Source organism: the organism of the source record quoted next, unplaced genomic scaffold, assembly GCF_019419815.1.
Source record: "Pyrus x bretschneideri cultivar Hongxiangsu unplaced genomic scaffold, Pyrus_bretschneideri_v1 Contig217, whole genome shotgun sequence".
In the NCBI taxonomy this organism is placed as follows: Eukaryota; Viridiplantae; Streptophyta; class Magnoliopsida; order Rosales; family Rosaceae; genus Pyrus; species Pyrus x bretschneideri.
Genome location: NW_025999521.1, coordinates 741 through 72,829, shown reverse-complemented (window position 1 = coordinate 72,829; position 72,089 = coordinate 741). Strand labels below are relative to the sequence as shown.

General features: G+C 38.3%; 1 pseudogene; it reads right to left on the bottom strand.

The window, feature by feature from the left end:
* Positions 1-35,124: 35,124 nt before the first annotated feature.
* On the bottom strand, positions 35,125-42,842 carry LOC125477503 (annotated as a pseudogene).
* Positions 42,843-72,089: the final 29,247 nt, after the last annotated feature.

Below are 72,089 nucleotides of genomic sequence, written 5' to 3'. Positions count from 1 at the left end.
AGGATCGGACTCCGATGTCGTTGTAAACACGAAAAGTTCCTGAAACAAGAAACGAGAATACGTGTACAAAATATATTTTTGTGTTAATGATTTTGGGTTTACAATCTCTTTGTAATTTGATCCTCTGATTCTATCTTCGTAGGGTGTAGGTTTGTGGATAAGTTGTTGATCCAAAGGGCCGTCGGGGCTTGGTCTAAGGATGAACAGTTGATGAACGGATCTTCAAGGGGCGTTGGGCTTGATCTTGAAGAATGGGTGTATGGGTGTATGGGTTTGTGGATGAGCTGTTGATCCAAAGGGCCGTCGGGGCTTGATCTAGGGATGAACAGTTGATGAACGGATCTTCGAGGGCTTTTGGGCTTGATCTTGAAGACTGAGTGTATGGATTTCTTCAAGGGCTTTTGGGCTTGATCTTGAAGGTTGATGGATGAGCGGATCTTCAAGGGCTTTTGGGCTTAATCTTGAAGAACGATTGGATGTGTGGATTTGTTGAGGTTGTTGATCCAAAGGGCCGTTAAAGCTTGATCTTAGGATGAACGGATGATGAATGATGAACACTTCTCTTCAAGGGGCCGTCGGGGCTTGATCTTGAGTTGGTGGAAGTTCTTCAAGGGCCGTTGGGGCTTGACCTTGAAGGAGGATTTGACGAAGAACGAAGAGTGTTTTCTTGATCCTTCGGGATTTGCTTGAGAGCTTTAGAGTTTCAAGGCTTCAAGGTTTTGGTGTGATGTGAATTCCCTTCTTTCTTTCTCTTCTTCCTTCCTCCCAAAATGAATGCCTTGGCTTCGTATTTATAGAATTCCAAAACTTGATTTTTGGATTTAAATAATCAGATGAAATAAATCATTTCTGCCAGGTAATGACACGTGTCCTATTTGATGACTTATCCAATTTATTTCGATTTTTCGTTGAGTCACACGCTACATGTAAAATTTATGTGACACGTGAGCGTTGAAATTTTAATTATTGGTCAACATTCATTTCACCGAAATTTCGATGTCCACAGTCGTGGATGACGGCATGCAAAAGAAATGCTCGGGCCGCGCAGAGCCGTTGTAAATGGGAAGAGAGAGCACTGAAGGTGTGGATCTAAAATAAAAGGTAAAATGTCTAACTTCCCCCTTTCGATCTTTGTTTATGCATGACATGAATAATCACTAGCGGATCTTCGAGAAAACTAAATAGACTGCCATCTTGTGTTGAAAACTCCCAGATCCGTGTATGACAAGGAAAAAGACAAAGGAGAACCCTCGGAGGCCAGAGATCCGTGTAAAGAAAAGGTAAAATATCAAATGTTGATGTGTCTGGGTTCTGATCTGTAAAAACATAGTACAGGTACTCACATGTCTGTATCTCAATGTAGGGTATCGGAGCTGTGATAGATCCGAGAGAGAATGCTCAAGCTGCAGATTTAGTCAACAAAAATGGCAAAAGAAGTTTCCAAGTTGCCACGGCTTCGGATCTGAAAGTTATGGCGCCGTATCTCCGCTGGATCCATGCTGGATGTTTAAACTTCTGTAAATGAGTATGGCATGCATTTATTATCTGTGAAATCACCCCCAAACTTAATATGAGTAACAACTGTGGACTATAAATGCTGGACAAAAGTTTAGATCTGTACGAGGATGAGATTTTTGGACTTAGAACACGCCTTCTCCCAGTAATAAAAGTGAATGAAAACCTGGATCAGCCCTGAACATATATGTGGACCATTTGGACTTGAACTGTGCTGAGGACAGATAAAGAACCAACCGCCAAACTCAAATAACGGCATACATGGCGTCTTCGAATGTAGAAGTTGTAGATCTGCAAAAAATAATGGATCCTCAATAACTCATCAACCTGAATGATTTGTTGCAGGAATATGGTAGATCCACAAAGGCAGCTCAACGTTGAAGCCAAAAACCATATCTAATGGCCCACACAGAAGAATGGCTGCGCAACAAAACAGAAAGGTATAACGTCCTATCCCTGCAACTAGGGGCACAGATTGGGTTGCAAAAATGTAGATCTGGTAAACATGATCGAGATCAGTTCTGTGGTAAGTGGATCTGTGATTTTTTTATATTCTGCTTCCACATATCAAAGAACTGCATCCCAGAAACCAGTGGCCAGATGTACACTTTTGGGACAGGATCTGTGAGTCTGCAAGATCTTTGTAATTTCTGCAATATTCTTCAGCATAGTATAGGGATGTGGTTGATGTTAATGTAGACTTGCTGTTGGGTGCATTATCCAGTATAGGATAATCTCTGTGCATTGATTCTTGTTCGTCTTGTTTGTTGCCCTACAAAACCCAAGTCTTGAGAATTAGAGATAGAATGTAAAGGACACCGAAATGTAAACTAGAGTTACTTAGGAAATAAAACAATTAAAGCAAAGTATTGTTTTGTTATTTTTTCAGATTTCTATTTTTGTTTTGTTTTGTTTTCTTCTTATTTATTTATTTTTTTTATTTTTTTTATATGATTATTTGTGAAACTAAATGACAACCTAGGAAATTAAATGCATCTAGAAACTGAAAATAATGAAACAAACTTGAAAGAAAATAAGGAAAGTTAGAAAATTGGATTGTCTCCCAATAAGCGCTTTATTTTAAGTCGTAGCTAGACTTTGCATAAGCCTGGTGGTTCGATCACTAGTTCCTTCAGAGTCAATGACTCGGTTGCACTGTCGAAGGGTGACGCCAAGTATGGGTTCAGCCTATGACCATTCACCTTGAATGTGTTGCCATTCATCTCACTTGTAATGTCAACTACCCCATGCGGATAAATCTTAGTAACCAAGTAAGGCCCATTCCAACGAAATTTCAATTTCCTTGGAAATAACTTTAATCTGGAATTGAATAACAACACTTTTTGCCTTGGCTGGAAATCTTTTCTGAGAATTTGTTTGTCATGGAATTGCTTTTGTTTTGTCTTTGTATATGCGTGCATTTTCATAAGCTTCACGACGATTTTCATCAAGCTCATTAAGTTGTAGCATATGTTTTTCCCTTGCTGAATCGTAAGTAAAATTTAACGCCTTAAGCTCTAGCTCCATAGGTAAATGACAAGCCTTGCCATACACAAGCTGAAACAGGGACATCTCAATCAGTGTTTTAAATGTTGTTTTGTATGCCCAGAGTGCATCGTTTAATTTCAAACTCCAGTCTTTGCGAGTGGAGCCAACTGTTTTTTCCAAAATACGCTTAATTTCTCTATTTGAAACTTCAACTTGCCCTGACGTTTGTGGACGACAAGGAGTGGCAACACGATGATTTATCCCATATTTGGCGAGTAATGTAGCAAATAGTTTATTAATAAAATGCTTTCCCCCATCACTAAGTATAACTTGCATGATTCCAAACCGTGAAAAAAATAACCCCTGGAGGAATTTTAGAACCACTGATCCCTGATTAGTTGGTGCTGCAATTGCCTCGACCCACTTAGAAACATACTCAACTGCCACCAAAATATATTGATTGCCATGTGATGATGGGAATGGTCCCATAAAATTAATACCCCAAACGTCGAATAATTCAACAACCAAAATACCATGGTATGGCATCTCATTCCGCTTGGATTTGTTTTCCACTTGTTGACAACGATTACAAGATTTACACCAATTATTAGCATCCTTGAAAAGGGAAGGCCAAAACAACCCACTTTGTAGAATTTTAGTTGTTGTCTTTGTAGGCTCAAAATGTCCACCACAAGCATAATGATGTGCAAACTTTAAAACGATTTGTTGTTCCTCCTCTGGAATACATCTGCGAATAATCTGATATAGGCAGTATTTGTACAGATACGGCGCATCCCAAAAATAAAATTTTACATTTGTCAAAAATTTCTTTTATGCTGATAACTAAAATCTGGATTAATAACTCCCTTGGCCAAATAATTAACCACATCTACAAAGCATGGTGTATTGTGATGGACAGCCAATAAATGTTCATCAGGAAAACTTTCATTAAGAGGCAATGTGTCATCTTATGCACTAGCAGGATTAATTAATCTTGATAAATGATCAGCCACCACGTTTTCAGTGCCTTTTTTGTCCCTAATTTCCAAATCAAACTCTTGAAGTAAAAGAATCCATTAAATAAGTCGAGGTTTAGCATCCTTTTTAGATAACAAATACTTCAATGTAGTATGATCTGTGTAGACAATTACCTTAGCTCCAATTAAATAAGAACGAAAATTTTCTAATGCAAAAACAACTGCCAACAATTCTTTTTCAGTGGTTGCATAGTTGAGTTGTGCATCATTGAGAGTTCTACTGGCATAATAAATGACTTGAGTAATCTTGTCTTTTCGCTGTCCAAGAACTGCCCCAACTGCATAATTTGATGCATCACACATTAATTCAAACGGTAAGTTCTAGTCCAAAGCTGCAATAATCGGTGCTGAAGTGAGGAGTGTTTTTAACTTGTTGAAAGCCTCCAAGCATGCATCATCAATAACAAACTGTGCATCCTTAGCCAATAAATTACACAAGGGTTGTCTAATCTTGGAGAAATCCTTGATAAACTGTCTGTAAAATCCAGCATGCCTAAGAAACGAATGAATGCTCTTCACAGTGGTAGGGGGTGGCAACTTAGCAATAACATCAATCTTAGCTTTATCAACTTCAATACCTCAACTAGATACTAAGTGCCCTAAGACAAGGCCTTGTTTAACCATAAAATGACGCTTCTCCTAATTCAAAACCAAATTAGTTTCTTTGCAACGTTCAAGAACCAATGATAAATTCTACAAACAATGATCAAACGAATCCCCAAAAACAGAAAAATCGTCCATAAATACCTCAACACTTGTTCAACCAAACCTGAGAATATGCTCATCAAGTAACGTTGGAATGTTGCTGGTGCATTGCATAATCCAAAAGGCATTCTTCTGTAAGCAAACATACCAAAAAGGTAGGTGAAGGTGGTCTTTTCCTGATCTTCTGGTGCAACTGGAATTTGATTGTAGCCTGAATACCCATCTAAAATATAATAGAAAGCTCGACTTGCCAATCTCTTCAACATTTGATCAGTAAATGGTAATGGAAAGTGATCATTTCTAGTACCTGTATTGATCTTCTTGTAGTCAACGCACATTCACCTCCCAGTAGTTAAACATGTAGGCACAAGCTCATTGTTGTCATTTTTAACAACTGTAATTCTAGTGCGTTTAGGTACCACTTGAGTTGGACTAACCCATTTACTATCTGAAATTGGATAAATCATTCCAGCACCTAAAAGCTTCATAACCTCATTTCGAACAACTTCCTTCATAATCGGATTCAACCGGTGTTGGGCATCAATGGTGCGTTTGACACCTTTCTCCATCAAAATTATGTGCATACAAAGTGTTGGGCTGATCCCTTTAATATCTGCAATTGTCCACCCAATGGCATCTTGAAAATTTCTCAAGATGCGCAACAATTTGTCTTCCTTAATTAGAGATAAATCTATAGAAACAATGACTGGCATCGATGAATTAGCACCCAAATAAACATGTTTTAAGTGTTCGGGTAATGGCTTCAATTCCAGCTTAGGTGGCTGTATTTTTTAAGGCTGTAATGATGTTTTTGGTTCCTCCAAACTCTCAAAAACGTGCCTCCACTTTAGTTGGTGTAAAATGACACTTTCCAAAGCTGTAACATACTCAAAAAACCTCTTCATCTTCAGTTTTTGTGCCTTCAAAACCATGTAAAACATTTAACAATGGATCTGCTGTCAAACGAGGCATAATATATGCATGCATGATGCCTTCTAACACATCAACTTGCATACAATCTTGCATATCACTGGGCCTCTTAGTCGTTTCAAATAAATTAAAAACAACAGATTGTTCTTGTACTCTAAGTGTCAATGTTCCAGCTTCCACATCAATCAAAGTTCTAGCGGTTTCCATGAATGGGCGCCACAAAATAATAGGTGTTTGCATATCTTTATCCATATCCAAAACCATAAAATATGCTGGAAGGTAGAGATTATCCACTTTGATAATAAGATCTTCAATACTGCCCTTAGGATAAACAACTGAACGGTCCACTAACTGTAAAATAACTAATGTTGATTTGATTTTTCCTTGTCCTAGCCTCTGAAAAACAGAAAAATGCATTAAATTAATACTAGCACCCAAAATACTAGCACCCAAATCAATTAAAGCACGTTTAAAATCTGAATTTCCAATTGTGCATGAAATTGTAAAACTCCTTAGATCTTTTTTCTTTGGTGGCAATTTTTGTAATAAAACTGCACTGCATTATTATGTGAGAATTACTTTTTCAAAATCCACAAGCTTCTTTTTCTTTGTGCACACATCTTTCAAAAACTTGGCATATGAGGGAATGTTCTTGATTGCATCAATTAACGCTAGATTAATCTGAACTTTAGCTAATGTCTTCATGAAATCTATTAATTGTTGATCTTTGGCATGAGGCTTCAATCTTTCGGGATATGGCATTGGTGGCACATAAACACTACATCAATTTCTGCACTGTTTTTGGATCTGTCCAAGGGCTGTGCAGATTCTGCAGAAATTTCAGAATCTGCAAAAATATTAAAATCTGTCTTTGGCTAGCAAGTTGATGTCCGTGAACTTTCTGCATCATTTTTTTTTCATTTGCTGCATTTCTGTTGTCATAACTTTTACCACAACACAGTGTTCTAACAACATTACAATCAGCGTGTCCTCATGGATTTTGAACAGTTTGACTAGGATATTTTCCTGGTTCTCTATTTGACCTTTGTTGTGCAATTTGTCCAATTTGTTGTTGTATGTTTTTCATGGTTGCATGCATATTTTGTATGCTCTGGTTTGTCTTCTGAATGTCTTGTTTTGTTGCATCAAAGTTCACTCGAGTATGTTATGCTAATATTTCAATTGTGACTTCCCAAGAAGCTTTAGCTAGTGCAGCAAGTTATTGTACCAGTTGTTGAAACTGTGGTTTAGCCTGTTGATCTCTGGCCCACTTGAAATTTGGGTGATCTTTTCACCCCGGGTTGTAAAAATTTGAATACGAATCATTCCTAAGCCTCTAATAATTATTGAATGCATTAATCTGTTCTATAACATGCTCTGGATATGTATCCCTATGCAGGCAGCCCATAAAATCATGTGTTGTGATGTCACAAATCGTACAAGCTGCTGCACAGGTGCTGCTGTCATTCTCTGTAAAAGCATGTCAAATTTTGCATCAAAATTTTCTAACTTTTTCTCCATCTTTTCTATTTGTGTAAGTACATAAGGTGAGCCACTAGGCATCTTAAAAACACCCCTAGTCTGAGGTAGATCAACTACCCATTGTTGAGATTTTGTCGCCATTTTCTCAAACAATTGATACGCTTGCAGTGCATTTTTGTCTGAATACGTTCCTCCACAATAAGCATTAACATGAGTCTTGGTAGTCAAATTCAACCCTCTGTAAAATAAAATCATTTGAGTATCATCATTAATGCCTGAATGTGGACATTTCCTAAGCTGGTCCTTGTAACGTTCTCAGGCTTCATGAATTGCTTCATTAGGTTTCTAAGCAAATGTTAAAATTTGAGTGCTCATATCAAGTGTTTTTTAAGCTGGGTAGTATTTGCTTAAAAATGCATCACTAAGTTGGTTCCATGAAGTAATCCTTCTAGATGGAAGTGTGAGTAATCATCTCCTTACGTCATCCTTCAAGGTGTAAGGAAAAAGTCTTAGTTTGATAGATTCGGCTGAAAAGCCTTTCACCAAAATATTTTTGCACGCCATCATAAATTCAATTAGATGCATGTTAGGATCATATGTTGATAAACTGTGAAAATAGGACAAAATCTCCAACATATAATGCAGTATCTAAAATGTAGACCCATCTTCGACCTCAGGATATGCAGCTTAAAACCTCTGTAGCATGCGCTGCCAAAGATTCCTCAGCGGTTGTCCCACTGTTGGTAGAACAAATGCCATGGTCTCTTTGATGTCCAAAACCCCAGTAAACAGATTATGCAAAATTGTAGTGAGGGTTCCCATTGCAGATTTTGCTCTCTACGTCTATGTCTAGTTGTTCGTTCATGTTCTGGATCAAAACCTGCAATTTATTGTTTTTGTGATCTGGTACAGACCATGCAGTGCATACTATGCAGAGAATAAAAAAAAACGAAAATTAATTTTTTTTTTTAAATTTATTATATACAGGAATAATTAATTGAGAACATGATAAACAAAAATCTACTGAAAATCAATCCCCAGCAACGGTGCCATTTTCTGGATAAGATTTTTACCACCTGCACAAAAAGGGTTAAAAACACCTAAAATACTTGAAAGAGAAACAAGATTATTATGGTATAGTTAGCTCAAGTAAGGTCATTCTCCACAGGGATTAATTTAAATAGATTAACGTAAAATCAATTCCCAACTAATTATTTAGAACAAAGTTTTGGAAAAGGATGATTTAATGACCTAAACTAAGAAAAACGAATTTAATGAAAAAGGTCAACTAAAATATGCAATTTTAAAGAAGGAAAAAGGAAACAATTTTTAGAATTCAAAGTGATAAAGTACTAGGGTTCCATTGTCACCCTAACAATCCTATGTAGTTCTTTTGATTATTTATGAACCATACATACATATTTTGATGGTTAGGTTTTCCTAAAGTATATCCTACTTGGAACCTCCAACATAGAACGTATATCTAACATGCAACCCGTCCGTGGTGTCTAGATCGAATGTGAACATGCAAGACTCATTAAGTTATGTGAAAACCTTTTGAAAAACCATAGAACCCTAAAGACATGTCGTCCATCCTAAAAGTTACACATATTAACCACAAGAAGCCTTAGTCAATTTTAGGGACAACCCTCCACCAATATTGCATCAAATTACTTTTCTAAATATCTTAATGGTCGCGAAGCACTAAGACAAATATATAGTTTAAACCGGTGATTAACAATTCAAAACTTGCATGCATAAATTCATAAGCAAAATTAAAAAAAGACTACATATTCTTGCTAAGGATCATGGCTTCACCCTAGCAAAGAGGATTAGTTACGAATGTTCACAAAGTCTTTATTGAAAAAGAATGAAAACACCTTGAAAGTATAAGTCTTGAAATCTCTAAGCTTTGACCCAAATGTTCTCTCCAAAAATTGCACAGAAAAGTAGGGCTGGCCAAAAAGGCTTATTTAGAATTAAATCCTCCTAGTAAAAGGTCTTAGAATGAGACTAGGAAGCCAAATAAATTGAAATAAATTAGGAAACATAATCTCAAATTGACTTTGTAAATTCGTCCAAAATACTGTACAGCCACGTTTTGGACCCATATCAGCTTCAAAACTGGTCCAAAATAGCTAGATTTGAAGCTTGGACTATTTTGAACACTTCTCCAGAAGGCCATGAACCCATCTGAAATCATCTTGAGCTCCAAAAACAGCATTTAAGCCGAAAAATGTCACTTTCTAGCAACACATACTGCTTATTTATTTAATCGCCAGAAAATAACCGCCTGGTCGAAATTTCTGCAATTTTGATATGAACACGCCAAGAGACACACGAATCTGCTCCAATTTGAATCACTTCAAAATTCGTCCGTTTGATCACGTTTTGCTCCAGAGGAAATCATATGTCCTATATTGAAAATATAAAGCAAAGTATCAAAATTCTACCAGAATAATTATCAAAACATACTAAGAATAAGGTAAAATATATAATATGAAATTGATTAATCATTGTTCACTTTCTCTTACATGCTATTTGTCATCTACGGCGCCGCCACCAAGGTCCAAGGACGCGGGGAGTCATCACCGCCAAACTTTTGCCAAAAAACCCTACTTTCTCACTCTCTATCTCATTGCATATCACAATAAGCACACTCGAAAGTTCATTTTTGGGAATCCTTATTGCTGCCCAACCCTTCCCTACGAGCCTATTGCATACTCTAACAGAGATTATGATGCGTGCCTTGACTTTCGTTGGTCTACCTCTTGCATCTGTTAGGATACCGCACCATATAGCACAATAAGATAGTGACAAATGTACAAGAGGTTGTTATTAGTTAGTTGGAATTAGGAGTTTGGTTGTTAAATAGTGGTTTGTAAGATAAGGCAAAACAGTTATGAAATTCATAAGCAATTGTTAGTATTATATCCGTACAATCAAGAAAGAAGTGGAGCAAGGTTCCATTTGGGCCCAAAATAATATTATTGGGCTGAGCGTAGGTTTATGTTCGGCTCAAAGCTTTTTCAAATGTACTATGGGCTGTCTGGTGGTCCTAAGCCATTCAGTTAGGGCGGTCAAGTCCTATTGCAAGAAGAAGTGATTTGGATAAGAGCGGATGGGTCGAAGTCCTAGTACAATAAGGGATCCTAATGCAATGAGGATTCTTGGCTGGAAATTAATACGGCCTGAAAATGGGGTGAGTTCAAAGTCCTAATAGGAGTAGGATTGGTCGAGATAAGGTTGGATCAGAATAAGAAGTCCTTATCCGAATATGGTTTCAACTCGATCTTAAGGAGGATTTATTGCTATAAATAGAGAGCAAAGTGCATCATTCAAACTCCCTCTAATTCAACACATAAATTGCCCTGCGCAAACCTCTCAAACATCTTGAGATTTTTTTTTTCTTTTCTGCAAACACATCTTCAGTTTGGATAAACAGCACTGTGAAGGCAACCGGCGAACATCTTCAGTTTGGATAAACAACATTGCATCAAGGCCAACTGGTTACATATCCAAGTCTTGGTCGAGAAGGGTTTTCAAATCCTTATTGGCAGAGGCTATCTCATTAGCCTTCTCGGCGAAATGAGGTGTTACAAGTTACTACATTCGACACATTGAACTCCGAGTGGTTTTATGATTGGATACTCACAAGTGAGTTTCAGAATTTGGCATTCTGACGGCCGAACCACATTTACCATCAAGACATACATCACTTTTGAGTACCTGTGTCCGTATAGTTTGGAGCCGGTTCGACGTGTTTATACTCTTACAAATATAATCACCGTGACCGAACCTGGCGCCAACGATTCGTGAACTTCGCAGAACTAGCTGCCTTGTCTTCAAGCTTGAGAACCCGAAGGCCGAGACGTGTTCCTTCCTCGATCACAGTTGCAAGATCAAGAAGTCAGCAGTGCGCTCAACGTAACATCAACAAATTTTACTCATCGGCCGAGTTCGATCGACGAGTTGGCACGCCCCGCATCAATCGAATGACATAGTTAACTCATTAGTTACTCGGCCTGCATGCCACGTAGGCTTGGTAGTTTTTAGGGTCAATATTTTGGCACGTCCAGTGGGACCCAGTGCTAAACCTTCAGAGTTCATGACCATTGAGACACGGTTAGTAAAAAAGAAAACAGTCAAGGGAAAGTCAACGACCAACCTGTCGGTTCAAGGCTCTAGATAAAATTTGTCACAGGTACAAAATCCCTTCTTTACTGTGACACCTGAGGCTGCAAGTGCGAGACATCAAGAAAATGAAGTTTGTCTCGACAGCCAACCTCGCAATGCAGAAATTCCCAACTAAACTGCAGGCATTTTAATCGAAGGAATAGTGGAAAACTACGACGAAAATGGTGGGGAAGGTTCTGATCCCCCATCGTTTGGCAAGTCGAACAGTCGGTCAGCCAAAAAATGAACAATTTACTCGAAGTAATACGAAGTAATCGTGATACACACACTAGATTGCTTGAACTATTGGTCAGTAAAGTCTTCGAAGATGGATACGCTGGTCAACCTCAACAACTTTCATTTAAGATTATTCCACTGCAGGCCGAGACAGGATCCGCTCGGCTCTAACCGATTGACTTGGAAAAAGGAGGATGATCAAGTAGTAGATCAGTTTGATCCTACCAGAGAGTGGAAACAGCATCCGTCAATATGATCAAGGTCCAAATGATGATCGATTCGGCCTTAAAAAAAGGGCTGAAGTTCCCAAAATTCATCTATCCATACCCGGCTTATGTAAAGAAGTTTGAATATCCTAAAGGCTTCAAGATCCCAAATTTCAGCCTTTTTGCTGAAGAATCGTCCTTGTCTTCGTTAGAACATGTAGCTCGGTTCACTGTGTAATGTGAAGACGTCAATAGCAACTTCCATAAACTGCAACTATTCAACTTCTCACTAACAAGTTCAGCATTCGCTTGGTACATCAACCTCCAACCTAATTCTGTCCAGAGTTGGGAGGAATTGGTTAAAAAAATCCATGAACAATTCTACCGACCGGGGATGGAAATGTCAGTTTCATCATTAGCTAGGATGGCTCAAGCATCAGACGAGTCGCCAATAAAATACTTAACAAGGTTCAAGTCAACCAGAAATTGGTGCCGAGTACCTCTCCCTGAAGTTGAATTCGTCAGAATTGCTTTAAATGGCCTGGATGTGGAATACAAAAAGAAATTCCTAGGGGCAAATATTCGAGATATGTATAAACTAGCCCAGCATGTTGAGCAGTATGATTATTTGCTCCAAGAAGGAAAGATCTCCAAATCCCCGTCCCGGGGAACGATATACAAAAATCCCACGGTTAGTTACACATTGGCCGAAAGCGAAGATTTCCAATATGCTAGTGTAAACGCGGCTGAGATAGTAATAGATAAACTATACGTTTGCAAGGCATTAGCTCAAATTAATTCCAAGGATGCCAAAACCCGCTCGATCTCTGAAGAGACGATTAAAACATCAAAAGTTTACACTTTCGATATCACTAAGGCCGATGCAATTTTTGACCAGTTGTTGTTAGCAAAGATCATAAAACTTCGGCCAGGACATAACATTCCTAAGGCTGAAGAGTTGAAAGGCAAAACGTAGTGCAAGTACCATAACTCAAACAAGCATACCACCAACAATTGCGTCGTGTTCCATGATGCCATTCAAAGCTGGATTGATAAAGGCAAGCTAAAATTTCCTAAGAAACAGATGGTTGTCGACATTAATCCCTTTCCTTCGACGATAATTGGCATGGTGGATACTCATCTGCCTAAAAACAAAAGGAAAGGGAAGGCCGAGTTCATCCTAATACGTCCTTAAGCAGAACTCCCAGCCGCCACTCAAGATTGATTTATTTTCAAATGAACCACCCACGGAGTTTTCGGGACCGGCTATAGTCGAATCTATGTTAGGCTCCAGTACCAAAGAAGCTGATGGACCAATGGTTTTGTGCAGCCGTTGTAAAACATGCGTTGTCCTAACTGAACCTAAAGAGAAAACACCTTTGGCTCCAACTTTATGGCAACCGTCTACGGCCGCAGTGACACCTCCAAAGGAACTTGGTGCCGGCCAACGCCAGAAGGTGTTAGAGAGACTCGACCCTCAGGTACGAACAAATAGTCCAACCTCAACCAGACGGCGTCTTGACTTCGACGCACCATTTTATAATGAGGATTATTACTCGCATAACTCCAGCAGTTCGAGTTCATCGATGAGTAAAAAAACCTTCAAGCCGCCTAAGCCACGTGACCAACGTTGCTATAGTTACAATTCTCTTATTGGCATGTATACAACATTATCCAAATCTCAAAAACGTCGCTGCCATCGGATAAACTGCATGGTCCAACGACATGAAGCACAAACTAATTCGACTACCAGATGGCAGCCAAAAGAGGTAGCGGGAAGCTGCGATGACCGACCAACCTCAACCATTATGGCTGAATTACTTCAAGAGAAAAAGACAGTTGATCGCAACTTTGAAACCACCATTGAAAAGTCCAAAAAACGCATCAAACTTCTTCTTCAACCTAGGGAGATGAAAGCTCGTCTCGAGCATTTCAGACAAGAAACCGAAAGCAAGCTTCCCCCATTACCCCCACAAAAGCCATTAATAAAAGTCCGGATGAATCTACACCCTCTATTCCTCGATCAATCCTTGGAGTACATGCGAGAATTTCACAAAAAGTATTCTGCCAATGACTTATACGACCTGCCCAAGGCATGTTAAGAAGCCCTCGACCTGGCACTAACTTTTCCCGATGTTGAACAGATTATCCAAAAAACCACTGATCCAGCAATAAAATCTAGGTTCCAGCATATACGTGATGCTCGAGTCCTCGGCTTTGAGGTCAACCCATACACAAATATAGACATCGCCAAGCTTCTTTTCTCCCTTGAAGATCTTCAGCATTTGCGATATCATTTCGAAATTTTCTCGGTCGTATCCCTCTTTGGCCTTACAACCGATAAGAATGATCGTGTGGCGTGTTTAGATGCATATCCAGACACAAGGAAGGCCCGAATCACTTATGAAGAACGAGCCCGTAAAACAATGCAGAGACAAAATCAAACCTCAACATCGAACATGCTCGAAGACGACAACCATAATGAACCAAGTCTAGGTGCCATTCCACAAGAGCAAGCATCCGATGAGGCAAAATATGGCTATGACAAGAATGCTAAAAAACATGATATTGTCCTCGATCACCCGGAGGAAGACGACCAGGACCCGATGGGTCCCTCAGTCCTTGAAAACATGGAAATCAGCATGGTCTATGTTTTACCCGCTGAATTTTGACCAACCACACACTAGCCAAATTTCTTGGATAAGGACGTGGAAGCAACATAAGTCGATTTCATCGCCACCGAAGAAAATGGGCAAGTGAGTAAGGACGACAAACTTAAAGCAACCCTGGCCGAATTGTTTCCTCGCTCCCCTTCTGTTAATCTCCAACATGTAAAGCTGTTGTACGTTACAGCTCATATTGAAGGATACCCAATTTCTAAGGTGTTTGTCGATTATGAAGCCACAGTCAACATTATGCCTATATCCATCATGAAGGCATTACGCCACTCCAATGACGAACTTATACCGTCCGTAATAACAATGAGCAGCTTCGTCGGTGACAAGTCCTAAACCAAAGGGGTGCTCCCGTTAGAGATAAGCGTTGCAGGTCATAACCACATGACTGCATTCTTTATAATTGACTCAAAGACCGAATATAACGCATTGTTTGGCCGTAACTGGATCCATCAAACGAGTTGCATTCCTTCGTCGCTATACCAGGCTCTCATCTTTTGGGACGGCAAATCGGTTGTGGTCCAGCCAGCCGATAATCAGCCGTTCAAAACCAATATGAATCAAGCCCGCTATTATGACGATCACGTCGGCTACATTACCCTACAGTGTTTTAACGAGGACGGACGACTGACTCAAATCTCAGTCCAGAAAGCCATCAAGGTAAACGCCGAGACTATATACCAAGATTCGACGAGACTCAGCTTAACAAACTTAATTACCAACACCGATGACTGACGCCCAACAAGAAAGGCGTTGGGCCATGGTTTCATCCACCAAGGAATGTCTGCTGGCTCATTAGTATGCTATTTCCAAGCATCCGTACTCGGGTATAAACTTAATCAAATTTTTAGCCGAGGAAGATAACGGCCCAGTATTATCGTTAGTCACAGTTCAGGCCGTGTCAGCCAAACTCGAAGACAGTTGACCTCAAGTCAAGGATCTGTTAGAAGAAATAAATGTTGGAACGGCCGATGACCCTCGGCTGTTATTTATTAGTGCGTTGTTACCTCACTCCATGAAGATGGAACTTTGTAAATTGCTAAACGAGTTTAAAGATTATTTTGCTTGGAGTTACCATGAAATGCCGGGCCTCGATCGGAATCTCGTTGAACATGAATTACGCATCAAAGTTGGTTGTAAGCTTTTCTGACAACCCCCTCGCAGATTCTCAACCGAAGTACAACTTGGCATAAAAGACGAGCTAGTTCAACTTTTATAATCCGGGTTTATTCGGACCGCTAGATACGTTGAGTGGCTAGCCAATATCGTTCCAGTGCTAAAGAAAAATGGCACCTTACGCACCTGTAACGATTTCCGTAATTTGAATCTGACCACTTCTAAGGATGAATACCCAATGCCAATCTCAGATTTGTTAATTGATGCTGCAACCGATCATGAAATTTTGTCCTTCATGGACGGCCATGCTTTCTACAACCAGATCTTTATAATCGAAGCAGACGTTCACAAAATTGTTTTTCGTTGCCCAAGAGCACTCGACACATACGAATAGATCGTCATGCCATTCGGCCTCAAGAACGCCGATGCCACATACCAAGGAACTATGAATACCATATTCCATGATTTGATCGATACGGTTATAGAAGTATATATCGACGATGTGGTGGTGAAATCGAAGAGTCGCCAAACGTATCTGGATGATCTTCGGTAAGCGTTCCTTCGTATGCACCAGCATAATCTCAAAATGAACCCAACCAAGTGCGCCTTTGGTGTATCGGCCAGTAACTTCTTGGGTTTTCTTGTGCACCATTGTGGCATTGAAGTAAACAAAAATAAAGCTCGCACAATCATTAGTGCTCCACCCCCGACGACCAAGAAGTAACTCCAGTCGTTACTCGGGAAGATAAATTTTCTTCGCCATTTCATAACTAATTCGGCAAGTAAAATGAAAACGTTCTTTACGCTCTTGAAACTTAAAGACTCAAATAGCTTTAAGTGGCGAGAAGAACATCAGGCAACTTTCACACAACTCAAGGTCTCCCTTACAACGTCATCAGTATTCGTACCACCTCGACACGGTAGGCCTTTCAAACTATACATTTCGACGGTCAATGAGTCCATCGGTTGCCTCTTCGTGCAAGATAACGATGCTGGACATAAACAAGCTATCTTTTATCTCAGCCGGACTCTGAATTTACCTGAGATCAATTATTCACCTGTCAAGAAAATTTGCTTGGCTTTGTTTTTCGCCACGTCAAAACTTCAACATTACATGCTCCCATCAGTTACACAAGTCATTGCCCAAATAGATGTTATTCGTTACATACTTACTCGACCTATAGTAAAAGGCCGAATTAGGAAATGGACAATGGTATTATCAGAGTTCAGTTAGCAATATGTGCCTCAAAAAGCCGTCAAAGGTTAAGCTCTAGTTGATTTTTTGGCCCAACACTCATATCCTTATGGTTTCAAGGGCAACGAAGTAGACATCGGATTAGTCAAAACACGAAACAACTATTGGACAATGCACTTTGATGGTTCTAGCACCTCAACCTTGGCTGGTGTTGGCATCATCATTCAATCTCCCGACCACTACCATTAGTATCTCTCTCTCAAATTAGACTTCAGCTGTACGAATAATTAGGCCATATATGAAGCTCTTATCATCGACCTTCACGTCCTTCACGACTTAAGGGCAGCCTGTAGTCTCGTCCTTGGTGATTCCGAACTGGTGATTAACCAACTAAATGACATTTTTCATTGCATGAGTTGTACTTTGGCGCCCTATCACATGGTTGCCACTTATTTGGCTGAGTAGTTTGAAGGAATTACATTTAAGCACATTTCACGTTTTTGAAACACTGGCGCGGATGAACTCGCCCAAATAGCCTCCAGAGCACAACTCCCGGAGGGTGAACTAGGTCGGGTAACACCTATAGGATGGCGATCTTACCCAGCCTTGGTTAATCAGCAAGTTCTCTAGCACAATCATGTGATACGTACACGAGTGATGTCTTTACCATCATTGCTAGAACGAAGAGATCCCGTCAAAGTATGTGTTGTCAAGACGTTGCCAGACAATTGGAAAAAGGGCGATTATACGATATCTCGATAACCCCAGCGATAAACATGACCATAGGACAAAAGTTCATGCCACAAACTACATGTCATACCAGAATAAGTTAAATTGAAAGGGTGAGGATGGTTTATTATTATTGTGCCTCGACCCACAAGAGGCTGCCCAAGCAATCGCCAAAGTACACAAAGAGATTTGTAGGGCTCACTAATTCGGACGTAAAATGCGTTGGTTGCTTCGCCGACACGGCTACTTCTGGCCGAGTATATTGAAGGATTGCATTGAATACACACAAAGATACATACAATGTCAGATTCATAGACCTATACAGAAAGTCCCGGCCGAATTACTTCACTCAGTTACCAAACCATAGCCATTCAAAGGATGGGCAATAGATGTAATCGGCAAAATCATGCCGTCTTCTGGAGCAGCAAAACACGCGTGGATACTAGTGGCAACTGATTACTTCACTAAGTAGGTCAAAGCAAAGTCATAAGCCGAGTTAATAACCAAAGAAGTTTGCAATTTGTAGAGGAAAATATTGTGACCAAATTCGGCGTGCCAGAAACGATCATAATTGACAATGGCACAATCTTTACAGCCGACAGGTTTAAGGAGTACACAACTAATCTAAATATTAGACTCGAGCAATCTACGCCGTATTATCCACATGCGAATGGGCAGGGCGAAGCAAGTAATAAGGTTTTGATTAACATTCTTGAAAAAATGGTAAAAGAGAGACCTGGTATGTGGCATTTGAAGCCAAATGAAGCATTATGAGCCTATCGAACTTCACTCCAATCAGCCACTGGAATGATTCCATACGTGTTAACCTATGGACACGACGCTATGGTACCGGTCGAGCTGAGTATAAACTCATTGCGAGTGATCGAACAAAGTAGTTTGTTCAGTGTCGAATACAGCTAAGCCATGAGACAAGACTTGGAAGACTTGGAAGAAATTCGGCTTGACGCTTATAACTTATTAGTGGCACAGAAAAAGATTGTCGAGCAAGCTTATAATCAGCGTGTCAGACAAAAAACGTTCAGCGAAGGAAAGTTGGTATGGTAAACCATGCTACCAGTTGGAATTAAAGACCCTAGGTTCGGAAAATAGTCACCGAATTGGGAATGACTGTTCTTCATTCACAAAATTCTCGGCAAAGGGGCATACCACCTTAAAGATCGAACTAGTTTAGTTCATAAGTTACCAATCAACGGTTAATTTTTAAAGAAATACTACCCAGTCACTTAGGAGATGAGAGAATAAAAAATCATTTCATTAAATTTATAAAAGGACATACAAGTAAATTTATAAATGTTTCCTAAAATTCTAAAGGGTTGAAGGAAGAAAGGTTTCAAAAGTGGCTTTCAACTCCAGCCACCTTATTTCACTCAGTATGATTTCGGCCTGCCTTGTCTTCTTGTTAAGTTGAAGTTACTGGATCCACTTTATGCCAGCTGCGAAATCTATCAATCGTGCCTTATTCGTCTCGAAATCCCTCTCGAGTTCTGAAGCAACAGCTGACCTTTGTTGTTGAAGCTCAGCAATTTGAAGTTAAAGCTTGGAAATTTGGCGATCAAAGCCGGTCAGCTGCACCTTCTTTGCTTTTATAACCTCAACCTCTGACTGGCTAGCCTCATAAACAATCTTTGCTGCCTTTAGGTCGTCCTTGGCCCGGAGAGCTTGTTCAAAAGTGATAAAGTGATGCCGGGTCCGCTCTAGAAGGTTAGACAAATAGACGACATTCTTGGTGCTTAATAAACCGCTGTCTGCAAGGTCGTTTAGGCACTTTCCTACAGAGTTGAGGCCTTTACATTGGAGGACCTAAGAGGCAAAAAGGGATAGAATTTCTTGCAGCTTGGCAAAAGCACGGGATTCGGCCACGGTTTCCAAAGGGTCGACCGATGCGGCAGAAAAACCAGCTGCTCCAGAAATGCTCAAGAGTAAAGCGTCAAACTCGACCTCGCACGAAGGCTGCACAGGAAAATATTTTAAACAAAAGGAAAAATTATAAGGAACATAGTAGAGGGAATTTATTTTAAACCTGCCGATAAGAGACCTCGACCATGTCCCCTTGTTCATCGCTCGAACCCAGAGAGCTCAATGGCCGAGCCCAGTGTTTAAGATTGCTTCTCAATTCACGTGGCCGATGGAGGTTATCCACGTTCGATGGCCACTGAGATGGCCAGGAAATATAGTTAACACTCATCGGCGCATAGAATTGTCGGTAAAATGAATAGTCAGGCACCTGACATTTAATATTTTCTCGGTTCAAATTTGTTATAGTAAAACTAACAAGAGAAAGGGATCGAGCCTTACAAAAGCCGAAGTGACTTCTTGAGGAGGAACGCCAAGGTTTTGATCCTACGGATGGATCAGCGTCTCCGCCATTCGCTTCAGGCTCGACGAAAGGCATCTTCCCATGGTCTGTTGTAAGAGGGTTGACTTGGTCGGCCACCTCAACCACAGGAAGGGGATTAGTGGTAGAGGTTTTGGTTGGCCGAGGGTGACTCGCCAAAGGAATCTCATCACTTTCATCATCCTAAAATAAAAAGTTGTTAATACTTTTGAATTTGATGAAACGAAAGGAGTTACCAACAACATAATCATACTTCTTCCAAGATGATTGTTGATTATTTTTTGGGGAGATTTATCCAGACGGATGGGGCCACTTCTTCCAAGACAGGCCCAACGGTTGGTCCCAGAGCTATAGGTTATTCGACCAGTGAAGCAGCAACTGGTTTGGCCACTACCTTAAGGACCAGTTGAATTTGGGTCGTTTGGCTAATTAGTGTTGGCCATTTCTCCGTCGAGGCTTGAATGACAAAAGCGGGAAGAGAGACACTGGGAACACTCATTCCCGTAGTCTGGTTGGAGATAACGTGAATCTCCCGTTCTCTTTTCTTCGCCAATTTCTTGGTGCGTTTTAGGGGTTGAGGAGCTTCATCTGCCGTTTCAGCTTCCTGGCGAGGTCGTTTGCGTAGCAGAGCCTGCGCGACGGCTTTGGTTTTCTTGGAGGGGGACCAATTTTTTCCTGGCCACAGCCGCAGTGATCACGTCCACTTTTTTCAACACTCAACCATCTGAGAAAGAAAGATCAAATTAGTAAAGTTTAGTATTAGTAATAAAAAAAAGGAAATAAAGGTAGAGATAGTTGTATACCTCGGGTTGTGTCTTTGGACTGAGGGGCAGAAGTTTTTTGCGTTGGTCGTCGAAAATTTTGTTGACGACGTCTTCGACCGAAGCCCCAAAAAAGTCCTGAGTATACTCTTCCCATCAGTCGCCAAAGGTGTCAGTGCTGAGAGATTCGGGAACAGTCTGTTGGAGGCGGAATGTTTTACACCGTTCCTGAAACTCTTTCTCAGTATCTCTGCACTCATTCTCTGAAGAACCAGAAAGACATCATCAGCTTAGGAGGGAGCGGGAAGTAAGTAAAGGTACCAAACAACCTTGGATGAGCCGAGTTGTTGGGCAGTAAAGTGAGGATGGTAGACCTCTCAGCTCGTTCGGCTAGAGTCGCAACCGAAGGGAAGGTTGCGTCTTAACACGAACGACCCCTAGTTTTGATGAAGATCAGCATCTTCACTTTCACTCCATGTTGATGTTGGAAACTTGATAGAAGAGGGGTACTTTTGGCGACGACATATTAAAAATTCGTTGTCAGAAAGGACATCTAGGCCAAAGAAATATTAGAAGACTTCTTCGGCTTGGTGAGGAGGTGCCGGTCGGGATGCCAACTGAAGGCCAAACAATTTACTGGACTGGAAGTTGAGGATCTTTGGCCGAAGTGTGGCAAAGTAGACCTGTCGCTTCGGCCAGGCAGCGAAAGAGATTGGCAAGAACGGCCGAGTTGAGCGCTAGGGTGTGACCACAAACCAGAGCTTCAGCCATGAAGGATGAGGGTCTTGTAGTTAAAGAAGTTCTTGTGCAACGTCTGAATTTCTTCTTACGAAAGCTTTTAACCATCTTGACTCAGCGTCTCGACGACCTATTGGTCGAAAAGCATCTTGAGGTCAAGATTCGACGGGCACCCAAAGAGGGCGGCATCTATTGGGATGCCAGAGGGAGAAGTTCTAAGAATGGCTGAGATGTCGAGGATGGTGGGGCTGATAGGGCCAAAAGGAAGGATCATAGTGTTAGTGGTCGAGCACCAGAAGCTTAGTGCTACCATAAGAAGTTATTTGTCTATGGCTAACTCTATAGTCGAGAGTCTAATGGCATCATAGATGCCAAGAGCTTTCCATTCTTGACTGAAGAATTTTTCCATCTGGACTACCCAAGCTGCCCAGTTGGCGTTGGTCATAGGCCAGACTCCTTGGGGCTTTGTTAGGTCCTATTTTGACTAAGCAAATCCTTGTAGCAAAGGTGTCAGGCAGTGAGTCTTGAAAAGTGTGGTGATGGACGATGGTACTGCATACTTGAAGAGTGGCCCCATGATTTGATGAGTAGTGCTTATATCACTCTCAAAACCCAGAGTTTTGATGGCACTCCGGTCAATGAAGCCTTTGCATTTGTTGCACTCGTCAAAGTGTTGTGAGATGAAGGAAGTCATTGATGAAGATTGGAATTGTTGGGGTTGAAGGATGAATTGTTGGTGTAAGAGCCTTAAATTTTCTAGGATTTTGAAGGCAAAGATGGCGAAGGGATTTTCAAGTTTTCTGGAAGCATAAAATGCAAATGGAAGGAGTTTAGGTATTTATAGGCATTTTGGGAGAGGAGTTTAAACGTTTGGTTTTCAAAATTGAGGGCAAAATCGACCGGGAAATCGCTAATTACTATGGATATTTAGAGAGTCCGAGGGAAAGGATCGAGGTTTTCGCAGTTTGAGGACACGATTGCGTATGGCGGGGGATGTTTTTGAGGGTCATGATTAAGGGCTACTAGGTTAACCAAAGGATTGACACGTGGCAAGACGTGCAAGGGAATTCTGATTGTGCAATCATGCTTCATAAATGCACTCAATGGATGGGATGTTTGAGGCTTTTCATTATCCTGTAATTATCTTGTAGGGTTTAATTTCACTTCTTCAAGGTCAAAAATCAACTAAGGAATTCTAAGTCGAAGACCTCAGAAGCGAGGGGGCAATGTTTGGGCCCAAAATAATATTATTGGGCCGAGCATAAGTTTATGTTCGGTTCAAAGCTTTTTCAAATGTATTATGGGATGTCTTGTGGTCCCAAGCCACTCAGTTAGGCTGGTCGAGTCCTATTGCAAGAATGAGTGATTTGGATAAGAGCGGATGGGTCAAAGTCCTAGTACGATAAGGGGTCCTAATGCAATAAGGATTCTTGGACAGAAATGAATACGGCCTGAAAAGAGGGTGAGTTCAAAGTCCTAATAGGAGTAAGATTGGTCGAGATAAGGTTGGATCATAATAAGAAGTCATAATCCGAATATGGTTTCAACTCAATGTTAAGGAGGATTTATTGCTATAAATAGAATGCAGAGTGCATCATTCAAACTCCCTCCAATTTAACAAACAAATTGCCTACACAAACCTCTCAAACATCTTGAGATTTTTTATTTTCTTTTTTCGCCAACACATCTTCAGTTTAGATAAATAGCACTGTGAAGGTAATCGGCGAACATCTTCAGTTTAGATAAATAGTATTGCGTCAAGGTCGACTAGTTACCTATCCAAGTCTCGGTCGATAAGGGTTTTTGAATCCTTATTGGCAAAGGTCATCTCATTAGCCTTCTTAGCGAAGTGAGGTGTTACAAGTTACTACATTCGGCACATTGAACGCCGAGTGGTTTTATGATTGGATACTCACAAGTGAGTTTTAGAGTTCGGCATTCTGACGGCCGAACCACATTTACCATCAAGACATACATCTCTTTTGAGTACTTGTGTCCGTATAGTTTGGAGCCGGTTTGACGTGTTTATACTCTTACGAATATAATCACCGTGATCGAAACCAACGCCGACGATTCGTGAACTTCATAGAACTAGGAGCCTTGTCTTCAAGCTCGAGAACCTGAAGGTCGAGATGTGTTCCTTCCTCGGTTGCAATTGCAAGATCAAGAAGTCAGCAGCGTGCTCAACGCAACATCAACAAATTTTACACCTCGGTTGAGTTCAACCGACAAGTTGGCACGCCCCGCATCAACCAAATGACGTAGTTAGCTCATTAGTTACTCGGTCTGGACGCCACGTAGGCTTGGTAGTTTTTAGGGTCAATAGGTTCTAATAATGGTATCAGTCAGTTTTGATCTTCTCAATCTTTCCCTATTGGTTGATTCAGGCATTTCCCATAACTTTGTGGATTTTGCGTTGGTTAAAAGATTGTAGGGAAACTTGGATACAAGGCATACTTTTAATGTCAAAATAGTTGATGGGGGTAAAGTGTCTACTCAAGGCACATTGGCTCAAGTACCTGTCAAGATTCAAAATTAGGAGTGTGTAACATATTTATATGCAAATTCACTAGGAGGGTGTGATGTAGTGCTCAAAGTACAATGACTTAGAACCTTAGGACCAATTTTGTGAAATTTCGATAAGCTATATATGAAGTTCCAAAAAAAAGTCTTCAACATACTGCATTGCCAGTTCATAGTCACATAGAGCAATTGGAGGATATCTCAGCCTTGCAGATGTTCAGACTTGTGCAGCAAGAAACAACTATGAGAGCTATTTTGTGTAATATTGAGTTAGTGGATGTGTCTGTTCAACATATGGAGCCTACAACAATGGATCACCAAGGAAACCACATTTGTAAAGATCAACAACAACAATTGAAGCAGCTACTAGAAGATTATGAAATGGTTTTCATTACTCCTGCTACACTTCTTCCTCACAAATCTCAAGATCATCAAATTCCATTATTGGAATATGGCAAACCACCTAACAGTAGACCATAGAGGTATGGTCCAGTATAGAAATCAGAAATTGATAAATGTGTGAAGGAATTACTGCAATTTGGTTTCATTAGAACCAATAATAGTTCTTATTCTTCTCCAGCAACCTTAGTGAGGAAAAAAAAAAGGAACTTAGCACATGTGCATGGATTATAGAGGCTTAAATGACATTACCACCAAAGATAAGTTCCATATTCCTCTCATTGATGAGTTACTTGAGGAACTATCTGGTGCACAATTCTTTTCTAAACTGGATCTAAGAACAAGTTACCACCAAATTCGTATGCATCTTAATGATGTAGAAAAGACAACATTTAGGACTCATGATGGCCATTACAAATTTTTAGTTATGCAATTTGGTTTAACTAATGCACCAGCTACATTTCAGTGTCCTATGAATGAGATTTTCAGGCCACATTTAAGAAAATTCATCTTGGTTTTCTTTGATAACATATTGGTTTATAGTTCTTCTAGAAGTTCACATTTACAACATTTGAGAGTGGTATTTGATACATTAAAAAAGCATAGCTTGTTTGTGGAGAAATCAAAGTGTGCTTTTGGAAAATCTCAAGTTGAATACCTAGGACATATTGTATCAAAACATGGGGTTGCTGCAGATCCTAGTAAGTTGGAAGCAATTGCCAATTGGCCAATACTAATATCGGTTAAGGATTTAAGCGGGTTCTTAGATTTGACAGACTACTATAGGAAGTTCATTCCACAATTTGGCAAGATCGTTTGATGTGAAATATTCTAACACTCAAATTAAAACCCTATGATTGTAGTATGTGAAAATAGGGATCGTTTTAGGCCGGGGATTAGAAGGGATGCTAATCAACACAATCAAGACTCAAAAACACTAAACTAGACTCTATAGACTCTAAACTAACTTAAAACACTCAAAACAGCAACAAACACTCAAAAAGACTCAATTTTAGACCTAACATGTGTTTTGGACGAAAATAAACCTTAACTACTTAAAAGACTCAAAGAAAACAGATTTTGACTCAAATAACAAGACTAAATGAAAGGGGGATTGTTTTTGACGAATTTAAAACTTAAAACAAAAACTTTGTAGAAAATACTTTGGAAAAACGAATTTAAGTGAAATAAATGGGTGAAAGGCTAGTTAGAGGGTCCATCTCCACACATGATATATGCATATAAACCAATTTCCAGTTATTTTTCCTTTAGACTATGAATGACAACACCCCAAGTTAGTTGCATCGCACAACTAACCATCAGATTTTCCTTGTTTCATCGAATTTGATGGAATACGCATCTAAACCAAATTATCTTTCTCAAGTTCCCTATATGAAACGCATGATAGAGATACATGTCAAAAGTCATTAAGTTCTATGAAAATCATAAGCATTGACAAGGCATTCATCACTATGAAACGCATGAGACTCATACCAAGGATTTACTTAACACGATTGTGACTAGCAACCTCCACTACTTGTGAATATAAGTGAATAACTCTTACGTGAAACCCCCTTATACTCTAGCATCAAATTCATGCGTGCAAATTAAGTGTCGACCCCTAACCCACATACATAAACAAGTTTTAATAACTTAGATAAGCAAATCACATTCATGCCTTAAGAAACAATAACTGGACGTAATCAATTCATATAAAACATATAATCATGGCTTCGAATTCACCTCTAACTAAAAAGAAGTTAGTTCCACATGTTCGCAAAACAAAGATAATTAAACTTAAACCTTAAAAACAAAGATAGAATACACCTAGAAACACTCCAGGTGGCTCCTCCTTCCTTCCTTGCTGCCAACAATGGGGATTTGTGTGAATTTAGGCTCTTGAGGTGTGGTGGATGGTGTGGTGTGAATTTGTGGTAGAGGGTGGTGGTTTTTGAGTGTTGTGGCATCAAGTATTTATAGGGTGAAGGGGAGGCACGAATTTGGGCTGAAAAGGAAAGGAATTAGGACTCCAAATCACCAAGGAACAAGGATACTTTCAATTAGATTCCAAGGAGGACAAGGAATGGTCCTTGTGGCAGATTCTAGAACTTCTAGAAGGGTTACATGTGGCATAAACTTAATGCACGAAAATAGGGCTTCTAGAACTTGATATTTAGGTGATTTAATGTGAAAAGGAGTCCTCTTTGAAGTTGGAATTAAGGTAGGAAAAGATTAGGATAGGATAAGATAAGATAAGGTTGGATAAGACAAGGAAATTTGGATAAGGTTCCTTATTTCTTGCTCTTTCCTTATCTTCTTTGCATTTGGACTTCTTTCTCCAGATTTTTAGCCTTTCCTAGCATCTCTTGACTTCAATTTCGTCCATCCACATTGCTCCATAGTTAAGCTATCCAATCCATGCCCAAAACTGCTCCAAATAGCCTCAAAATGCACTTTCTTGCTCTTTTTGCCATTAGGACCTAAAAACATACGAAAATAGCTTAAAAGACTAAAATAGATAGTAATTAAGTAACTAAATGCAAGGAAACAACATAACTAAGTAGCATAAATATGCTCCTATCATCGTTATTCCCTTAACAACCTTGACTAAGAAAGACAATTTTACTTGGAACATAGAAGCAACTCAAGCATTCCAGACTTTGAAACAGGCAGTGTTCTCCCCTCAAGTGCTTGCTCTACCTAATTTGAACAAGCCTTTAATCATAGAGAGTGATGCTTCAGATACAGGAATTGGTTCAGTTCTCCAACAAGATGGCAGACCTATTGTTTTTACTGCTAAGGCCTTGTGTCCTCGGAATCAAGTTTTATCAGCTTAAGAAATGGAGATGCTAGCCATTATACATGCAATACATAAGTGGCAATCTTATTTGGTGGGGAACCATTTCATCATACAAACAGATCATCATAGCTTAAAGTATCTTCTTCAAGACAGAGCTCACACTCCATTTCAGCAAAAATGGGTCACCAAATTGCTTGGATTTGACTATGTGATCCATAAGGATCACATGAATAAGATAATATAACTATAATTAATTGTGTTATATAATTCTTAATTTTGCATGGTTTTGCTACGCCAAAGTTGCCAAACCATAAAAGTTATATGGTTTAAACATCGAATAATGGATCACATGAATAAGATAATATAACTATAATTAATTGTGTTATATAATTCTTAATTTTGCATGGTTTTGCTACGCCAAAGTTGCCAAACCATAAAAGTTATATGGTTTAAACATCGATTGTTATTCTTATTTAGCTAATATTAGAAAGCCAAAGTTGTATATAAACCTTCATTTACAAATGAAATGAACAAGCAGAATTAAAGCAAATTCTCTTCTTCTCCAAAAGTTCAAGTTTCCCCTGTCATACTAAAGACATCTATCTTCCAAAGAGAAGTTACGACTCTTAATCCTAAAATTAGGAATCAATAGTTTTATTTCCAAGACATTTTTGGATCAAGTGGTATCAGAGCACCAAATCCAAAAAGGGTGATAGTGGTTTATGGTCCTGACGCGCGATCGATGAAATACTTCGGGTGAAGAACTTTTTGGTCCTTTGCTTTTACATCGAAAGCCAAGAACAAAGAGATGAGATATGATGGGAGACGACAAAAAGGAAACACCTGGTGGAGATGACCAAATCTCCAAATTAGAACAACAAGTTCAAAACTTAACAGCATTAGTTTCTCAACTCGTTTAAAGCATCAACTCCCGGAAAACCTCGCATGCATCATCTTCTAAGAAGCCCGATCATAAGCTCAAGAAGAAGGCTGCCAAAGAGAGTGAAGAGGAAGATGAAGCAACAACTGACGTAGATGAGAAAGAAGCTAAAACAGGTGATGATAAATATCCCGTAGATACCTTAAAGATTGATTTTAAGGTTGATATTCCTATCTACAAAGGTGACATAGACCCTGAGAAGCTAGACAATTGGATAGATGTATTAAAAATTTATTACACTGTGTATAAGTATTCTAATGCTCAACAGATAAAGTTTGCAAGATTGAAAATTTCAACCCATGGCCTTACATGGTGGAAGTCTTATCAAAGACGGTACAATGTATCAGATTTGACTATGAAGAATTTCAAGATATTATTGAGGAAACAATTTTATCCAGTTGGTTACGAGGAAGAAATATGGTACAAATGGCAACACTATAAGCAGAGGTTTGACCTGACTGTACAAGAGTATACTACGAAGTTCCATAATCAAGTAATGGTTTTGGACATTGACGTTAATGACTACGATGTATTCATGACGTTAATGGTCTTGCCGATTGTATACACAAAGAACTAAAATTGTTCATCGTAGAAAGTATTGAAGATGCTACTGTGAAAGCCATTGCCATTGAAGCTAAAAACAAACGAGTTGAAAAAAACAAGATGATAAACCAAAGTCTTCTAGTAAAACTGATTGGAAAGGAAAAGGGAAGTAGAGCAAGCATGAGCCAACGTAGAAACAATATTGTGATCACTGTCGAACCAACAAACATTAAAAGGAAAAATGTTGGATTCTTTACCCTGAATTGAAGTCGAAATATAAGAAAGGCAACTAAGGGAGCAAATTCTCTTCTTCTTTCCCTTTGTTTCTCCAAAAGTTCAAGTTTCCCCTCTCATACTAAAGAAGTCTATCTTCCAAAGAGAAGTTACGACTCTTACTCCTAAAATTAGGAATTAATAGTTCTATCACCAAGAAGTTTTTGGATCACTATGAGGTTCAATTTAAGCAAGGGAAGGATAACCAAGTTGTTGATGCCTTGTCTAGATCTCCTCTCAACACTATTTCACCATCACTGCAGTCATTGGAAGAAGTTCGATTGGCTGCTATCTCTTATCCTTATTCTAGTTGGATGGATGATCTTCGAAGACACATTGAGAAAGATCCCTAATTTCAAAAAGACAATCAGTGCTTGCTATGGAGGGTAATTCATCACCTATTGCCAACCTCAAATTTCAGTATGATAGTGGTTTTTTAAGCTATTCATCACTTTCTGCTGCATTAGTAGCTCAGCTATTCATTGATCATGTTTTTAAGCTGCATGCTATGCCACAATCAATAGTGAGTGACAGAGATCCAGTCTTCATGAGTAAATTTTGGAAAGAGTTCTTCAATCTAGGATCAGCCTTGTGTTTAGTTCAGGCTACCATCCACAAACTGATGGCCAAATGAGGTCCTCAATAGGTGTTTGGAAACCTATCTTCGATGCTTCTATAGCTTGCAGCCTAAGAAATGGGCAAATTGGCTCTCTTGGGCTAAGTATAGCTATAACACTAGCTATCACGGTTCTATCAAGATGACTCCATATGAAGCATTACATGGACAGCCTCCTCCAATCATTACCGCATATGAAAGTGGTACAACAAATGTTGACTCCTTGGACCAGGCTTTACAGGAACAAAATAGAATGTTAGCTCTTCTAAAAACTAATTAAGAAGCAACTCAGTTCAAGATGCGAGTTCAAGCATATAAACATAGGACTGAGAAAGTGTTTGCAGAAAGGAGATTGAGTTTATTTGAGATTGATCCCATATCAGCTCAAGTCTTTGGCTTCACATTCCTTTCACAAGCTGCAACCCAGGTTTTATGGTCCTTTTCAAATTCTATCCAAGATTGGTGCTATTGCTTATAAGTTGAAACTGCCTGAACACTCGAAATTACACCACGTGTTTCATGTCTCATGTATGAAGAAACACTTAGGATCACAAGTGCAGACCACAGTCCCTTTACCTGTGATTACAGAAAATGGAATACTGCAAGAGTACCTGTTGCAATTTTGGAGGGAAGGATGACTGAAAGTGGTAATGCTGCTGCCACAGAAGTCTTAGTTCAATGGCAGAACCATTCTAGAGAAGATGCTACATGGGAGTTGTACCATGAACTGAAACTCAGATTTCCAGAAATTGTTAATTTTTGAAGTTCAAATTACTGTTTTTCTTGTTTCTGCAATTTGTAATTCTGGAATGTTGTTGTTTTGTGTTTTTAATTGTAAGTTTTGTTTTAAGGGGGGTATTGTTAGGATACCATACCAAATGGCACAATAAGATAGTGACAAGTGTACAGTAGGTTGTTATTAGTTAGTTGGAATTAGGAGTTCGGTTGTTAAATAGTGGTTTAAAGGCAAGACAGTTATGAAATATGTGAGCAATTGTTAGTATTCTCTATGTGCAATCAAGGAAGAAGTGGAGCAAAGTTCTAATACCATCTCGTTTATCTAAGAACCAATTTCATATCTTAGGTGATCGTAGAATGCTCTTACAGGTCTGTCCAAGAGCTGGTTTTGGAATACCTTTCTCCCCACCCACCGTGTGATTGGTCACCTTCACATTTATTCCATTAAACCCCTTCAGTTCTGCTTCTTCCTTCCCCTCTTTTAATTTTTTTTCACGCCTGTTTTTTAAGTGATATCCATCTCCAATCTTCATTGGTACTCCATGGCTTCTTAGCTCGTGATTGTTTTTTTTTTTTTTTTTTTTTTTTTTTTACATTTCAAATTTTATTTTGTGGTTTAGTAGAAGGATTTCATCTGATTATTTCATTAAATAATTTCTATTAGCTTTCACTAGAATTAAGAGTCAAAATCAAATTTTTATGTCAGTTTAGGGTTCATACTCAATTACGTTATTAACGCAAGAGAGAGACTTGAAGTCTGCAATTCTCCTTATTGAAAGGTTTTAATTAATAAGAAATTTGAAATTGAAATTAAATGATGTGAGTTGTCCAACTCATCTGCCACCTTCCACTATCAAGTTTTGTTCCAAACATGTTTTAAAAATTATGCATAGATGTTACAAATTAATAAACACACAAAAAATAAAATAAAATAAATAAATAAACAAAAGAGTTTTTACGTACCATGATTAAAGCCTTGATGTGAATCCTTGCAAATTTGACCCCTCCTCAATCTCACCACTCCTTTTTTCCAACAAATCAAGCAAAAGATCAAGCAATTCTTCACCTCCTCTTCAACATTGCCTCCTGCATTTTTCAAGTTTTTCTTTCTCAATTCTTCACGTTTTGAAATAACCTTCCCCACCAATGCGTCGTATATCTCCTACGAGTGTCTTCAATTCTCTTCTCAAATCCCTGCAAATCCAACTTCTTGCAAAACCAAACAAAATCGGACAAATTAAACTCCCCAGAAATCCTTGTTACCTCTCTCACGACAAGCCTAGCTTCCTCGTCTCTGCCTTCACACTAGACCCCTTAAAATTGCCCAACATCATTTTGGCGATCACATTGTTGAAAAGCTTTGGTAATTCCATGGTGAGATCAACAGCTTCACCACTCTCAGCTTTTTTGGCCCGCAACCTCCAAAGCCTTGGGTACTCTTGGGTTAAAAATTGAAGCAAAGTTGCTGACATTACGGTTGCTTAGGATCATTAACGCTGAGGTTTATGATCAATTTATAGTAAGGCCATAGGGTGCAAATCCTGTGATAGAGTGATTGTAGGCCAGGCGTTCGATGGTTTGAGCACAGGATATGTAGGAGAGCTCGTGGGTTTTGAGGAACTCTTTCGCAATCTCTGGCGTGGTAACCACAATGCATGGGACGGAGCCAAGGTGGAGGGAGAATAAGGCGCCAAACCGCCGGAAGAAAGATCGGTGGAGGAGAGGGCCAAGGTGGAAGTGGCCAATGATGGGTAGGGCTAAGGGGCTTGGTGGGAGTTGGGTTTTTGATTTGGAGGTGAAGGCTGGACGATAAGAAGAGGGATGGTTAAGAGAATAGAGTAGAGGAAGGGGAGCTCGAGGACTGCCATTGTTAATTGTGAGAGGAAGAATAACGGTTGATAAGTTTTGGAAACTCTAAAGCGTGGTCCTTGACTCCTTATATGTGCATATGAAACGTGATCTTCTGTCTAAAAATGGTAATGTCCGATATACCAACGATTGAAATTATATTTTGTAAATTACATGATATAACAGTTGATGGTTGGATTTATTGTTTAAATTCTTAAAGAATGTATTCAATCATCAACCGTCACATCATGTTGTCCAGAAAATATGATCTCCCTGCAATTTTCAAAATATGGTCTATAAAATTATCTATTCTGAGGAAGGATTACAGTCAAATTTTTGCCCCTTGATTTTGCTTTATTTACCCACTGCTGCCACCAAATCTGTGTTGGGTTGGGGTAATTACTAAAAGTTAGGAGGGTAATATAGTCCGTAGGTTGAGGTGCGGGTGTAGGTTTGGTTATTTCCACACCAAAAATCGTCATCCTCTCTTCAGTAAATGGAATTAGTGGTAGCTGAACAGAGTTCCTCTCTGCAACTCCTCCTCCATTACTGCATTCGAATTTTCGACAATGGTGAGTAATTCAAACGCTTCTTCTGTTCGATCTTGTTTATTTAATTTAATTTGAATTCTTTCCGATTTTGTTTTCGGCGTATGGGTTATGAATTTCCATGTTTTCGGTACTTATATGCAGCTGATTGCTTTCCTTGCTTTTTATCCATACCGTTTGGTTCAAATAATGAAAACACGCATTGACCTGAGAAATCTTAAGAGTTGTTTACAAATTAGTAATTAACTTTGCTTTCCATCTCTGTTTCGTTATCTCTTCAATCCCTGATTTGTGAACTCTTCAATCCCTGCTTTGCGATCTCCGTTGGTTTTTCCACCAACCAATGAAGTGCCCGAAGTTTGAACATGAAATGCCCAGGAGGCCGCCCAGTGCAAGGTATCTTTTCTTTTTTAACTTTTAGCAATGTGGGCTTGACCTAGTTACTGTAATTGATAAATTATTAGTTTTGGTTGATGATTTACCTTGCGCTGGGCTTTAGTTGATGGGTTTTGCTTCCATTTGGTACTCGCGGGGTTATCCAATTAATTAGGTCAGTTTTTGTTTAATTGGGATTCTTAAATTTGATATTAGGGATTTTAATTTGATTGGGTTTTGGATTGCATTGTACACTGTTTCGGGTATCTTTAGCAAAATAGGATTTTTTTTTTTTTTTTTTGGGGGGATTCTAGAAGTTCATGTAGTGCCTCTCTCTATTTGAGTTTGAGTTGGGGATGGTGGACGATGAGCAATTCGGAGATTTATCGCAGTGCAATTTGTCATTTCCACGGACCACCTATAATATTGGCTTTCATTTTGCTTCTTTTTCTTTGCCTATAGTAAAATATTATTGTTTATTTCCAAGATCTGAGTTTGTCATTCAGAAGAGATGCTTCATTCAGAAAATTGAAATTTCCCAAATCTTTGTTAATAGTTGTATCCCTTGCTGAAGGATTTAATTTTCGTGGATGTCTAATTTTGAGCTTTAAGTTTTCCATGTATGCAGCATTACTAGACCAAAAAGAGCGCAGTGTCGTGGAGTAATTAGGACTGTTTCTGTTCCTTTTGTTTTTTTTTTTTTTTATGTTGAATTGACAAGTGGTTTTAAAAAATGGATAATTTTTTTACTGGGTTTAGTTTCTGTGTTTGGTTTGAGAGTCAATTCAGAGAGCTAAAAGGCAGTAAAGTTTGAATATTTACGTTTAATGTTGTTTTGGGTTTGGATTAATTTTGTTTGTTTGATATTAGAAATTGAGTGATAGGGAATTCGCACTTTTCTCCCTTTTGAATAGCGTTTAACTCATTTCTCATTTTCTGTTTGGTTTCCGAGAAAATCGAGGGAAAAAAGGATAGAAGATTAATGAATTCACTGAATTGAGTTCTTTAAGTCCATTTATGATTGAAGTTATTCCCTTTTTCTTTCATTTCTGTTTTTGTTCTTTTGGGTTTCGAGCACGTTGAGGATGGTAAAATCAATTATTTTGATTTTGGAAGTCTACTTTGTTTTTCAGCTTTAGTGCTTGGGAGAAGCGAAAATGTGATTTCCTGTGTGGTGGTTGTATTTGTCTGTCATTTGAAGGGAATTCAGACAGAGAGAGAGGGGAGAGGGTAGGTTTGTTGTCGGTGAGATTGAAGGATGGTCTGATGTATCCTTGCAGGTGAACTATATGCTTGTGCATCCTCATCCAGTGGAACCTGTAACTGATAGCTGCAGGTTTATCCTAATTCTCACTAAACCGGAGCGTATCTTTATTGGACTCCTCATGTTAAAACATCATGCGCCTACGTTACTCTTAATAAGATTCCTTTACATTAAGTTTTACGTGTAGATTTTGATTTGTATATGTGGTGACTGAATGTTATTTGTTTTGCAGATATTTTGTTCTACGTGTAGAGGGGAACATTGGTGAGCTTATATACTCTCTCATTGTTGCAATCTCTAATGATTTAGTGAATCCTATTATCCTGTAGTTGGAACAATTCAAAGAGCGTTTTAGCCTGTATTTCCTTTCGTTATTGGCTCCTAAGGTAGATTTTCATAATCATACATAGGAGATATTGGGTGAAAAATTGTGGAAGGATGTTTTGAGAGTCATCTGGAGAATACCTCTTTAATTCTCACTTTCTCCTTAAGAGTTGTACTTCTGGGCAGTGTGATGGTGAGATATTTTTAAATTCTTTCCAATTATAGTATAAGGTAGCATACTTTTCTTCTCGTGGTTCACCCATCTCTTGGTTATTTAAATTCTCATCAGCTCCGTTCACCCATCTTTTGGTTATTTAAATATTTATCAGCTCGGTTCCCTCATCTCTTGATCATTTAAATTCTTTAGAGATGCCTGTATTGATTTGTGATTTTGTTGGATTTACTTTGGTGAAATGTGTGTTATCTGCATTGATGCATTTTAGGGTGTGACTTTGTTCGTACTATCTTTGTAGTGCATCTTTCTGTACAAATTATTCATGCCTGTTGTGGACAAAGGTTCCAAAACCCACAGCAAAGCGCAGGCAATTTTTGTATTTTTGTATTTTTTTTTTGTTATTATTATTATTTTTTTTTTTTGGAAAACAAGTTTTTTATTAAACACAGAAAAGCAACACAAACAAAGGAACAACCCACGAGCCCAAAATTAACTTACAAACAAGCAAAAGGGCCAAACACAAACAGAAAAACAAAAGGGCCAAACAAACAAAGTCGGCCCAAAAGGCAAAACACAACAGACAGCAACTAGAAAGATTCACTGCTTCTGCCACCACAGAGAATTTTGATCTACTCCAATCCTCACCCACAACCAAGCAACACCTCATCAAATGCACCATCCAATTCCGATCTGCTCCGCGAGCACATCCATAGAGTAAGGATAGCCAACAACAAAGACAAAGAAGCCAACTATCAAGATGAAATCCGTGAAGACCCACGAACAACACTACCGAAAAATGCAGATAGCAACGAGAAAGTGGTGGTGCTGGAAACACCCAAGCCACCAAAGCTCTACACACAATCTAAACACGAAACATGGTTGAAAATCGAACCAAGGATAAACAAGAACAAGGCATACCAGCGGGGTAAGAGACAAAACAAATTGGGAAACAAAACAGGAGGAAGAAGTAGTAGAAGAAAAGAAAAGAAAAGAGAAGAACATAGCAGAGAAGGGCAGAAGAGAAGAAAACAGAAGAAGCAAAGGAAAGGAGGCAACCGACTCCAGCCGAAGCCGGAGTCAGCGCCTGAGAAGGTAGGCAAGATGAAGACCCTCACCAAAGGGGGAAAGAAAACTCCCACGGAGGAGAGAAGGTCTCTCACGGAAGGAGAGTTTTTTCTTGCACCCCTTTTAAGAAAAGAAATAACGTAGTGTTATTTATTCATTTTCATGTACTTGTAAATAGGAAAGGTAAATTTGCCCAATAAGTTTGACACCCTCTTCAAGTCCTCAAACTTCTTTTTTATCGGAGTCTTCAAACATTTACAATCTGCTCAACTGCTTTATGGGTTAAGGATACAACTCGGGATCAAAACGTGCCACTGGAATACAAATCAAATCATGGGCTCGTGGAGTTGTCATTCCTGGCCGTTCATCCATTACCAGAACACGTTCATCACCGTTCGTATGCTTTTGATTTGCCCCAACAACTTTCCAATCAAAGCACTGAACCATTGCACCAAGTAGGGCTGGCAGCATTTGCAGGGCTAGGTTTAAACCAGGGCATTTCCTCCTTCCAGTCCCAAACGGAAGCAGCTGAAAATTTTGCCCCCTAACATCTAATGCACTCGCTCCATCTCCTCCACCGCTGAGTGGTGCTAAGAATCTTTCAGGGTAAAAGTGCAAAGGATTTTCCCAATACTTTGGGTCCCTTCCGATGGCCCAAGCATTCACAAATAGCATTGTGTTTTCTGGGATCACATAGTTTCCAATGTTACACTTTTGTACACTCTTTCTTGGGATCATAGGCACAGATGGGTGCAGTCTCAGCGTTTCTTTTATGATGGCTTGTATGTATGGAAGGTTTGGACCGTCTGACTCTACGACTAGCCGTCTATTCCCAACGACTCAATCAATCTCCTCCCTTGCTTTCTCCAGCACCTTCGGGTGGTTGATGAGCTCTGCTAGTGTCCACTCAATTGAAATGGCGGTTGTATCTGTACCCGCCGTGAAGAAATCCTGAGAAATCCAATTTCATTATTCTCCTAAAAGCCCTCTAAGTTATATATAGCTCCAAATAATAGGACAAGACACTATGGCGTTATAAAAAAAATTAATATGACAAAATATACACATTTAAATTTATTTTTTGACAAAAAAAAATGGTTTTATATTTATTAATTTTATTTAACATTCTTCAAACTTGAAAGACTCAATTAATGTACCTAAATATTAGTACCAAAATGTAATATATTGAATTAATGTACCTAAATGTTAGTATTGTGACAACCCGTTCCTACTTTTACGATTTTATTAATTTTAAAAGCATGAATTGATGAAAATGCCCTAGAGGCGAGAATATTGACTTTCATTGACCATCTTTCTGTGACGTGTACAAGCTACTATTTAATGTATTCTCGAAGTACTCAATGGTACGAACGTGTAGGCGCTATCAGAATAGAAATCGGAGTTACGGTTAAACTTTTATGGAACTACGAATTCGAAAGTTATTTTTGAAAAAATTACTATTCTAATTATCTTATACTATTTTATATTACTAAATTATTATTCTATTATTTTCTGATTGGATCTTTTCATTATTTTATTAGCTTTTCTGGCTGTGGGACCTACACCCACACCAAAACTCATCCCGTGCCTCCCTATCTCTCAGGACACTATCTCTCAATATTCAAATCTGTCTCACCTCACTCTCCTAATGGATTATTGCTACCTCACCCTTTTCTCTAACCCTCTCAACTCTCTCTCGCCTCACTTATCTCTCTCAGAGCTCTCTACCTCTCCCGTCTCCTTGGACTGCACTGAGACGGTGCAACGGCGAACACTAAGCCCAACGACGCATCCTCCAAACCATCCCTATCCTTCTTGCTCCTCTTAAACACTCTCACGGACTTGGTACTATGCTCAATGCATAGGTGCAATGATGGCACCATCGCCATACTTCCTAGCGAGATTTCTTAAATTTCGACGATGGTAAGTTCTAAAGATCACCCAAAACGTCTTGGATCATGTTTTAGCATATGTTTCTAGCCTTCTTAAGGGTTTTGATGCGAGTTTTGGTACAAAACCGTTGCGGGGAAGATATCCCAGATTTTCTTGGCGACTTTGAGCCGTTTTCCGGCCAACTTCAGCCACGGCTAAGGAAACCAGAGGTACATTTCGGTTCCTTGTTCTTCGAGTTTCGATTTGACATATTGGAAGGCTAGGTTTAGTGAAGAAATTAGGTGGTCGGAGCTGGGCTTTACCTGACGGTTTTAGCGGCAATCGGTCGGAGAAGAAGAATGAAAAGAAAAACAAAAAAAACAAAAACGGGCGGCCTTAGACAAATACCAAGCGTTTGGGCCTTTGTCCTAGGCTGGCCCATTTGTGAATTGGGCTCAGAATATTCTTGAAATATTCCTTGGGTTGATTTTTCGAAATTTTCTTGGGAATCCTCCTAGGCTAATTTCGACGCCCCAAGTTTTGTTTTTGACATCCACCTAGTGAAATTCCAAAGTTTTAATGTAGTTGACCACTAGGACGTCTCGGTTGACTTTTTAGGGTTGACCGTTGACCTTCTCGTTGACTTTTTACAAATTTTGCTAGGGACCGTGTTTAGCTTATTTCGAAGCCCTGATTCTAAATCCGCACTCCGTTTTCCCAAATTTAATTGTTTTAGTGATGTTTACTAATGGGTCCTAATATTATGCTTAGGTGTGATTATTATCGGTACTCCAGCTTTCTTAGTTCGAACGGCTTCGACCTGACATAATCTGTGAGTGGGTCTTTGCTTTTAAATATGAAATATTTATTTAGTTTCCATTTATACATTTGAAAAAGAATTTCCTATGCATGCCTAGATTAGACTAATGCTTATAATACTTAGGAAATAACAGAAAATTATGAAATTATCATAAATCCTACGGGATGCACATGTCTGCGTACTTTATGAGGTTTTAATTACGGCCATGATTAATATTTTATTTATTACTATTATGTCGATGTGAATTATTGAATTACTGTGGCACGAGTATATTTATGTTATTTGCTTATCGTTGGTGCACCGGTGTTAGTACTCGTCCAAGCCAAGGTCAGTCTTTCACGTGTATGTGCACATTGCATCGTACGCTTACTTTGGATTCATTGTAGGTGCCAGTTCTATCCTAGATTGCTATAGGCAATTAGGACTCGTATGTGCTGCGCATAGCGCTAGTCTTCACGTGATTGTAGTACTGGAGCATATATCATTGTTACACTTGATCTTGTTCATGTTAGAATGCCTCTGCATGAACTTATGTGTCAGCATGTGTCGATGAGCACTTGATATGATATGTTTTCTTATGCGAGATTATACGATTACAGACGTCATGCACTTATTTACTAATTATTGTGCCGTATTGAATTCTTGAGATTTTGTAGGTTACGGTAAGTATCTTCTTACTATACGTAGTATGTATATTTTGGAAACTATACTTGTTTTACGGCTAGGGATTATAATGTTTTCAGAAAGGTTTTATTAAAACTTTATTTTCAGGCCGACTCACCCTTGTTTTTCGCCCCTTCAGGTTCTAGTGGCTGAGCTTTTGTGTTGACGAGGATTCTTGGCAAATCTTGATATTGGTGATTACCTTCGATGGTATAACTCTCAAACCACTCTACTGTACTTTACTTATACTTTGACATCACGTGTGAAATGGGTTCCTTCCCGCTCACTAGCACACTATTAGATTTAGTCACTTTTAGGTTTAAATTTATTCACATTTTCCATATCACTGCACTTTTGGCTTCGTTACCCTCCTGGTGTCGACCAACACAACTTGATTCGGAGTCCAAGTGGACATTTCGGGTCGGGATGTGCCAAGTACCGAAATGTATTATATCAAATTAATGCACATAAATGTGTGTACTGAAATGTTAGTATGGATGAATCGAAATGTATTATTTTGAATTAATGTACCTACATATTTGTATCAAAATGTCTATATTGAAATGTGTGTACCTAAATGTATGCACCGAAATGTAATATAATGAATTTAATGTACCTAAATGGAAAAGAAAAAAATATATTGAATTATATTGTATAACAAAAATTAGTTTATCTAAATGTTTACAACAAAATATATTCCGATGACTGAAATGAAAATGAAAATTATAATGAAATATAATTAATACATTAAAATTAGGAAGAAAAAGAGAAATAATTAAAGCATCAAAATATAATTAATAAATGAGGTGCTTAGTGTATCAAGGGACTAACATTAGATTTTGATCTTACTCATGGTTTTAGTCTACAAGTCATCTTTGCCAAGAATTAGAATGAAGTTTCCCATATTTTTTTTGGTTTAACAATGGGGCTAAAAACAAGAGCCCAAACAAAACTAATCAATAAGAGATCAAGACCGGGACATCCCAAATCGATCTTCACGAACAAAACTTACTGAACAAGAAGGAGGATTATCAATGTAACGGCCTAAATCTAAATCATGACTATAGTTCTCCCAAGTTCCCATATTCACATTCCTGAATTATTTTGTGTTCTTTGGACTTTTCATTTCTTCTTTTAATTCCTCTTATATTTGAATTTTTATTTTAATAAGATACCCTCATAAGTTCACTTTTATTTAATATAATTGAACAGAAAGTCATACGAAAAAGAATTTTTACCATGATTAAAGCCTTGATGTGCACTCTTGTAAATTCAAGCTCCTCACTCTCAACACTCCTTTTTTTCCAGTATATCAAGCAAAATGTCAAGAAAACTCTTCACCTCCTCGCCACCAATGCCTTCATTTTTCATGTTTTTCTTTCTCAATTCTTCATGTTATGAAATAACCTTCTCCACCAACGCGTTGAATCTCCGATGAGTGTCTTCAATTCTCTTCCCAAATTCTTGCAAAACCAAACAAAATCTAATAAGTTAAACTCCCCAAAAACCCTTGTGACCTCTCTCACCACAAGCCTTGCCTGGCCTCCTCGTCTCTGCCTTCAGCACCAGACCCCTTAGAATTCCCCAACATCATTTTTGCTATCACATTATTGGAAAGCTTTGGTAACTCCTCAGTGAGATTAACTGCTTCACTAATCTCAGCTTTCTTGGCCAACAGCCTCAAAAGCCTTTGGTACTCTTGGGTTCGAAACGAAGCAAAGTTGCTGATGCTACGACTGTTTAGAAACTCATTCAGGCTAAGCTTCTTGATGAATTTATAATAAGGTCCATAGGGTGCAAAAGCAAGGGAATAGTTGTAGGTGAGGCGCTCAATCGCGATGGACTGAGAATGGGATATGAAGAAGAGCTCGTGGGTTTTGAGGAACTCTTTCGCGAGGCCTAGGGAGGAAATGATGATGCATGGGATGGAGCAAAGGCAGAGAAAGAATAAAGGGCCGAACCGGAGGCAGAGTTTGTAGAAGGATTGGTGGACGAGAGGGTTGAGGAGATGGAAGTGGCCGATGATGGGCAGGGCAAGGGGGCTTGGACGGAGTAGGGTTTTGCTTTGGAGGCAAAGAAGGGTCGGAGAAGAAGAGAGACGATGAAGAGAATTGAGAAGAGGGAGAGGAGCTCAAGGACTGCCATGGCTTCTCCTTCTTGTGTTGACAAGTTGTTTGCCAAAATACGGCCATGATCTACTTATATATATAGTGAGCGGGATAAAAATGTGAAATGCCACAAAATGTCCCTTTCTTACTAAAGGCTTTGAGAAGGACAATTCAATCATTAAGGGACAAAATAGTAATTCAAGGCAATTTGAACTTTGAATTAAAATTATACATTAAAAAATAAAATAAAACACCGCAGTAGGTGGTTTATGGTGGTGAATTTCGAAGTTGGCCTCTTCATTAAATCCTTAATGTTGGATTATTCTCACTTACGTTTTTCATTTGGTTATTTATTGACTTACAAAATATTTTTTTTAACAGGTAAACGGTTAGGTTATGTTACCCGTTAATATTAACGATCAAGTTTAGGTCAGGTCATGTTACCGTTCATTTTAACAGGTGTTACATAACACGACCTGTTAAGATATCAGGTACATCACGAAAATGACACGATTACAAAACGCACTTTGCTCGACGGAACAGTCATCGGTAAGATCGTCGAGCAAATTCTGTTTGCTCAACGAATGGTGAAGTTTCATCAAGCAAAAGGTCGCGCTATGAGTTGAGCGCCATGAACATTTCGTCAGGCAAAACCATGAGCAACAAAACCTTATTTTGGCTCGATGAAATCCTTTCGTCTAGAAAGGATTTTTTTGTAGTGAACACCAAACAAAAAATATCATTACGGTAGGATGACCTGAAGGTTTGCACAATGGAGAGAAATCCATCTAACAAACCCTTGAGGGCTAGATCATAACCATATATTGGCATTGTACTAATTATTGTTTTCATGATCATGGTGCAAAAAGGTACGAGCTTTAGAGTCAATTGGGGATGGGAACTACGGCAGCACGCTATGCATAGATGCAGGAATAAATAGTAAGTTTAGATGATTACCATAACGCAGTAAAGAAGAGGAAGATGTCATGTGGCAATAAATCCTAATTGAGATAGCGGTTTAAGAACGGGAAGATCAAACCGATTTCTTCGAGGTCAGGCGTTTGTTCCCTCTTGGCTTAAGCCCTAGTAATTATTATCCAGTTTCTAATTACTATCCAGTTTCTCATAAAATAAAATAAAGTTCAGGAGAAGGAAAAGTATAGAACGTGGCTGCGATCTATTGCTGCCCACATGAAATCAAAGTATAAAATATAATAGGGAGAGCATCAGCACCATGAGAGATCTTTCAGTGTGACCGGAACCGGGGATGACACACCACGTGTTATTATATAAATGGTGGGATATGTGTATTAAAAAGTTAATAATTTAAAAAATAAAATTTCTTACCACTTATGTTCCGGTCACAATGAAAAATTTCTCTAGCAGCAGATACTCTAGTGCGGTGAAACTAATATTATATATATTGTGAAATTTAGTATATACCTCTTTTACATTTTTTTTTCTTTTTTGAGTCAAGAAAAATATATTAAAGGGAAAACCCTAGAGTACAACTGTTTCCTACAAAATCAAACTGAAAAGCAAGAAGAGCAAAAGAAGGAATACATTGATCCCAAATATGACATTCAATAATAAGAAGGCCATGGCGAGCGAAAGCATCCACCACAAAGTTAACCTCTCTATAAATATGTTTCCAGTCAATGCAATCAAAATTGGTCGCCGTCCACTTAATATCTTCAATAATAGAACTAGATTCCATGACATCGCATCTCGGTCCAACATTGACTGAATGACCAACTTAGAGTCACCTTCAACCATAATCTTTGTATAGCCCTTTCTCTAAGCAAAAAGAAGGCCCTCTCTGAGAGCCCTAGCCTCCAATTCTGAAATAGTGGCACCATCTAGATTTAAAGCTCCACCTCCAATAATCTGCCCATTATGATTCTTTAAGACAAATCCCCCCACCGCCATGTCCTTAGCCACCGAATCGTCAGTATTTCTTCTCAAACCTCTTTTACATTTTATTCTTTACTTGTAATTTTTGTTCTTTTTATTATTATGCAAATATTTATTCAAAAAAAACAAAATTGCAGAAATAATAGTTTTTCCTATAGTTTTAGTTTTTTTTTTATTTTAAATTAAATTGTTTTATTTGGAATTTCTTTCTTTCTTTCTTTTTTTTTTTTTTTTTCTTTTTTTGGGGTCAAAGATTTGGAAATTCTAATTAAGGAGGATTTTTTTTTTTTTGAAGAATACGATATTATCTAGACTAAGGGGATGTGTGGGTTAAGTCTCACAATGAGCTAACAATAATGTGGTTCAAATTCGCCTTTGGCAAGAATCGAACCGAAGATCTCTCACTTACAAGTGAAGAAAAATATCACTAAACTGTAGTACTAAGTGGCTTAAGGAGGAGTATTTTTGATACTATGAATTATTCACCTTTTCTACCTTTTAAATATATATATATATATATATATATATATATCTATACTGGGAGAAAATAAATTTGGTGAACGTGATCGTGACCGTTCATCGTACATCATGCAATCAGTTTTCGTTAGGTACTATTTATATTTAATTTTAAATTTTGAAGAAATTTATGACAGTACGATGTACGATGAACAATCATGATCACGGAATCTTGTTGATCCTAAAAACTACTAAGCCTACATGGCGCGCAGGCCAAGTAAAATGTGTTGATGTTGCGTTGTGCGCACTGCTGACTTCTTGATCTTGCGATTGCGACCTAGGAAGGAACACGTCTCAGCCTTTGGGTTCTAAAGCCTGAAGACAAGGTTGCTAGTTCTACAAAGTTTACAAATCGTCAGCACCGGGTTCGGTCACAGTGATTATATTCGTAAGCGTATAAGCACGCCGAACTAGTACCAAACTATATGGACACAAGTATTCAAAAGAAATGTATGTCTTGATTGTAAACGTGGTTCGACCGTCAGAATGCCGAACTCTGAAACTTACTTGCGAGTATCTAATCATAAACAAAACAACTCGGCTTTCAATGTGCCGAGCATAATAACCTGGTAACACCTCACTTCACTGAGAAGGCTAATGAAATGACCTCTACCAACAAGGACTCTAAAATCCTTGGTGGTCGAGACTTGGATAAATAACCAATCGGGCTCAAAGCAGTGCTGTTTATCCAAACTGAATGTGTTCCTCAATTGGCTGGCTCTACGGCTACAGTGTTATTTATCCAAATTGAAGATGTCGCCAGTTGTCTTCACAGTGCTGTTTATCCAAACTGAAGATGTGTTGGAGGGAAGAAATGGAAAATGATAAAATCTCAAAGGGTGTTGAGATGATTTGCGCAAGGAAATTTGTGTGTTGAATTGGATGGAGCCTTGAATGAGGCACTCCTTTATCTATTTATAGTAGCAAACCCCCTTATGGTTGAGCTAGAATCATACTCGAATTAAAACTTCTCAACCTAATCTGATTAGGTTTCAGCCAATCCTAACTTCACTAGGACTTTCAACCAAGCACTTTAACAAACCAAATTCATCCCCTGATTCTCAGCATCTTCAACCTTAGCCTTAAGACTTCTTGTTACACTAGGTTCGGCTAACTTACCCTTATCTAAACCAATCCTCCTCGCAGTAGGATTCGGCCGACCGTTACTGGACAGCCCACGACAAGATTCTAGATGAATACTACTGGGCAGAGTATAACTCTAAGCTTGGCCCAAAATAATATTTTGGGCCCAAACATTGCCCCCTCGCTTTTGAGGTCTTCAGCCTATAAATTATGGCCTAGCTTCGACCTTGAAGAAGCGAAATGAACCCTTAGCATATTCCTGAAGGACACAAAAAAATCTCGAATATCCCAACCACCCAAGCGCATTTATTAGGCGCGATTACACCATTTTAATTATGTCAGGTTCCCTGCCACGTGGCATCTCCTTGGTACGTTTGTCCCTCAATAATAACATTTAAGGCATGCACACACTGAAACATCCATTCGCCATTAAACTCGCTATCACTCACAATTGTGCAACCTCAATTCGTGAGCTTTTCGGCCTTTTTGAGGTGTGTGGATACTAAAACGTCCATTCGCCATTAAACTTGCTGTTACATGCAATTGTGCATCATCAATCCGGGAGCTTTTCGGCCTCTTCACCTGGATTCTCAAATATCTATCATGATTACAAAATATTTTGGTTAGATTTACCCCTCATTCTTCGAAATTTAAAACTGTTGATCTTCTCCCCAAATGCCTATAAATACTCCGTTATTCTCCATTTGGATTTTCATGTTTCTAAACCTCTAGAAACTCTTGCCATTTATTCTCAACCCAGAAAAGAAACCAAACTTCATAACCTAGAAACCTTTAAACCTTCATCAATGACTACCAACACTTTTATCACCAAGCTTGCTGAGAAGTGGGACAAGTACAGAGACATCATTGATCAGAACACCATCAAATCACTTCAATCTGAGGGTGATTCTAGTGCCTCCCACCAAACCCTGGGACCATTTTTCAAGGACAACGTCCTAGAAAACATTTCCATAATGTTGAAGGCCCACTGCCTTGAACCTTTTTTTCCAAGGGTATGATTGGTTGAAGTGGGAATCGACCAAACCCCAAAGAGCTTGGCCTTCGACCCCTTTGGCCTAGGCTGTATAGGTCACCCAGATGGAGCCACACTTCGGAGGTAAATGGAAGACTCCTAGCATCTTCAATGCCATTAAGCTCTTAACCATTGAGATCATCATGGACCGAGAACTTTTAATGGCTGCCCTAAGCTTCTAGTATTCGGCCATTAATACCACGGTCCTTCCTCTCGGCCCCATTGGTCCGACTATTCTAGATGTCACGACCATACTTGGCATTTCCCTATTTGGTCTTCCAATTGATACCACTCTATCTCGGTATCAATTTGACCTGGACCTGAAGGCGGTCTTTGGTGAACATGCCATCGAAGCTTTGAAGAAAGACGGGTAGAAACCATCAAAAGAAGAGGTGCTTAAGCTGCACAAAAACTCTACAACACCTTGATCACCCACTTTGCCGGCTCAAAAGAGAAAACTCTTAGGAAGGGAGAGCATGGAGCCTTTTTGTTCTACTGGTACAACAAGTTCATCTTTTGTACCAAGTTGAACAAATGTTTGTCTGAGAACATGCTAGTGGCTGAGGCCCTAGCCAGTGGTCATGTCCTGGCCCTCAGCCCAACTATCCTTGCCAATCTTACCTGATGCTTGGCCGAGACTTCTGTGGGGAGGATTGATTTGCACCAAAACGGCCCGCTTTGGTTCTTTGAACTTTGGCTACAAGCCTACTTTTGCACACTGAGGCCGAAGATCCCTAGCTCCAACTCTTCTGAAGCAATGGGCGTTCAATTGGCCTCACACCTCCTTCTTGCTCACTCGGCCAAATATATATTTAAACATTTCTTCAGCCTTGAAGATTTGTATAACGAGGAGTTTCTGGTCTGTCGCCGCTAGAAATATCCATCCTCTATCAGGCTCCTTACTTCAGCGTGGGGAGAAGCAAAGGAGACCGACCTTCAACAATCATAGAAGTTGTTCGTCCTAGCTCGCGACCTTCCCTATGGTTATGACGCTTGACGAGCCAGCTGGGAAGTATACTATCCTCACTTCGTGGCCCATCAACTGGGTTATCTCTAGGGCTGCCCCTGCCATTCCTCACTTCTCGTTCACTCTTGAGCCAAGAATGCCTCCCCAGCTCTTCGGATAGGGAATGCTAGGAGGCCGAGAAGGAATTCGAAGAGTGGTGCACCAAAATATGCCTTCTACCGTATACCCCAGATACCGACTGTACCAGGACCCTTGCCAATTGGTAGAATGCCTATGTCAAGGATTTCTTCAGTACCTCAGCCGAGGAATTTTTGAAGAAGTTTTTCAGTGATCAACTGAGGAAGACTCTTGCCTCAAAATCCAAATAAGCGGCTCAAGGTATACATCTTTGACTTACTCTTTTTTTCCGTCCAATTCAAACTTCATTCTGACTCAAACTCAGTTTTTCCAGGTAGTCGTTCAATAAAAAAAGTCGAAGTGGTTGCGATGGTCGCGGTCAAAAAGAAACTCACTCATTCTCCTAAGAATGTTGCGACCACCGTTCATCCAGCCGAACTGACTCATGCAGCGCCCCCTATTGCACAAACTGTGTTGAGAAAACAACCTTGCCCAGAGGTTGAGATGGCCAATAACGTTGCTCGGCCCCTAAAACTCCTAAAAAAAAAAGGCAAAAATGGGAAAACAAGAAATACATGTTATTTCGACTTAAACTACAAGAGCAACTACTCCTAGTGTGCATCTCTCTTCTCTCATTAACTAGGTCTCAGCAGAAGTGCCGCTAAACCCCTCCCCGCCCTAACCGTGGGTCAGGCAACAGTTCAACCTACAACACTGGCTGCTGTTGTGGTCGGGGAACTTGCACTTCTAGAGCTAGTCATTGCTCTTGTTGATGTCAGCCTAGTAGCTACTATAGCCAGCGACCACCACGGCCAAAAGAAACCTTCCCCCTAATCTAAAGAAAGTTTCAATGGTCGTCTTGGAAGAAGAGGTATGGCAATCTTCTTTTGTGTTCTTTCATTTTAGCTATCTCTAAACTGGAAACTTAATCCCCCTTTATGTTTAAGATGACGAGAGCGAATAACCCTCACTAGTGAGGTGCCCTCGACTGGCTGAACTCCCAACCACCAATCCTCAACTGATGGTTGAGGCAGCCGACCAAGTCGATGTTCTTTCAGCCAAAGTAAATACAGGACATGAAGTGGCGCCTCTTATCGAGCCATAAGTGACAGCAGAGATGCTGATTCATCCCCAAGACCAGAACCTGGGCATTCCTCTTCAAGAGGTCACTTTGACCTTTGTAAAAACCCTCATTATTTCCTTATATTAATTTCATGCCTTAGAATTCTAAACCAAAAAGATATTAAATGCCAGGTGCCCAATCGCTCATTTCACTAAAAATTCTATGCGCCGAAGAGTGTTATTTATATTTCATGGCCACCTTAGTGGCCATCAAACATAGATAACCTTTACCGGCCACATGAATTAAAAGGTTGCCTTAAACACTGGGTTCTGCCTTTAAGCTCTCTGGGTTCGAGTAACGAACCAGTAGATATGGCTTAAGTTTCTTCTCGGCAGGTTTAACACAACTTCTTTATCTGCCATCCCTTTTGGATTTTCTTTTTCCTTACAACTTTTTCTATGCAGCCTTTATGGGAAGTCAAGCTCGATGCCCTCCTCTCCAGTACTTCTAGGGCGGCATGGCCTTCAACAACAGTGGCTGAATGTTCTGCAACCTCATTCGATGCCTTCGCCAAGCTACAAGAGCTTCTGTCTTTCTCGGCCTCACAAATCCTTCAATGTAAAGGCCGTGATTCTATAAGGGAATGCCTAAACGACCTTGTAACCAACGGTCTACTGAATAGTGAGAGTATTGTTCATATATCTTCTGTCTTAGAATGAAGCCAGGAATATTTCACTATATTCGAGTAGGCTCTTCAAGCAAAAAACAACCTCAAGGTTGCAACGATCGTTCATGAAGCTATCTAACCAGAACTCGAGGCCATAAAGGCCAAAAATGAACGGTTGGCCGACCTCGATCGTCAAATAGCTGAACTTCAAAGTCAAAGGTTGGCCGTTGCTTCAAAGCTTGAAACAAATTTTGAGTCAAATAAGCCTCGACTGACGGAATACGCAGTTGGTGCGAAACATATACAACAACTACAACTTAATAAGAAAACTAGGCAGGCCGAAGTCATAATAGGCGAAGTAAGGTGGTTAGAACTGAAAGTCACTCTAGAAGCTTTCCTTTATTCGACCCCTTAGGACTTTGTCTTTAGTTGTAGGCAAATTAATTTTTGTAATTTTGCTTGTCCGCCCTTTGAAAATCAATAAAAATTCTTTATTCCTGCATTTCTCAAATGACTGGTTAATATTTCTTTAAGAACTTTCCATTGATTAGTAATTTGTGAGTTAAGTCAGTTCGATCCTTAAGGTGGTATGCCTTCTTCCTGAGAACTTTATGGATGACGAAAGGTCCTTCCTAATTCGGTGATCATTTTCCGAATCTAGGATCTTTAAACTCTACTGGTAACACGGTTTGCCATACTAAATCACCTTTGCCGAATGTCTTTTACCTAACTCGTCGATTATAAGCTTGCTCGGCGATCTTTTTCTGTGCCACTAGTAAAATATAGGCATTTAGTCGAGCTTTCTCTAAGTCCTCCAACTTTTGCCTCATGGCTTGATTATACTTGGCATTGAACAAATTGCTTTGTTTGATAACTCGTAACGAATTTATGCTTAGCTCGACTGGTAGCATGGCATCGTGTCTATAAGTCAACGTATATGGCGTCGTCCCTATTGCTGATCAGAGTGAAGTTCGATATGCCTATAATGCCTAGTTTAACTTCAAATGCCACATCTCAAGCTTTTCTTTTATCATTTTCTTAAGGATGCTAATTAAAACTTTATAACTTGCTTCGGCTTGTCCATTTGCCTGTGGGTAATATGGCGTGGACTGATCGAGCCGAATTTTCAAACTCGCCATGTATTCTCTAAACCTGTCAGCCATGAAAATCGTGTCGTTGTCTATTATAATCATATATGGTACGCCAAATATCGTCACAATGTTTTCCTTCACAAAATTACAAACATATTTAGAGGTTAACTTAGCGTATGACTTTGCTTCGACCTACTTGGTGAAGTAGTCCATTGCAACAAGTATCTTTGCATGCTTTGCTGACTCGGAAAACGATGTAATTTTACCGATCACATCTATGGCCCATCCTCTGAACAGCCATGGTTTAGTGACCAAGTGAAGTAATTTGATCAGGACTCTCTATATAGGCCTATGGATTTGACATTGTACACATCCTTGCTCGTATTCAATGCAATCTTTCAACATGCTCGACTAGAAATAGTCGTGTTGACGAAGCAACCAACACATCTTAAGTCCAGATTGATAAGCTCCGCATATTCCTTTGTGTACCTCTGTAATCGCTCAGCTGGTCTCTTTCAGGCCGAAGCATAATAACAGCAGACTGTCTTCACCCTTTCGGTACAACTCATTCTAGTACATTACGTAATTTACGGCATGTACCATTATCTTGCGATCATGGTTGCCACTGGGATTATCGAGATATTACATAACTGACCTTCTTCAGTCATCAGGTAATGTCTCGACCGCGCAAAAATCTACAAGATCTTCTTACTCCAATAACAAAGGTATGGACATAACTTGTGTACGGATCATGCAGTCATGTTGGAGAACTTGTCGATTAACCAAGGCCGAGTGTGGTCGTCGCAGGACTGGTACGACCCGGCCTAGCTTGCCCCCCAAAAGTTGTGCTCTGAAGGCTATTTGAGCCAATTCGTCTGTGTCAGTGTTTCGAACTTATGAGATGTGCTTGAAAGATAACATAATGAAATATGTCAATTTGATAAAAAAAAATTCCAATATCCCACATGACTTCATGAGCCCCTCGAGCCAACTACCCACCGCGTTAGCGAATGACAAGATGCTGCTATATAGATAAAATGAACATAAGACAAAGCGTGAAAATTTATAAAGGAAATTAGAATCCTTTGCAACTTTTTCATATCTTTTAGACTAAACATTTCTGCCTTTTTAAGATTTGATTAAAGTGCTTATACCAATAAACATCTCAGCATTTTCTGCTAAATTTAAGGGATGATTTGGTATAGGTGCCTCAGTTTTAATTTTTTTAGACTAAATATCTATGCCTTTTAGAGATTTGATTAAACTCTTTTTCTCATCATTTTGGTGCCAAATCATTTTTTATACCAAAATTACATGACCTGCCACTACCCCATATTTCTTAATCTCACGCCAAAAAAATGACAGCATATTGAACCAAACTTCCCATAATCTAGCATTTTGATTACCCTCTCCTCCTTGGAGATAATTGTAAACAAAAAAAAAAAAAAAACCCTAGTTAAATACAATTTATTTTCACAATACTTCCTATAATTTATCAATGATTATCGACGACTTAATATAATTTTTTCCCAAAATGGTTGAAAATATTTTTCCATCTCACGAAATTAAACGTACCAATATAAATTTTTATATCAATACATTAAGAGATAATAGGACTAACAACAATATAAACGTACCAATAAATAATGTGTATGAAATCTAAAATACGAAAATTGAAAGTAATGTATCAATATCAACAATATATACCAAATCAAACGTACCAAAATCACAAATAAACGTACCAATCAATTTTTATTTTTACAAATTCAAACGTACCCAACGGCAATATATACATAACATATTGTACCTAATAATAATTTGTCAACAACTACAAGTAAAAAAATAAAAAAATAAAAAAAAAAGCAAAGAAAAATAGTTTGACAAAAAAATATGAAAAAAAAAATTACAGTGCTTTCTATGTTGGATCACCAACCATTTGGTAAAAATAAATCAATAAAACGAACCACTTGAAAAAAGAGATAATATTTAACGTTTGTAGAACAAAAAAAATTATTTTGGTGGAAAAATTATAATTGAAAAAAGAGATAATAAAGTTAATAACTAATATCCCACTAAATAAAGGAAAAAAAACGCATCAAAAACCTAAGAAAATAAATTAAGAAATTAATAATTAATATTTTATTTTCAAAAAAATACAATAATCACATGTAATTTAATCTACATAATACCAAAAAATGCCCCCATCTTAATTAGAGTTTCTAGAATAAAACAATTTAGGGTAAAGTACAAAACATTACCTCAACTATTGGTGTTAGACACTTTCATATCTTATCTTTTAAAATTGACAATGTCATGCCCTATCTTTAGAATTTGGTCCAATGTTATACCTTCCGTTACTTGGCCGTTTCCTTTTCAGTTAAATGCTGACGTGGCTTGATTCGGGGCCCACTTTCTATTTAAAAATCATTAAAATATTATTAAAAGCTAAAAAACAATTATTTAATAATTTTAAATACTAAAATAATAATAAAAAGTTAAAAAAAAAAAAAAAAAAAAAAAACCGTCTCAATTCGTCCCTCCCCCTCCCCCTCCGCTCTCTTCTCCCTATCTTTATCTTCTTCCCACCCCCCCCCCACCCCCCAACCTGCAAACCCCCAAAACAAAAAAAAAAAAAAAAAAAAAATTCCAATTTGTCTTCCCCCGCACCCACCCTTAGTTTGTCTTCCCCCCCTTCCTCCTTCTCCTTCTTTTCCTCTTCTCCCTCTTCTTCCTGCTTCTCCTTCTCCTTTTCCTTCTCCTTCTTCTTCTGCAAGGGGGTGGTGTTGATGGGTTTTCAAATTTTTTTTTTTCTCTTCCTCTTTCTCCTTTTTTCCTCTTCTTCTTCTTCCTCCTCCTTCTCCTTCTCCTTCTCCTTCTTCTTCTTCCACAGGGGGGTTGATGGGTTTTCAAATTTTTTTTTTCCTTCCTCCTTCTCCTTTTCTTCTTCTTCTTCTTCCTCTTCCTCGCACACGCGCCCGGGACAGGCGGGCGGGCAGGGGGGGGCTGGGGTTGGTGGGTTATCAAAAATTTTTTTTTTTTTCCTTCCTCCTTCACCTTTTTCTCCTCTTCTCCTTCTTCTTCCTCCTTCTCCTTCTCCTTCTTCTTCTTCTTCTTCCGCAAGGGGTGTTTTTAATTTTTTTTTTTTTTACTTTTCTTTATTATTTAAAAAAAAAATTAAAATTTTTTTTTTATTTTAATAATTTTTTAATAAAAAGTGGGTCCCGAATCAAGCCACGTCAGTATTTAACTGAAAAGTAAACGGCCAAGTAACGGAATGTATAACATTGGACCAAATTCTAAGGATGAGGTATGACATTGTCAATTTTAAAAGATAAGGTATGAAAATGTCGTGACACAAATAGTCGAGGTAGTTTTTTGTATTTTCCCCAACAATTTAAGTCAAACTACCAAATTACCGACGTAGTAGGTGTTTATTTATTTATTTATTTTTAACATGCAAAAGAGCAAACTGGTATGACAACTTGAAGGGATTTAATTTCATAGCACGTGGTGTTACATCATAACCTACCATGTGTGGAGTAAAAAATAATTCTAAAAATCCACAACGCGACACGTGGATTTTTATTCAAGAAAAACAAGATTGATCTCATTAAATGAGCAGGCTTCACACATACTCCCACGCGCAGCTCAACATCCCTGGAAGTTCAACCAGCTGACTACGACTGCTCAAAGCTCCCTTCTTGTAATACATTCCCAATTGAAGATCAACTTTATCAAATTCATTCCCTCCCCCTTAGTGTAGAAAATGAAGTTTGTTCAACAAAAAAAAAAAAAAAAAAAAAAAAAAAAAAAAAAAAAAGGGAAAAAAAAACTTTATCCAGTAAGTAGTCCCTATTTCAATCAATTATGGATACTTCCACCATTATCTTAAGATATTATCTCCTAATTAATATATTGGGAATATTCTTTCCTCATCTATCCAATGGATGACCCATCTTGGTCAATATGATGCTGTCATGTGTAGGGTAAAACCCTACACCCATAGCCGGCCACACCTTCCTATAAATACCTCAATCTTCACCAAATTTTGGTAAGCTTTTCTCTATATAGAAAACTCTAAATACTCTCTCCATTCAGATTTACTAACTTAAGCATCTGAGATACTTTGGTCAACACCCCCCAACTCCTCGTGGGCTCGTGAGGCTTTGGTCTTTGATCGAAGGTGGTGTTGATTGTTTTGTTGGTACTTTTTCGTTAAGACTGGAGATGGTAGAAATTGTCTATCACAAATTGGTACTTTTATTGAGAGCTTGATTCAAACACTCGAAGAAGACTCTTGCTTTCAACGTTTCAAATTTTTCGTTTATATGTAAATCTTCCCACATGTTCATATTCCAAGAATTTTTTGTAAGTTCTTTTAATAGCCATGGGGAAGAAATACGATGGCGGAAAATTCCGAAATCACGACGAACAATGCTCCTTACGTACCTAGGTTTTCACCCGCATGGAGGACCGGAGAATGGGTCAACGGAGCAACCCGACCACCGCGGGGTACCATTCCAGCCATGGCGGTGGCTCGTGGGACAGCCCTAGACGTGAAGACCTAGAGGCAGCAGTCTTGCCCGTACAGGTTTAGGAATAGTACCCATAAAGCCCAAAGGGTGGCGTCAGCAGCAAAGAGCCCAGCTCCAGCGTGCGCCGAAGCTGCCAAGCAAGGCAAGGCTATGGCCCAATGCAGAAACCCAACTTGCGCCTGCCCAACGCAAGCCTCTAGCCTCCAGCGCAGCAACAAACCTCATCAGTGCGGGCTCATATGCAAGGCTTCCAGAAGACCATTTCCGCGTAAGCCATGCAGCCTAGCACGTGTTCCCTAGGCCAGGAGGTCCAGCTTCAACGAGGTCCACATGCACGGACAGCAACTACTGCAGCGTACCCAGTCAAACCCATTAGGCGCAGGCCCTGCTCGCCCACACGCCCAGCTGCAGTCAACACGGGTCAACTAACTCAGATCCGCGGCCCTTGCGCCCGAACCGGTCCACCAACGAACTGGAATATTTTTCGACGACATTTCCTACCCGTTTCTCGCGTTCCAGACCCACTTTTTTGGTGTTTCAAACCCGTTTTCAGTGTTTTTGACCTGTTTTATGCAGATTTGGCTCGTTAAAGCTTCAATTTCACTCCTGATGTCTACTATACTTCCACCACTCACGGAGATGAACCTCAACCAAGCTGCTTAACTCCAAATGGTGATCCACACATATTCCGGCAGATTATGGACTTAACCAGCACTATCGCGTAGTAGTCCACCTTAACGAGTTGACTTCTTGAGCACATCAACAAGCAGCGCACTCTTGACGAAATGCACAGAAGCTGATGAAGATATTTTTTTCAAATGCATCTCGACAAGCAGCCTCTCAACTAGCCATGAAGCGTGCACTCCCTCATACAGCCCCTGGGGAAACATTTTCTCCCACTTTAGAGCGCTAAGAAAGCAATCACTCTCGGAAAGGCTAGCAGGTGAGTGCATATCGCAGTTGGGTCTACGCTCTGACGAACACTGCCCGTATTCCGTGCAGTGTTCACTTGCAAAGGGGAGTTCAAAATAAAGATAATAATTAATGTAGAACTATGAAACATGTGAAAAGAATATACAAACGCTCGTGATTGCATCATGCACGCTTAGAAGGTAATTACATTGTTGTTTAAATTAAAAAGCCTCCAAACCCTTAGGAATAGTGTTTATTGTTTGAGTGCAAAAATAATAAAATTCATAAGAATTAATGTAGAAGTGTGAAACATGTAAAAAAAAAAAAAAAAAAAAAAAAGTACAATCACTTAGAATGACAAGCTTTAAAACTTTTTCATGATCATGACCATATATTGGCATTGGTACTAATTCTTGTTTTCATGATCATGGTGCAAAAAGGTACGACCTTTAGAGTCAATTGGGGATGGGAACTATGGCAGCACACCATGGATAGATGCAGGAATAAGTGGTAAGTTTAGAAGATTACTATAAGATACCATAATAAAGATACTGGTTTAAGAACGGGAAGATGAAACCGATCTCTTCAATACCTGAAGAGGTCGGGAGAGGCGAAAAGTAGAGCACGTGGCCGCGATCCATTGCTACCATATGAAATCGAAGTACAGGGAGAGCATCAGCAGCAGCAGATGCTCTGGTGCAGTAAATACTTTTTTTTACGTTTTCTTCTTTACTTAGTAATTACAGAAAAAATAGGAAAATAGTTATTGCCACTGCATGGGTAGGTTTTTTTCTTTTAGTTTGATTTTTTTAAATTAAATTGTTTTATTTTAAAATTCTAATTAAGGAGGATTTTTTTTTCCCCCAGATAAGGAGGAGTATTTTTGACATTATGAATAATTCACCTTTTTTGATATTATGAAGAAGGGAACTTTATATATAGAGACCAAAACTTTCATTATATTTTAAGGAACTCCACTAGTTTTTAAACATATCAAGAAGAGAAAAATTACACATAAAGTATACTTTTAATACTTAATTATATTAAGACAACTAGGGGTGGGTAAATGGGTCCTGGACCTGTTGGTCGGGGCGGGTCCAAAAATTACAAATACAAAACGGGGCGGGGCGGACCGGTTCTTGATAAATAATTGGGCAGGCCGATTTTAAAGATTGGAGAAAACGGGCCCCCGGCCCATACCGTTCATTGCCTACTGTGATTACCCTCTATTGTCTATTACCTTTTTTCTCTTATTCTCATAACTAATTCGACCCTCTTTCCTCCCTCGATCTCTCGATCTCATCCCTATTGATCTCATCTCTCTCGATCTAGATCTCCTCCCTCTTGATCTTTCTCTCCCACGGTCCCTCTCTCTCTCATATCTCACCTGCCCTAAACCTTCACAAAGCATAATAAACCAGGCATATACCCAGCTCACCCGCCGTAAACCATCTGCTCCACAAGCCGCCGTCCACAAAGCATCACCAGGTACGCCATAAGCCGTCATCCACGCCTTTCTCTCTTTCCTCCAATCCCGCGGTTGAGCTGTCGATAATTTCAGGTAATTTCTCTAAAACACTATTTAAAATTTCAGGGTTTATCGATTAACTCTCACTCTCTCCATACGCCTCTATCTCCGATCTGTGCAGTTCAAACAGGAGCTTGATCGAGAGGTTTCGGACATGGTGGAACAAGCGGAGGATCTGGGTCAGGCTTGGCCAAGATGATGTCTTAGAGAGATTTGAGGATGTTGAGGAAGACAACGAGGTCTTGGAGCGATTTGAGTCTGTGTGGGGGACGAGCAAGTTGAATCACCTGGAAACGGCCAGCGGATGAAGGTCTTGATGTCAACCAGTCGAAGATGGAGGATGAACGAGTCTGGGAGGCGATAAAAAAAAATAAAAAATAAAAAAAGGACCTGTGGACCCGTCCCGAACCGGCTTTTTGAAACGGGTCGAGTTAAGTCCGGTTCCAGTGATTAGATTTGTAATACCCGGCCCGTGACCCGTCCTGTTTCCTTTTGAAGTGGGTCTGGTCTGGTCCTTTCAAATTTGGGCCCGGCCTCGTCCGTGCCTGTAATACCCTGAAATTTTTAAATATATGCATTAAAATATTCAAAATTATGAATATGTGAAAAGAATCAAGAATTTATATTAATTCACTTGAGTTTATTTTTAAATTAAACTAGTTATCAAGTTTGAAATTTCAAATTTGGGAATTAATTATTTAAAATCCATAGACCTTTTGAGGTCAAAATTTATATTTTTGAATAGAGCTCGATCTCACGAATGTGTAGGCGCAAACCGTTCGTGAAACGGAGTTATAACTAAGAAGTTATTAACGTTTAAAGTCGGGGATAAATTGGTAATTTTATATTTCTTTAGAAGGCCTCAGAAAATCTGGAGCCATGTGACATGCCATGTGTGTGGTTAGGATGAAAAGAAAAAAATAAAATGGATGGTTGGGATAGAAAGAAGAGAATAGAAAGGAGAAAAGGAATGGAGGAATAAGGGAGGGTGACCAATAGGGGAAGAGAAGGGGGAGGGGAAGGGAGAGAACTGAGAAACGGAGGATCGGGACCCGGCCCTTGGTGACTTGACCCAATCACTTCCCTTAGCATTTCCGACGGGTTTTCACCCATTTTTCCGGTGAATTGCCTCAAACCACCACTTAGAAACCCCTTCATAACCTTCCCCCTTCTTATTACACCTAAAAAAATAATGAAATTTGGTCTTGAATTTGGAAAGAACACACCTGTGGGTGCCGACCCTTCTTGCTCGAAATCCACCAAATGTGAAATGATTTGGTTAAATAACCACCACCATGAGACCACCCTAGAGGTCTAGAACAAAGCCCAAACCATGGTAGGGGTGGTGGAGCACCGAAGGTGACGATTTGAGACTACCCATTTATAGGGTTTTCGGCGGGTTCGAGGCAAATTGGAGCCTTTCCAAGACAAATTGGACTTAGCCATATGCATAAAGTTTGCTCTACTTTTTGATATCTTCATTTCTGAAATTTTTGAGAATTTTAAAAAATAGTTGAGTTTTTCGGCGAGTCGGAGCGGCCGACCGCCACCTGCGGCGGCGCGTGGCTAAGATGACAATATTGCTCTTTTAAAACTAATTGCAATGTTTTGAGTCTATATTTATAATATATTTCATGTGAATCAATTGTTTGGACTTAATTTAATAAGTGTTAGTCACTTTAAAATGTGAAGATTATGAAATACAATTTAGAATGTGAACTACGAATGGCTTAATCCCTGTTTAGGGTACGTACACAGTCTAACGAGACGTTAGATGCAGCCATAAAAATAAGTGAGATTAAATACTTCGAGAATAAATAATTAGAATGAGATTTGATTTACAAAGGAAGGTGGTGACAAAGTGTGAAAAGAAATAGTGCATTTGATATAGAAATTGTAAATATGGACCATGGATGGAACCAAGACCTATAAATAAAGAAACACGTTAGGTGGTAGCTAGCTAATCAAGGTAAATCTTTTGTTGAACGATTGTGCTAAGAGAAGGAAGTTTGATCAATAACTTGAGTTTTATCCGTATGTTTTGATAATCAAATGTTGGTTATAAATTTATTGTGAGGGTTCATGAAATTAAAGTGTTTAATTAGGATTAATGGTAAGTTAACTAAACAAGGGTGTAGTTCCGGCCTATCACTAATATTATTATTTCCTGAAATAAAGCAATATTTTGGGGCTGAGGTGTGACAAAATGGTATCAGAGCAAATGATCCTACTCTACGAGATGCACTACTTGTGAGTCTTGTTGGGTGTGCATTATGACATGCTTTGTGGTTGCATGAATTCATATTTTTAGGAACAAAGTGGCATTCATGTTTTATATGTGAAATACATATATAAATTGTATTATGATTGTGGTGCAATTTCCTTGGTAAATATGAAAGTTTCGCTAATGGGAATTGTGATTTGCATTTATATTGCATTATTTCATAAGTTTTATGAGAATGACGGAAATTATGTGGAATGCATATATTGTGAATTATGATGCTTTGAATTCAATTGAATGGGAGTAGGAAAATTTTAAAATATCGTATTCATGTTATAGCTTTAAAGATGAGCATTTGATTAAAGTTTTGGATTAATCATGAGTTGAATCGATATTAGGCTATGCATAATGAAAAGGTTGAATGTTAAGGTGATTGTGTGGTGGTGATAAGTAGATGGAGAATTTGTATTATACCTGGCACTTGAGAAATTGAATTGGGCAAAAAGGCCCATGGATATAAGCGTGGATATTTGAATTGGGCAAAAAGGGCCCGTGGATATAAGGGTGGATATATGAGATTGGGCAAGAAAGGCTTGTGAATGTGAAATAGGGCGAAAAATGCCCGTGAATGTGAAATTGGGCAGAAAATGCCCGTAGATATAAATGAAAAAAAAAAAAAAAAGGGAAGAAGAAGAAAAGAAAAAGAAAGTGCGATGTGTATTGGCCAGGTATATTACTATCTTTTCCAGTCTACTAATCGTTGATTAAGATAAAAAGAAAATGGTGGTGGAATCATTGTTTTGACAATGATAAGTGTGGCTAGAAATTTTAAAAATCTTTTGGCCAATGATAATTGTGGTTGGAAATTTTAGCATTTATCAAGGTTGTGATGATTTATCTAATGGAAAAAAAAAATTATAAATTGTGGTTATGGTTGACCATTATAATTTGAAAGGGTGGAAAAACTATGAGGTGTTCTTCATATATTATTGGTGGACGTGAATAAAATTATGGAATGAGACTTTGAGTTCGTTTAATATAAACGACTTCCCACTTGTGTTTTTACGTTTGATGGAAATGATTGATGGAGAAGTTTGTAATAACTCATGTAATTGTATGGGTGGAATATATGGGAAGTGTTTGTGGATTTCCCACCGTGGAGATTGTTATATGGTATTGTCTAGTGCAAGTGATTTGAATTTAATGTATTATGTATACTAATATTTGTTGGAAGATCATCTTAACTTGCTTCAAAAGACATGAGATCTTGATTATCTCATTTTAATCAAGATTTATTATGACGATATTTAGACATCCTTAAAGTTTTGGTTGATCTGTTTGATGTATAATGAACCGGTAAGAACCAAATTAAAAAAACAAAAAAAAAAAAAAATTGTTATGATTGATATTCTGACTTTGGTCGTGGTTAGAACTGGTGATTTTGGGTTTATGTGAGATAAGTTAGTCCTATGATTGGGACTACCTTTAAATTGATACATGCACTGGTTGGATAATGGTGTAAAGTTTATATGATTAAATTAAGATTATGCATTATCTGTTGTGGTGAGAAATCGGGAACCAATTGGTTGAATTATTACTTTCTTATTCATTGTGTTAGAGTATGATCAAGTTATAAAATTTGCTGTTGACTGAAGTTTAACCTTATAGCTGTTAAATTTGGCCATATAAGTTGGAACAAATTATATTGAGTTTGCTTCCTTAGTTTGATCACAACATTGATTATACAATTTGGATTGGTTCGGTTATCATAGTCATGAGTTGTCGTTGTTGAATTTGATTTTGTGAACAGAGTTGATGAAGAGCACATATTTTCATGACTATGTGATTAATAAGGGTTAATTTCTTTAGCCGACAGAGTCGTGATATATAAATTTCTCTCATTTGGTTGATGGAATGTGAATAGTGCTCTGGAAGTGTGAGTCCTTAATTTAGGCGATATGCGACTGCCTTTAGAAATAGTTTAAAAGAAAATCAATTAAAATGAAAGATTTAAAAAGGCTTTAAAGATGACTAAGGGTAATTTAGTTTAATTGTGGATATGAATGAAATCATAGAACGGGATTTGATTTCGTTCAGTGTGAACGGTATTGTGGATTTGGTTTTAAATTTCTTTCCATCACATAGTAATGAGATTGGAAATTCCAATTATTTTGGTTGTAATTTGAATTGCCAATTCTAATGGTTTGGCTTAAAAATTTTGATATTTACCTAGCTATTAATGATCATGGCTTGAAATTCTAATATTGATTTGGCCGAAAGAAAAATTACGATGGGAATTTATGATATTAGTTTTGCCAATTGAGTATGACAAAAAATTTCTAATGTTGGTATCGCCAATGGTTGTGGTTAGAAATTTTGGGAAAGAATTATGGTAACGGTTGTGTGTAGCCAATTAGAATTATGACTAAATGGTTGATATTATTTTTGCCAAAAGTAATGGTAAGTGGTAATGCCCATAATTATGATTTAAAATTTAAATTAGCGTGACTGGGATTTCGGATATCTATCTTACCAATGTGTGTAGCTAGAAGTTCTGATATTTTTCATTACCAAAGAATGTGGTTGTGAGAATCATGATCAATTCTTCGTTGATTTATTTATTAACAACTTGAATAAAATTGTAGACGGAGATTTTAATTGTATTCATTATAAAAGAAATGGTGTAAATAGTTTTAGTTCCTTCTCGTAACACAACAGTTGAAATCTCGGGGACGAGATTTATTTTAACAGAGGGTGATTGTAATACCCTGAAAAATTTAAATATATGCATTAAAATATTCAAAATTATGAATATGTGAAAAGAATCAAGAATTTATATTAATTCACTTGAGTTTAGTTTTAAATTAAACTAGTTATGAAGTTTGGCATTTGGAATTTGGAATTTGGGAATTAATTATTTAAAATCCGTAGACCTTTTGAGGTCACAATTTATATTTTTGAATAGAGCTTGATCTCACGAACGTGTAGGTGCAAACCATTCGTGAAATGGAGTTATAACTAAGAAGTTATTAACGTATAAAGTCAGGGATAAATTGATAATTTTATATTTCTTTAGAAGGCCCCAGAAAATCTGGAGCCATGTGACATGCCACGTGTGTGGTTGGGATGAAAAAAAAAAATGGATGGTTAGGATCGAAAGAAGAGAATAGAAAGGAGAAAAGGAAGGGAGGAATAAGGGAGGGTGACCAATAGGGGAGGAGAAGGGGGGAGGGGAAAGGAAAAAACTGAGAAACGGAGGATCGGGACCCAGCCCTTGGTGACCCGACCCGATCGACTCCCTTAGCATTTCCAATGGGTTTTCACCCATTTTTCCTGTGAATTTCCTCAAACCACCACTTAGAAACCCCTCCATAACCTTCCCCCTTCCTATTTCACCTAAAAAAATAATGAAATTTGGTCTTGAATTTGGAAAGAACACACCTGTGGGTGCCGACCCTTCTTGCTCGAAATCCACCAAATCTGAAATGATTTGGTTAAATAACCACCACCATGAGACTACCTTGGAGGTCTAGAACAAAGCCCAAACCATGGTAGGGGCGGCGGAGCACCGGAGGTGACGATTTGAGACTACCCATTTATAGGGTTTTCAGCAGGTTCGAGACAAATTGGAGCCTTTCCAGGCCAAATTAGACTTGGCCACAAGTATAAAGTTTGCTCTATTCTTTGAGATCTTCATTTATAAAATTTTTGAGAATTTTTAAAAATAGTTGAATTTTCCGGCAAGTCGGAGCGGCCGACCGCCACCTGCGGCGGCGTGTGGCTAAGAAAACGATATTGCTCTTTTTAAGCTAATTACAATGTTCTGAGTCCATATTTATTATATATTTGATGTGAATCAATTGTTTGGACTTAATTTATGAAGTGTGAGTCACTTTAAAATGTGAAGATTATGAAATACAATTTAGAATGTGAACTACGAATGACTTGATCCCTGTTTAGGGTATGTAGGCAGTCTAGCAAGACGTTAGATGCAGCCATAAAAATAAGTGAGATTAAATACTTCAAGAATAAATAATTAGAATGAGATTTGATTTATAAAGGACGGTGGTGACAAAGTGTGAAAAGAAATAGTGATATAGAAATTGTAATTATGGACCATGGATGGAACCAAGGCCTATAAATAAAGAAACGCGTTAGGTGGTAGCTAATTAATCAAGGTAAATCTTTTGTTGAACGATTGTGCTAAGGAAGGAAGTTTGATCAATAACTTGAGTTTTATCCGTATGTTTTGATAATCAAATGTTGGTTATAAATTTATTGTGAGGGTTCATGAAATTGAAGTGTTTAATAGGGATTAATGGTAAGTTAACTAAACAAGAGTGTAGTTCGGGCCTATCACTAATATTATTATTTCCCGAAATAAAGCAATATATCTGGGTTGTGATGTGATAGTGCCCACCCCTAGAGACAACACTTTTTAAACATTTCAATGAAAGACAAAAGTTAATAAATGTGGAAGATGACATCATTGGCTTTTTATCTTTAGAGTGTAAGTGACCAAAATATCCTTTATAGTGGTAATAACAGACCCCGACCCAGAATGTCCACCTTGACTCCGAATCGAACTATAATGGTTGACACCAGGAGGCTGATGAAGCCATAAAGTGTAGTGAAGTGGAAAATGTGAATAAATTTAACCTAAAAGTGCCTAAATATAAAAATAAAAAATAAAGTACAGCAAGGCAGGATGGAAAATGTGAACCCATTTCACACATGATGTCAGAGCATAAATAAAGTACAGCAAGGCAGGATGAGAATTTACCATCAAAGGTAGTAAAAATAAAGTTTTATAAAAAACCTTTTTGGAAACATTGTAACCCCTTACCATAAAACAAATATAGTTTCCAAAATATACATACTAGGTATAGTATAACAATACTTACCAGAACCAGCAGTATCTCAGGAATGTAATACTTCACAAACTTTCATAAAATAAATACATGACGTCTGTAATCACCAATTCTCACATAAATAAACATATCATATCGAGTGCTCATCGACACATGCTGACACACAAGTTCATGCAGATATATTCTAACATGAACAAGACTTGGTGTAACAATAATATACGCTTTAGTACTATAATCAGGTGAAGACTGGCGCTATGCACAGCACATACGAGTCCTAATTTCCTACAACAATCTAGGATAGGACTAGCACCTACAATGAATCCAAAGTGAGCGTACAGTGCAATATGCACATACACGTGAAAACTGGCCCTGGCCCGGGCGAGTACTAACACAGGTGTAGCAAACGATGAGCACTTATGTCATTTTCTATAATTATAGTTAACATAACATTATTCATGGCATTTTCTATAATTATAGTTAACATTATTCATGGCCGTAAGTTTAACTAAGGCATCCTGTAGGATTTGTTATAATTTCCTAATTCTCATCGTTACGTCATTTTCTATAAATGTTAATTTAATTACGGTACTCATATAGAAAATTCATTATTAGATGTATATATGGAAACTAAATAAATATATGTATATATCAAAGGAAAGACCCATGCACAGATACTCGCAAGATCGCAGCTACTCGGACTAGGAAAGCCGAAGTCTCCAATGGTAACCACACCTAAGCATAAGATTGGGACCCATTAGTAAAACTCAACTAAAATGATTAAATTTGGAAAAACGGAGTGCGGATTTGGAATTAGAGCGTCAAAATACGCTAAGAGGGGTTTCGGGCAAATTTTGTAAAAAGTCAACAAAAAAGTCGACCGAGACATCCTGGCGGTCAACTACATTAAAACTTTGGAATTTCACTAAATGAATGTCAAGAACGGACTCGGGGCATCAAAATTAGCCTAGAAGGGTTTTTTCGAGAAATTCTGAAAAAGTTAACGTAAGGGAATATTCCAAGAATATTCTGAAATATTTCAGGCCTATTTTAGAATTGAGCTAGGCTGGATCAGTGGCCCAAAGGTTTGGGCTTAAGACTTTGGCCGGGTTTGGGCTTAGGCCCTTTTTTTTTTTTGAAACGGGTCAGGTTTAACCCGTTTGGGCTCGCGAGTCACTAAACCCAATGAAGAAGAAGACTGGAAACGGTGAGTTTGGCCCGGAAATTTCAAAGGGCTATATTATGTTCATTTCTCAACCAAAATAAAAAATTCAAAATCCATAGTAAAGCTCAAGAGTTAGAGAATCAAAATGTACCAATCTGGGGTTGAGTCATGACCGGAAATGGTCAGAAATGGCCTGCACAGTGTCGGAGCTTCGCTGGAAAACTGGGGAAATTTCCCCGAGTGGTTTGTACTTCCAAACAACACCAAAATGTCTCAAAAACAACGTAATCAGTAGTCCTAAACACGATTTACAAAGGTTTTGGAGTGATTTTATGCCTTACCTTCGCCGGATTCTTTTTTTTTTTTTTTTTTTTTTTTTGCACAGTGATTGTACTTTGCAACGAGAAAGAGAGAGAAACTCGACCTGGACTTAGTGTTTTTGAGTCCAACTTCGATCGGTTGGGAATGGTTAGTAAAGGTGGTGGTGCAGTAGTCGTCGGAGCTGCGTGGGATGGTGGTCTAGTGTTGGGTCTGCAAAGGAAGAAAGGGAGAGTATTGAGAGAGAGAGAAAGAGCTGAGAAGGAAGGTCTGGCATGTGGGGAAAAGGTTGTCACGTGGAAGTGAGTGAGTGGGTGAGTAAGGCGTGTGGGGAGATTTGAAATGAAAGAGTGAAAATGAGAGATTTCGGGAGAGTGGGAGACACGAGGACAAGGGGGATATGTGACCCACGTGTGTGGTTCCAAGCACACAAATATCCTTTAAGAAAATAATAAAATAATAAAATAATAAAATAATAAAGTTGAATATCTAGAATAACGAATTTACTAAAATGCCCTTTCTGCTTTGTAATTTCGTAAAATCTTCCTATCTCCAAATTCAATTCCATTTGCGCCCAGTGTTCGTAGCGATAAGTTCTATAAGGTTATGCTAAAAGAATGTTTAGTATGTCTCACTATACGCTGGTCAACAAAAGTCAACACCCTCGCCTCTAAGAGCGTTTTCGTCAAGTCTTTCTTTTAAAATTAATAAAATTGTAAAATTAGGGACATGTTGTCACAATCTACCCATCTTAAAAAAAAATTTCGTCCCAGAAATTTGAAATCATTTGTTATACAAAATAGTGAAAAGTCAGCAGAAAAATAAATATGTAAAGAAGATGTCAAGTTAAAGCGGTTGCATAAAAGAGAATGACATTCCGTTGCAATTGGAGTGCAATGATTCCTCTTTCATGCCTCCAAACTCATACTTTCTTTCTCCTTCAGTACAATACTATAATATAATACTTCTTATAAAAACATAAAGTCGAAAGTATTTACATATGTATAATAACTTCCTGTCAAAATACATACATACATATATATATATATACATACAATAATGTAAAGTTAAAATAATTGTACTGAAATCAAAACTGAAAATAGAAAGTTTTTCACCTACGCAGTCGTAGCATCACGTACTTCGAGAATAAGTGCGTAGTCTCTTTGGGTTAAGCCCAAACAATCAATAACTAATTAAATAAGTAAATACAAATGCTAACATAAAAGGACCTACTTGTTCAGTTGCTTAACGATTCCAACGAATAAGTTATCGGTATACAATCTGCAGCCCGCGATATCGACAGCTCACTATTGTCTTGATAAGCAAGCAACAAATTTCTAAGGGTGCCATATTACCATCATGCCCCTAATAAGGAAATACACATATACCCTCTCGGGCAACATCGTCAATATTATAAAATTTTCTATATCGTAATCTCAATCATTTAGATACCTATTCGCAATACTCTTCTGTCAATCATATATCGTGCATAAAGTCTCCATACAATGTTTCAAATAATGTCATACCCAAAATTAAAAATTGTAACCGTGGTTACACATAACTCTAGCTAGGATAGGTGTTAGTCATAATCATACTAAAACTGTGGCACGAATAAACTCAACATGTCCACCAAGGTCTGGATAATTCGTTTAGACTAGCTGTTATTCTGAGGATGAAATGTGGTATTGGGTAACAACTTGTACTCATAGCCTTCAAGAAGACTTCCCAAAACTTAGAAGTGAAACACGTATCTATCACGTCCCGGACCCAGAGTCGGTAATAAAAACTCGAACCCGAATCCGAAACGTGAGTTAAAAGCTACATAATTAAAAGGAAATTGGAATGGATTGGAAAATAAACTCCTCTTATTAAAATAACTCCAAAATCCTTACAGGGTGTACAAAAGTAATAAATTAAAATCCTTAAAACCCTTATCCAACACAACCTCAACTCGTCTATCACTTGTCTTGCCAAATAACTCATCTGTAAAATAATAGGTGAGGGGTGAGCAACAACCACTGTTGCTTAGTGAGTAGAATATGTAATATGTCAGTCAAGCGATGCCTTTTTACACACTCTAGAAAATAGGATAATAATATCAAAGCTTTAACCATGTAATTTCATATCACATCATCCCTTTACGTGTTCATTACATCCTTTATAAATTGTAACTCACCACGTGACCCCTACTAGCCTTTCCGCCCTAATGTCCCCGTGTGCAGTTTACATTTATCCCTCGGATTAATGCAACACTAAGTTCTCATGCTCCATGAACATATCCAAATAATCCACATATCACCATATTAATAATTCCAAGAGCATTTCAACAGATCCAACATGCTTGACTTAAAATAGATAGAGATTTATAAATAGATAAAACCCACAATAATTCATGGTTTTCATTTATCAGAAAATAAGAATACTTTGAAACACATTACATAAACCACTCATCTCGATAATCCAAGCTTTGGCAATACAACCCAACTAACATCTCCACAAACCTCAAACCCTAGCTCGCTATCTCTCTATTTGTGGAACATGCATGCTCTGCATATTTCACTTCTTTTTATGCTCCAAAAACAATGGAGCAAAGCTCCTATTTATAGTGAAATAAAACAGCTCCAAGACTTAAGGTCCAAGTAAAATATACGATAAAATATATGAAGTCCTATCCATAAACTCCTACGCATATATGAAGGTGATACTTTCCTTGCGACACCTATTGTAGTATCAAGATCTTAGTCACTAGTTATGCAAGGTGTCAATTGCATGTGTGCAAAGGATGACAACTCCAAGTTAATAGCCTTGAAAAATCAGCACACTAGAGTGCTTACTAATCACCCATTTCTTTCTCCCAAGATAATTAAGACTAGTACTGATAGGAGCTAGGCACGTCGTAAATAATAATAATAATAATAACAAATATTTATTTTTAAAGTACGGGGTCTTACAATATCACCGTGAGGTATATTTCTATGATTGGGTACGTAGTTCTATGATTTAGATTACTAATTTATACTTTATGTGGTATATATGTATTTGCGATGTTTTCATTTTTTTTTTCCACCCCACCCCACCCACACCAGGCCTCGAACCTGGGACCTAATCTACCCCATTCCTTACCCACACCCTCACCACTAGGCTATTCCTAGTGGCTTGACATGACGCCAGATTTGATTGAATAGCATGATCTCATTGCAGAGCTTTAACTAATGTGGGGACAATGCCAGGTAACCGAAAGAAATAATGTGGATGGAATATGAACTCTTTTGATTTTTGTACATGTGAAATTTTTGGATTAATCATGCCTTATGTACACGAAGATACATTCAAGCGCTCAATCAGTTACTAGTCGGTTGTGAGAGTATTTTTACAACTAGGTAAAATGGATTATGAAATGTTTAGTTTTAGTGGCATTAAGCATTTATCCCACACCCGAGCAAAGAGTTTCGAACATTCCCTCCCATTTTGGCCTCCATTCCACATATGAGAAACAAAAATAGAGATTTGCTGAAATAATTCTAAATTTGCAAAATTCACTTGAAAATTATTTGAATCCGTGGAATTGGCTTAGTGAGTTTTGTACTTAGTCAAGACTTCGAGCATTCCCTCCTCCATGCCAAGAGTTCGAACAATCCCCTCCCATCTTGGCCTACTTCTAGAGAAAATTAAGAAAAAAAGAAAATATAGAATTGTAAAAGTACACCGGCATCTCTAGTGGAAAGAGGCAAATATGAGATGCGAAAGCACATTTACTTCTCATTTTGTATCTCCAAGAGATGTGAATGTAGATTCTAATCTAATGGAGGAGATGTAAATTTGGGACCTTCTTTTGTTTCTCTCTGTAACTTTGTTCGTGTTCTAAACATGTAAAATAAGTGTATATTTACATTCTTTTTATTTACATTTTCTGCTGAAGATGAATTTTTTACATCTTTCCACGGAGAGATTTTCGACCAACAAGAAATGTAAAATGCCAATTTCAAGGGATTGTAGAGCAACTCAAAAAGAGAGATGTAAAATATTCACCTTTGCTAGAATATGTAATTTAGAACCTAATTTTATATCTTTTGGTGGTTGGTCCTACCAATCAAATAAAGAAAATTAAATGAGATCTCAAGCTTGCATATTTCTCATTGGAAATACAACTCATATTTACATCTTCCAGAAATGTATACTGTGATGTAAATATGATTTTCACATCTCAATTAGAATTTATCTTTCCATTGTTGATGCTCATACATCCCCCATCAGAGACGTTGTCCAAAAATTATTGGAAGTTCTTGAAATTTACTTGGGAAGATTTTCATCAAGTTAGTTATTAAAGAGTTATGGCCCCTTAGTTTGATTTGAAAAGAAAAAAAATTTGGACAACATAGTTTACGGAAAATTGAAAACTACGAACACATTTTCGGAAGGTTTATACTTTTATATTCACAAAGTTTTTTGAGGCCTGTCATATTGTTTGGTTTAGGATGCATGAAAATAGATTGCACTATAATACTAATCTTCCACCGGATAGAACCCTAAGTTGATGCAAGATACCAATCTTCCCTTCTCACTTATTTAGAATAGAGTAGCAAGTTTGTAGTTCATTCTCGGTTTCTTAATTAGTTTAATTAGTACTTAAAGCTACTAAAATGTGGAATGAAAGTGATACGAACGTCATTAAAAGAAAAAATTTCCAAGAAACACAACTTTTATTGAACACACTAGCTACTACATAAAGGACATAACCACAGAGTTGATATGATATGTGTTTATTGGTTTAACACTCACACAATATAGTGAAATTGAAATACTTAGAAACTAAAAATAAGAGAAAACTAGTGTTGAAAACTAATGCCACTTTCGCAGGAGACTTGATTGCATTGAGCGTATGCAACAAGCCTTGTAAACCCATAGGTGACCCTGATAGGACGAGTGAAGTCTCGTGAGGGTTTCCAGAGACGTTACCCACAAACATCATGTGATAGTTATGATTATGAATGTTGAGTGGCTATAAAGATATCCTTTTTTTCGTGTCTAGCATTGTGTTGCCTTATTCGAGGTCAGGGTTTGCCTTGTTTTCTTCAGGGCCAGGGTTTGCCTTGTCTTCTTCAGGATCAGGGTTTGCCTTGTCTTCTTCAGGGTCAGGGTTTGCCTTGTCTTCGGAGAGGGTTGCCTTCGAAACTTCGACAACCCATTTATTGTCTTCGGAGAGGGTTGCCTTCGAAACTTCGACAACCCTTTTATCATCGATGTTGTTGTTGATGTTGATGTTGATGTTGTTGTTGTTGTTGGTATTATTGTTGTTGTTGTTGCTGTTCTTGTTGTTGTTGTTGTTGTTGTTGTTATTGTTGGTAGTAGTTGTTGATGTTGTAGTAGTAGTAGTTGTTGTTGTTGTTGTTGATGTTGATGTTGCATTGTCTTCTTCAGCGTCAAGGTTTGCCTTGTCTTCTTCAGGGCCAAGGTTTGCCTTATCTTCTTCAGGGTTAGGGTTTGCCTTGTTTTCTTGAGGGCCAGGGTTTGCTTTGTCTTGTTCAGGGTCAGGGTTTACCTTGTCTTGTTCAGGGTTAGGGTTTACCTTGTCTTCGGAGAGGGTTTCCTTCGAAACTTCAACAACCTTTTTGTTGTCGATGTTGATGTTATTGTTGTTGTTGTTGTTGTTGTTGTCGTTGTTGCTATTCTTGTTGTTGTTGTTGTTGTTGTTGTTCTCGTTGGTTGTTGATGTTGTTGTGGTTGATGATGTTGATGTTGATGTTGTTGATGTTGATGATGATGATGTTGCCATGTTAAATGGTATTATCACTCTCACTTCTCTCTTCTTCTTTTTTTCTCTCTTCCTTTTTCTCTCTTTCTCATGTGTTTTACTTGCTCCATAGCTTCGAAACTACTATCCTATTTATAAGCAAGGATAAGCACACACCATTTTTCTCTATTCACATTATGTGTTCACACGAAGGGTTCCGTATATAAGGTGTTTTTAGTTTTTATTTAATATTTCACGAGTTCTAAGTGTTTAATTATTATAGAAAAGTCCTACTCCTAGTGTTGTTATCTCTTACGTTGTTTAGGATTGAGACTTGTAATGGTTGTCTACATCGATTGGATTAAAGCCTTGTATATATTTACGTAGCATTAATTCAAAGAGAATTTGAGTTTTCACATGTACCCAAGCCCATCATATCAAGGAGAATTGCATAAAATTGCTTTACTTTTTATTTTATTTTATTTTATTATTTTAGGGTTAATCTTAGTTTATTATCCTCAAGTTTCTTGGTTTTCAACATTTGGTACATCAAGTTTTTTTTCATCCCAAAGTGGTACATGAAGTCAAAATTTTGGGACAACTTCATACATATGTTAAAGTTGCTGTTAAGTAAGCCGTTAACTAGTGACGTGGCACCCATGTAGACAATGATTGGGTGCCACGTGGATAATAAATAATTGAAAAAAATTGAAATTTAAAATTAAAAAAAACCTAACAGTTAAAAGTTAAAAATTTATAAAATTAAAAAATCAAAAATCAAAAATTAAGAAAATTGGAAAAGTCCGAGTGTGTCACTTTCATTAAAAAATAAAAAATTATTTGACGACTAAATTAAAAACAAAAAAATAAAAAATAAAAATTCATTTGACAACTAAATATAATAAGGGTGATTTTGTGAAAAATCAATAAAAAGTTACAATATTAACAATAGATCAACAATATTTATGTTAATTATAAATAGGTCAATCATGTATTGTGATACTTAAATGCATTTAAAATAAACAAAAATTAAAAAAATTTGCAACTATAACTGGCACCCACTTCGACTAACACTTTCTTTCTTATAGTTTTATATTTATAATAAGTCAATACGGATTAG